A 72089-nucleotide genomic window follows, 5' to 3' on the forward strand; every position below is an offset into this window, starting at 1 on the left:
TTACTTAGGATAAACAAATACTCTTATCCATGCTAGTGTCCATTACAAAACTGACAACCTTATGTAGGAAGAGTCATAATATAAAATGTGCAGAGTCTCCTATTTTCAGGAAATTAAACAATGTATGACACTAATTATACTATAACAAACAATTGCCCATGGATTTAAAGGATGTTATTTTATAATTTTGCAGGCTTTGTCAGAAATAAAAGTAGAGCAATTGTTTTCAGGCATGCTCTGAAAGCTTACTAGCATTGTATCGGTTAAAGTTAATGATTTAGAATACACTTGAAATGTTTATACTTCCAATAAATGGGAAATACAAGAGAGAGAGAAGGTCTATTGAAAGCCTACTCTTTGTCATGTTCTATACTTCCTTTCCATAAATTTAATTAAAACTTAACAGCAATCCTGAGAATTAGGTATTATTAAATCCTCATTTTCCCAATAAGGAAAATGAGATTCAGAAGTATTAAGCAATATCACTTAAGTCACAAAGCTAGTAGACTCGGGACAAACCCCAGTCTACCAGCTTTAAAATTATTATTCATTCTTCTAAATTATGCTACTTTCTGGAAACACATAAAGGTAGTACATGGCTATGTTTTGAAACAAATATTCTTTCAAGACAAGTTTGCAACTCACAATTTCTAGCTTTGTAGAGAAAGAATGAAGTTTGGATATTTTCAATCCATGTGATACCGTCTATTTTCTTCATTTACTGCTGATTAAGCTTGAAATATAGAAACTGTCAGGTACAATTAAGGAACAACAAATTTTAGAGTATATATTAGAAATATAGAGTGGTCAATGATTTAATCAATCATGAAAAAGGACCTGGTTCAAAGAGCTTCCAGGTTGGGGAAACAGAACACTTCCTCATGCCATTGTCCAGTGTGCAGGTCCCCAAACTCTAGGAGAACAGGAGCTCCTTTGTTCAGGACCCCGGCTTATGTGCCTCTGCAACTGGCTGTTGGAAAACTGCTGTCAGGCAAGGCGTCTCCTCCATTCTGACTTATCATAATTGACCAAAAATCAATTTCATCTAAAGAAAACAATCAAACGTTTCCTGGACCAGCATTTGTATCTGGAGTTCAATTCAAATGGCACTGCTTTAGTTGTTAATTTCTATCACAGCTCTACATAATTGGCTTTCTCAGACTTCAATTGAAGATTCCTGGGAACGCTGTGAAAAAAAGAGAACCTATGTTATAGAGAAGGACCTTCAAGATGGTGGAGAAGTAAGACGTGGAGATCACTTTCCTCCTCACAAATATATCAAAAACTCATCTGCATGTGGAACAACTCCTACAGAACACCTACTGAACGCTGGCAGAAAACCTGAGACTTACCAAGAGGCAAGAAACTCACCACGTACCTGGCTGTGTGACTGACAGGGTCTTGTGGCTCTGGCCAGGTGTCAGACCTGAGCCTCTGAGGTGAGACAGCCAAGTTCAGGACATTGGACCACCAGAGATTTCCAAGCCCCACGTAATAGCAATCAGTGAAAGCTCTCCAAGAGATCTCCACCTCAACACTAAGGCCCAGCACCACTCAATGATCAAAAAGCTCCAAAGCTGGACACCCCAAGGCAAACAACTAACATGACAGGAACACAAAACTACCTATTAGCAGAGAGGCTGCCAAAAATCATAATAAGCTCACAGATACCACAAAACACACCACCAGACGTGGTCCTGCCCACCAGAAAGAAAAGATCCAGCCTCATCCATCAGAACACAGGCACCAGTCCCTTCCAACAGGAAACCTACACAACCCACTGAACCAACCTTACCCACTGGGGACACACACCAAAAGCAATGGGAACTATGAACCTGCAGTCTGCGAAAAGGAGACACCAAACACAGTAAGTTATGAAAAATGAGAAGACAGAGAAATATGCAGCACATGAAGGAGCAAAGTAAAAACCCACCAGATCAAACAAATGAAGAGGAAATAGGCAGTCTACATGAAAAATAATTCAGAGTAATGATAGTAAAGATGATCCAAAATCTTAGAAATAGAATGGAGAAAATACAAGAAAAGTTTAACAAGGACCTAGAAGAACTAAAGAGCAAACAAACAATGATGAACAACAAAATAAATCAAATTTAAAAATCTCTAGAAGGAATCAGAAGAATGGATAAGTGACCTGGAAGATAAAACAGTGGAAATAACTACTGCAGAGCGAATAAAGAGAAAAGAATGAAAAGCATTGAGGAGAGTCTCAGAGACATTGGGGAAAACATTAAATGCACCAACATTCGAATTATAGGGGTTCCAGAAGGAGAAGAGAAAAAGAAAGAGATTGAGAACATACTTGAAGAGATTATAGTTGAAAACTTCCCTAGTATGGGAAAGGAAAGAGTCAATCAAGTCAAGGAAGTGCAGAGAGTTCCATACAGGATAAATCCAAGGAGAAACATGCCGACATATATAAATCAAACTACAAAAAAATAAATACAAAGAAAAAATAGTAAAAGCAGCAAGGATAAAGCAACAAATAACCTACAAAGGAATGCACGTAAGGTTAAAAGCTGATCTATCAGCAGAAACTCTGCAAGCCAGAAGGGAGTGGCAGGACATATTTAAAGTGATGAAAGTGAAAAACCTACAACCGAGATTACTCTACCCAGCAGGGATCTCATTCAGATTTCATGGAGAAATTAAAAACTTTAAAGACAAGCAGAGGCTAAGAGAGTTTATCACCATCAAACCAGCTTTACAACAAATGCTAAAGGAACTTATTTAGGCAGGAAGCATAAGAGAAGGAAAAGACATACAGAAAGAAACTAAAAACAATTAAGATAATGGTAATAGGAACATAAATATAGATAAATACCTTAAATGTAAATGGATTAAATGCTCCAAGCAAAAGACATAGACTGGCTGAATGGATACAAAAACAAGACCCATATATATGCTGTCTGGAAGAGACCCACTTTAGACTTAAGGACACATAGAGCCTGAAAGTGAGGGGATGGAAAAAGATATTCCATGCAAACTGAAATCAAAACAAATCTCTAGTAGAAATTCTCATATGAGACAAAATAGACTTTAAAATAAAGACTATTACAAGAGACAGAGAAGGACACTACATAGTGATCAAGGGATCAATCCAAGAAGAAGATACAACAATTGTAAATATTTATGCACCCAACATAGGAGCACCTCAATACATAAGGCAAATGCTAACAGCCATAAAAGGGGAACTCAAAAGTAACAGAATAATAGTAGGGGACTTTAACACCCCACTTTCACATATGGACAGATCAGACAAAATGAGAATAAACAAGGAAACACAAGCTTTAAATGACACATTAAACAAGATGAAGTTAACTGATATTTATGCTACATTCCATCCAAAAACAACAGAATACACTTTCTTTTTAGGTGCTCATGGAACATTCTCCAGGATAGATCATATCTTGGGCCATAAATTAAGCCTTGGTAAATTTAAGAAAATTGAAATCATATCAAGTATCTTTTCCACCACAATGCTATGAGACTACATATCAATTACAGGAAAAAGAATGCGGAAAACACAAACACATGGAGGCTAAACATTATGCTACTAAATAACCAAGAGATCAGTGAAGAAAACAAAGAGGAACTCAAAAATTACCTAGAAACAAATGACAATGAAGTCACAATGACCCAAAACCTATGGGATGCAGAAAAACATTTCTAAGAGGGAAGTTTATAGCAGTACAATCCTACCTCAAGAAACAACAAAAATCTCAAATAAACAACCTAACCTTACACCTAAAGCAATTAGAGAAAGAAAAAAATAAACAAAGTTAGCAGAAGGAAAGAAATCATAAAGATCAGATCAGAAATAAATGAAAAACAAATGAAGGAAATGACAGCAAAGACCAATAAAACTAAAAGATGGTTCTTTGACAAGAGAAATAAAATTGATAAACCACTAGCCAGACTCACCAGGAACAAAAGGGAAAAGGCTCAGATCAACCAAATTAGAAATGAAAAAGGAGAAGTAACAACTGACACTGCAGAAATACAGATGATCATGAGAGATAATTACAAGGAACTATATGCCAATAAAATGGACAATCTGGGAGAAATGGACAAATTCTTAGAAAAGCACAACTTTCTGAGATTGAACCAGGAAGAAATAGAAGATATAAACAGACCAATCACAAACACTGAAATTTAAACTGTGATTTAAAATCTTCCAACAAAAAAAAGCCCAGGACAAGATGGATTCACAGGCAAATTCTATCAAACATTTAAGGAACTAACAGCTATGCTTCTCAAACTCTTCCAAAATATAGCAGAGCGTGGAACACTCTAAAACTCATTCTTTGAGGCCACCATCACCCAGATACCAAAACCAGATAAAGATGTCACAAAAAAAGAAAACTGCAGGTCAGTTTCACTGAAGAACATAGATGCAAAAATCCTCAACAAAATACTAACAAACAGAATCACCCACACATTAAAAGGATCATACCCCATGATCAAGTGGGGTTTATCCCAATAATGCAAGGATTCTTCAATATATGCATATCAATCAATGTGATACACCATATTAACAAATTGAAGGATAAAAAGCGTATAATAATCTCTAGAGATGCAAAAACAGCTTTTGACAAAATTCAACACCCATTTATAACAAAAACTCTCCAGAAATTAGGCAAAGAGGGAAACTCACAGTCAACATCATTCTCAATGGTGAAAAAATGAAATCATTTCCAATAAGATCAGGAACAAGACAAGGTTGCCCACTCTCACTACTATTATTCAACATAGTTTTGGAAGTACTAGCCACATCAATCAGAGGAAAAAAAAAGGAACCAAAATTGGAAAAGAAAAAGTAAAACAGTCATTGTTTGCAGATGACATTGTACTATACATACAGAATCCTAAGGATCCTACCAGAAAACTATTAGAGCTAATTAATGAATTTGGTAAAGTGTTAGGATACAAAATAAATGCACAGAAATCTCTTGCTTTCCTTTATACTAATGATGAAATATCTGCAAGAGAAATTAAGGAAACACTCCCATTTACCATTGCAACAAAATGAATAATATACCTAGTAATAAACATACCTAAGGAGAAAAAAGACCTGTATGCAGAAAACTATAAGACACTGATGAAAGAAATTAAAGATGATACAAACAGGTGGAGAGATATACCATGTTCTTGGATTGGAAGAATCAACATTCTGAAAATGATTATACTACCCAAAGCAATCTACAGATTCAATGCAATCCCTGTCAAACTACCAATGGCATTTTTCACAGAACTAGAACAAAAATTTTCAGAATTTGTATGGAAGCACAAAAAACCCTAAATAGCCAAAGTAATGTTGAGAAAGAAAAATGGAGCCGGAGGAATGAGACTCCCTGGCTTCAGACTATACTACAAAGCTACAGTACAAAGCTACAGTAATCAAGACAGTATGGTTCTGGCACAAAAACAGCAATATAGATCAATGGAACAGGATAGAAAGCCCAGAGATAAGCCCATGCACATATGGTCACCTTATTGTTGATAAAGGAGGCAAGTATATACAATGGAGAAAAGACGGCCTCTTCAATAAATGGTGCTGGGAAAACTGGACAGGTACATGTAAAAGAATGAAATTAGAATAGTCCCTAACACCATACACAAAAATATACTCAAAATGGATTAAAGACCTAAATGTAAGGCCAGACATTATCAAACTCTTAGAGGAAAACATAGGCAGAACACTCTATGACAGAAATCACAGCAAGATTCTTTTTGACCCACCAGCTCGAGAATTGGAAATAAAAACAAAAATAAACAAATGGGATCTAATGAAACTTAAAAGCATTTGCACAGCAAAGGAAACCACAAACAGGACAAAAAGACAACCCTTAGAATGGCAGAAAATATTTGCAAGTGAAGCAACTGACAAATGATTAATCTCTAAATATACAAGCAGCTCATGCAGCTCAATATGAAAAAATCAAACAACCCAATCCAAAAATAGGCAGAAAATCTAAATAGACATTTCTACAAAGAAGATATACAGATGGCCAACAAACAGATGAAAGGATGTTCAACATCACTAATCATTAGAGAAATGCAAATGAAAACTACAATGAGGTATCACCTCATACCAGTCAGAATGGCCATCATCAAAAAATCTACAAGCAAGGCTTCCCTGGTGGTGCAGTGGTTGAGAGTCCGCCTGCTGATGCAGGGGACACGGGTTTGTGCCCCGGTCTGGGAAGATCCCCCATGTCGTGGAGTCACTGGGCCCGTGAGCCATGGCCACTGAGCCTGCGTGTCCAGAGCCTGTGCTCCACAACGGGAGAGGCCACAACAGTGAGAGGCCCGTGTACTGCAAAAAAAAAAAAAATCTACAAACTATAAATGCTGGAGAGGGTGTGGAGAAAATGGAACTCTCCTGCACTATTGGTGGGAATGTAAATTGATACAGCCACTATGAAGAACAGTATGGAGGTTCCTTAAAAATCTAAAAATAGAATTACCATGTGACCCAGCCATTTCACTACTGGGCATAAATCTGAGTAAAGTATAACTCAAAAAGAGTCATGTACCACAATGTTCATTGCAGCACTATTTACAATAGCCAGGACATGGAAGCAATCTAAGTGTCCATTGACAGATTAATGGATAAAGAAAATGTGGCACATATATACACAATGGAATATTACTCACCCATCAAAAGAAACGAAATTGAGTTATTTGTAATGAGCTGGATGGACCTAGAGTCTGTCATACAGAGTGCAGTAAGTCAGAAAGAGAAAAACAAATACTGTATGCTAACACATACTTATGGAATCTAAAAAAAAAATTGTTTCTGAAGAACCTAGGAGCAGTACAGTAATAAAGTTGCAGACGTAGAGAATGGAGTTGAGGACATGTGGTTGGTGAAGGGTAAGCTGGGACCAAGTGATGGAGTGGCGTGGACATATATACACTACCAAATGTAAAATAGACAACTATTGGGAAGCAGCTGTATAGCACAGGGAGTTCAGCTTGGTGCTTTGGGACCACCTAGTGGGGTGTGTTAGGGAGGGTGGGAGGGAGATACAAGAGGGAGGGGATATGGGGATATATGTGTACATATAGGTGATTCACTTTGTTATACAGCAGAAACTAACAGAACATTGTAAAGCAATTATACTCCAATAAATATGTTTAAAAAAAGAGAAATATAGTTTTTGTTAAGTATATCAACTAGACTATTGTTTAATCTTCCAAAAAGTAGTAGGTGATAACTGTACAGTTGAATTCCTTAAATCTAGTCCTGCACTAGCTATAGAATATGTGAAATATGACATGTATACAGTATTATTTTAGTTATTATTTTTCAGTAAGGAATGTCATTGAGAAGTTGGTCTTACTTTATTCTAACTCATTTCTGAAAATTTTTTGGAAAGTAAAAAATGTATGTTGAATGATTCCATATTTTCACTGATGTCATTAATATTCTGGTATGTATTCACACAAGGAAAATATTTTGAACAGTCATACAATAATATAAAACGTACTTACTCTGGTCCAACTCTTAACATTTGAATTATGGTTTTCAAATCAGACTTATTTAATATTTATTTTATGGATTAAAATAAAAACTAACCCTTAAAAAGTTCAAAAGAAGAATAAGTTTAAGTTTAGAAGACAGTGTGAACTCAGAACAATTGGAGATCAATTCCATGCCCAGAAGTTCCCTAAGGTCCCTTCCAACCTTCTCTTTTTAGTCCTAAGATAAATGCCAGTCTCTCCTTTTGAGTATACACACATAGAACCTTTACATTTTGATTGTACATATCCTATAATATTAAGAATCAAAGAGAATGAAAAATGCCCCTTTTTTAACTTGCAAAGCCTGAGTCAAGAACTCCATGGTTCATTTGGTTTTGGTGAGGTACATTGCTGGCTAAATTGAGAGCTGACTTAGTGACTCCACCACTCTGGAGAAACCACAGCCTCCTTTCTTAGTGACTACTGATTCGATTAAAGGGCTAAATGACCTCAGAAAGAAAAGCACCAAAATTGTTCCCAGTTTCTAAAGTCCAAAACAACAGTCATACTCACCATGGTAATTTAGGGTAACTAGGGCATTAGCAAACTTTAGTGTGTCTTTCAGTTCACAAACAAAAGAATGATGTATAATCTAGACAAGGTGCTGACCTAAAGCAAGTGAAACCACCATTAACAGGATGTTTCTTCTCACCTACGCTGTGAGAATAGGGTTAAAAGTCTGTGAAAGCAATTTAATTGTATAGATATCTAGTTATAGCATGACCCAAGCCCAAGGTAACAAAATGCAGAATATATAAAACAAAGCTCTCCTCCCATAATGAGGATGGTCTACATAGGAATGGGAGATAACTAAATTGAAAAGCCTTCAACGCTGAATTCCAATAGGCAAAGTGTACACACAACATTATTACATTAGAAGCAGTAACATTAAGTGGCCTTGTATATGCAAGAAATTATTTTTCCAGTCTAGGGTTAAGACCTTTTCATATTAACTTCAAATACTTCCTCCATGTTAGTCCTAAGAAAAAGAAACAGATTGTCTTTTAAGGTTTTAAACCCTTATGAGGATAAACATCCAACAGAAGCTTAAATCGCTGTAAATATACAACATATCACAATGTATGTGAAATCAGAGTCTAAGATGACTTCATATATAGTGTTACTTTTATCTTACCTTCAGTCTTAACCCCTTGAATTGAGTTCTTCACTTTTCCCTCAGGTCAGGAGTGCAGAACTGCATACAGTGGAAACTCACATTAACTATTTCCTTTTTTGTTTGTCTCATTAGTCAGTCTATTATTATTATACACTCCATTTCAAGATAAAGAAATAGGCATAGAGCATTTACCTTCTGCTTCACCTAAGCGGTGGTGAAGCCAGGCTTTCTTCCCAATAACACCAAAATATTTGGACTGTGTAAATGACAGAGAATATATATATATTATGACATGAGACAAAGGCATGTGATATTGTCACCTACAGAAAGGGGGTGGGGTGAGCCAAAATGAACAAGCGAACTTACTCTGAAACCTTTAATGAAAAGCATTACTCACCTTCAATGTGGGTGGCAAACTTGTTTGAGAAGCTTTGTTCTAGCATTTGGTGTAGTTTTTGACATTAAACCAGAAAGACACAATGACATTTCTAAGTTCACCAACACTCAACTTTCACAGGTAAACTGTAAGAATTGCAAAGAAAGGAGAGAGGGTGTAAAGGGAATAACTATGCACAAAGTTTCTGATAAATGTCAACCTAGTGTTCCTTGTTATGCTCTAACTAGAGGGACTTTGAATGATGTGAGAAAAGAGTGGGTGGTGTTTCAAAAAGTCTCATTGAGTTTTGAGGACAATATCTTTCAATCACGACAATAAAACTGTGTGTTATGAGAATAAAACCTTATTTCAAATGAAATATACTCAAAAATTATGATAAAAAGAACTCAAGAAAAAAATCATTGATATGCCTGTCAGTATTATCTACATAAAGCTAGCAGATCTCTGTCAAGTTATATTCTCTTTTATCATTTCTCTCTTTGTTTATTTTTATTAGTTCTTGTTTATTCTCAGAAGATAGTGTTATGAAGGTGATCATGGTCAGACATAGAAGTGAACTCTGTAACCTCAATGCTTGCATTTTATTGATTTAAGTTAGATATTTACATTCTAGAAAAATGTTTAATACTATTAACATTTCAATAGTTGGTCTCATATCTCATTAAGGTGAACTTCATACCACTTTTAGCAATCACTTTATTTTGAAAGGGCAAATTTTCCAATTTTTTTTTTTTGCCTGCAAAAATAAGACTAGCAATTGTACATTGCCATAGAGTTAGCTAGGTGCTTCATCTTTATTTTTATTTTTTTTAATATTTTCAGTGGAATATACGTGCATATAGAAATTTACTGCAAAATTTTGTTGATACAAAGGATATGTAGCACACAGTTTACAAATAATAAAATATACATACTCTTTATTAACAATTCTACAATTGATTCTCCTAAGGAAGTAATTCTTTTGTTGTTGAGGTAGCATTGGTTTATAACATTATATAAGTTTCAGGTGTACAACATTACATTGTTACTTCTGTATACTCTCAGCATGCTCACCACCAAAAATTTAGTTTCCCTCCATCTAGGTGCCTCAGCTTTAGTTGTAAGGGTAAAATGTTGCTTCTATCCTGTGTTGAACACTTGTTATGTTAGAAATGATTTTGACTTCCTCAAGTTGCACTTCTTTTTTTTTTTTTTTTTTTTTTTGCGATACACGGGCCTCTCACTGTTGTGGCCTCTCCCATTGCGGAGCACACGCTCCGGACGCGCAGGCTCAGCGGCCATGGCTCACGGGCCCAGCCGCTCCACGGCATGCGGGATCTTCCTGGACCGGGTCATGAACCCATGTCCCCTGCATCGGCAGGCGGACTCTCAACCACTGCACCACCAGGGAAGCCCAAGTTGCACATCTTTTAAATGTACTTTCTAAAGTAAATGGGACCCATTACATTCACATGAGGAAGAGATAGACAGGTAGCTTAAAATTCATAGCAATAGTAGGGTATTCACAATTTAAAGAATATTATACATATATAATGCAGAAACAGTGGGTTTACGTTTGTGTGCAGGTCCACAAAAATACTGTCAACTGATCTGTGACAAAGGAGCAAAGGCAATTCAATGGAAAAAGAACAGTCTTCAACAAATGATGACAGAACAACTGGACATCCACTTGCAAAAAAGGAATCTAGACACAGATTTTAAACCTTCACAAAAATTAACTCAAAATGTATCATAGCCCTAAAATTTAAAACTCAAAACTGTGAAACTCCTCGAAGATGCCATAGTTGAAAATCTAGATGACCACAGGTATGGTTCTGGCTTTTTGGATATGACATAAAAGCACAATCCATGAAAAAATTATTGGTAACTTGGACTTCATTAAAATTAAAAGCTTCTCTTCTGTGAAAGTCACTGCTAAGGGAATGAAAGGACAATCCACATACTTGGAGAAAACCTTTGCAAAATACATATCTGGTAAAGGACTGACATATAAAATATACAAAGAACATTTTAAACTCAACAATAAGAAAACAAACAACCCAAATAAAATATAGGCAAAAGAGTTGAAAAGACACCTCACCAAAGAAGGTATATGAATGGCAAATACACATATAAAAATATGCTCCACATCAGAGGTCATAAGGAAATTGCAAATTCAAACAAGATACAACTACACAACTTTGGAATGTCTAAAGTCCAAAAGATTGACAACATCAAATGCTAGTGAGGGTGTGGAGCAACAGGAACTCTCGTTCTTTGCTGGTGAGAATGCAAAATGATACAGCCACTTTGGAAGACAGTTTGGCAGCTTCTTATAAAACTAAACATATTCTTACCACACAAGTCTAGCAATTGTACTCCTTGATATTTACCCAAATGAGCTGAAAACTTATGTTCACACAAAAACCTGCACATAATATTGATAGCAGCTTTATTCACAATAGGCAAAACTGGGAAGCAACCAAGATCTCTCTCAAAAGGAGAATGAATAAACAAACTGAGATATATCCATTTAATAGAATAGTTTTCTGCAATAAGAAGTGAGTTATCATATCATGAAAAGACACGAAAGAACCTAATGTATATTGCTAAGTGAAAGAAGCTGCTCTGAAAAGACTGAATTCTGTATGACTCCAACTATATGACATTCTAGAAAAGGCGAAACTGTGAAGACAATAAAAGATCAGTGGTTGTGAGGGGTTAGGGGGAAGGGAAGAATGATTAGACAGAGTAGAGATTTTAAGGGCAGTGAAACTACTCTGTATGATACTGTAATTGTAGATACATGTCATTATATATCTGTCAAAACCCATAGAATGTACACCAAGAGTAAACTCTAGTGTGATCTACGGACTTTAATTAATAATAATAATGTATCAATATTGGCTCATCAATTGTGACAAATGTACCTAATATAAGGTGTTAATAATAGGGAAAGCTGGGAAGGGGGTAGAGGTAATGGTGAGGGAACATATGGAAATTCACTGTACTTTCCACTCAGTTTTTCTATAAACCTTAAACTAAATAAAATATATTAATAAAAACATTGTTCTAGGATGTGGTGACTGAACTGAGAGTTTCTTGTGCACAAAGTCTATTTTTGCAAAAGAGAAGAATAAAAAGTATACATATGCTGATCATATCTGCATAGTACACAATTTTTAAGTAAGAATATAGCACTGTGAAAATTGATTTAAAATAGAAAATCTATTAAGTAGTCTGTTTCCAATAAAAAACATATCTCTAATATTCATAGTACAACTATAAAACCCCACTCATCTGAAATTACATCTTTTAAAGGTTTTAAATACAATGATTTTATACCTCTTCATGCTAATCACCTCATGCATTTGTTGTGTGATAAATGATGGGGGAAAATGATATGAACTATATTTCCCAGTCTAAATCATAAAATAAAAGTTTTCCTTTTCTAGACTCATTTTTGCTTATTTACCCAACTATTCTGTCTGCCCAAAGGTACTTTGCTAAAGCTTCAACAACTACAGGTTCTCAGTATACCCTCCTGAATGATTCGAACATATGATTCCTCATTTGAATCAATCAAGGTCTAGTCATATGTGTAACTTAGTTAGATCTCATTAAATGCCCATTGTCTTTAATTTTGAGTACCATTCATCCAATGTATTACTTTCTCAGGAATTGTGTCTCACAAACCTGTTAAGGCATTTCTAATTTAAATTCTCAGCTTCTTCAACCTTTCCCTACCCCTTTTAATAACTATAAATATTTGATTTACTCAAATCTGCCAATTTATACATGAATGAAATTAAATGTCTGAACATTTGTTGACTCCTAAAAAAAAAAACAAAATGTATAGAATGGTCATTTGAAAACCAAACCTGATACAGTACACATGGATATACACTCATGTGTATGCGTGTGTGCATGTATGTGTTCACTTGGAGGAAATATTTCTGAACTCTGAAGGACATTCTTTTTAAAAAGGCAGTTCCCAGAAATTTGTGAGGCCCAAGTTAAGAGTACAACTAGAAGCTACATACATTTTCCTAAATATTTTAAAGGTATTAATCAACAAACTATTAAATAAATATATTCTGTCCTCCTACCTTGATGTTCATAACAAAATTGACACTCATAACGTTGATCTTCATAACAACAAAATTGGGAAGAATATATAAAAGCTATGTTTTTTATATAACTGAAAGTTGGCAAACTATCAAAAATCAGTGAATGCTATTATTGAGCATATCTGGGTGCTCTGATCATGAAACAGCAATATTCAGGTGAGTAATAAAATAAAGACATATATAATTCAAAAATCACTATATATTTATTTCATGAGTATAATTTTTAATTATCTTTATTTTGGCAAAATAAGTAATTCTGTTGCTATAATGAAGATTTTCACATAATATATGTTCTACTGACAGTAAAGATCTAAAGTAAGGGTCAAGGAAACTTTTAATGCAAAGGACCAGATGGTACATATTTACAGCTTTGTGAATCATCTAGTCTGTTTAACAACTACTCAACTCTGTTATTGTACTGTGAAACCAGCAATAGAAGATACATAAGTGAATGGCCATGACTGTTTTCCAATAAAACTTTATTTATGGACACTGAAATTTGAATTTCACATAACTCATATGTCACAAAATGTTATTCTTCTTTTGATTTTTTCAACACTCAAAAGTGTAAAAACCGTGCTTAACTTGCAGGTCACTCAAAAAGAAGCTGGATTTGGCCTGCAGGCTATATTGTTCACTGACCCTTTATCTAAAGAATTTTCAAAAATTAAAAGTATTTTTATTCAGAGTGAATAAAATTTAAATATAATTCATTAAGGAATACAAATTATAGTAAATGTAAAATTTTGAAAAATTAAAATCATTTTTCACATGCATCTTCTAAAAATTCAAAATAATGAATTAAAATAAAAGACAAAGTACAAATTATAAGTTGTGAAAACTAAAAATTTAAATCAAATTTTAAATTTAAGGTAAAATTTTTATATCTTTTTAAAAATTTAATTAAATCTTGATTCAAGATTGGATTTTAAAATGATTTGCAATTCTAGTGATCAATTTCATATAGTTGTCAACATAACATGTCATATACAGAATTCCTTACATACAAATTTAAAAATAAAATGAATTAATATTACTATATAGTCATCAGCTGTTACGTGCAACTTTTGTGAATACCATGTTAATTTGTGAGTGCCCCTAGAACCATGAATTAAAATATCACTAGAAGTAAGAAACTGGACAATTGACACTCCTGGGAAATAATACTTCATTAAGCAATATTTATTGCATTCATGCTATCTAGGAATAAGGATTGGACTACTTAATTATTTTGTCTTTTAAGCTCTTCTGTTCAAATCCCCCTCATATCCTAAAGTAGTGCTCTTCTCTGATTTTGGCACAACTCAAAAAACGTTTACAGCATCCTGATGCAATTGTCTTTTCTTTGGAGTACATAAAGAAAGAGATGTGGAGTGATTCCCTAGAGTCTGAACAGCAGGCACATGAGCAGAAGGTAAGATTTACTGGTCTTGTTATGCCAAGATAGCACACCAGAACCTGAGTGACAGCACACCTGTGTTAATATAGTTATTCAAGTATGTGTGTTTATATATGTCTTTGTGTGGAGGCCCCAGGAAAGGGGTCTGTATTAGTTAGTTATTACTGCATAACAGTCTTACAATTGTTAAATGTGTTAAAACAACACATATTTGTTATCTCACTATTTCTATGATCCATGAGTTCAGGCATAGCTTAGCAGTGTCTTCTGCCTCAGAGTCTCATAAAGCTGCATTCAAAGTGTCAGGTGGGGCTGTAGCTTCACAGGATTGACCAGGATACGATCCACTTCCAAGTGCAGTTGGTTGGTAGGATTCAGTTTTTCTTGGTTGTAGGACTAAAGGCTTCATTTTCTTGTCAGCTGTTGGCTGCTAGCCCTTGCAGGCTGTCAGCTGGAAGCCATCCTTAGCTCCTGGAAGTCATTCATAGCACCTTGACATATCTTTGTTTCCAACATGCCCATTTACTTCCTCAAAGACAGTAATGAAGAAACTCCAGGAAGACTGGGGCTGCAATCTTATATAATCAAATATGCATGGAATCATATGCATTCCATTATCTCTGCCATATTCTATTCATTAGAAGCAAGTCACAGGTCCTTCCCACACTCAAAGGGAGGGATTATATGGGTGTGGACACTAACAGGTAGGAGCTCACTCTAAGAGTCTGTTCACCACGGGATTCCTCTTGCTTGGATCTAATGTGGTAATGAAAAAGAGAATACACCATTTCTCACTGTACTGGATTTATCTGCTATAGATTCTTTAATTACATGGCTTATTTTTCCAATTTTTTTTCACTTGCTAAATGCTTGTTCTACTTAATTTTTCAAAACAGCTGAGATTCCATACATTTAATCATAAGGGGCTCTGGCGATTAAGAAGAAAAAAAGGCAGAGAAAAAGGAGGAGGAGGAGGAGCAGGAGAGGGTTAAGAAAATGTATAAGAAAAGGAGGAAAAAGAAGAAGAGGAGGAAGAAAAAGGAGGAGGGGAGGGAGAAGTGAGGAAACATGCAAGAAAGAAAGGAAGATGGGAGGAAGGAAGGAAGGAAGGAAGGAAGGAAGGAGGGAAGGAAGGAAGGAAGGAAGGAAGCCGTAACCACCCAAAAATTATATAGGAGCACTTGGAAGCAGTATGTCAATCCTAGAATGTGAATACTGTCTATTACAGCAGCTCAATACAATCTTCGGTTTGGACAGGTTGTGATTTGGGGCCTCTGGATGTATAATTCATAAGAAAAGTTTCTAGAGTTTAATACGTAAATTCTCCTTCTACTTCATGGGATGTGCCAACAAGGTCAGGTTACCCTGATGTCTGATCACCCACCTGAGCTGTCTGACACTGTCCTGCTTCCTAGAACCCTTTCCTCAGTCAAGACAGATAGGATGATTGTTTTCTCACTCAGCTGTCAGTGTTTTGCCATAGAGATCTGCCCACACATACATCATTTTGGATAGAAACAGAGGAAATAATTGTGAACAATTTGTCATATAAATCTTAATGGTCATTCTTCATTAATTGTTGACTCAAAACTGACCTTACTTGTTTCTATTACCAATTTTGAAATCTCAGATCATGAAGCTGCCATAAAACTCAGCATAAGATTAAATGGATACATTCAGGCTGTGTATTTGTGTATCCATTCCACTGTTCAGAAACTGTGACATAGCAAATTTTTATCTATGTACTTAATGTGCTAAATTATACATCATACCTGCACAAAGAATCTTAATGCACTCAAAATAAATGATGAACCAAAAAGAGCATAATAGAAATATGAGATTGCACATGACCAGTTTGACTTTAAGAAGGTCTAAATGACAAAACCTCCCCTACAATTTCTCTCCAAATCTGAAAAATCCAGTGCTTCTGCTGTGCACAAATTTGCATTGTCCCCATTTATAACCTTATGGTCTCTAAATCTAGTAGCTTTAAACAGCAAATCAATCATGAAGTGCAATGAGAGGTCATGGTGAAGGTTAGAGGAGTTTGGTTTTGTGATTGTATAAAAAACATATATTACTTCTCTCAAGAGCAACCCACAATAAATAGCCAAATTCACATATCCCACAAACTGTAGGATCCTAATCAGATCCTAATCTGATGAAGTATTACGTTCTGGGCAAAGTATAGTTGAACTGACTAATTCTACAATTTACAAAAGTAGAAAATGCTGATGAACTGTACCTATATTACTGAAACTATAAAGCTTCCATTATAGAATGCTTTGCAGAGATGGCCCATAAAAGACTAATAACACTTATGTAAAAAGCCTGATATTTTGGACTATTATAAGATCCTGCAGCATTTGCAGAAAGGTTTCCAAGTGTGAATCAAACTAAATTTAGTGAAGATGGACTGGGGATAAATTTATTTCATTTACAAAGGTAAATAAATACAACAGAATGGAATAAGTCCTCATGAATCATTTCCACCAGAAGCTTGCAACAAGCCTCTCTTAAATATGACTATTATTGCACATATACACCAATATTGTTCTTCCCCAACAACCACTGACCGAAAAATACTACCTAAAAACAATATTTCTTTAGCAAGCAGAACAGAATTCCTATTGCTTCATCATCATTTATGAAATTTTACCCTGTTGCTTAATTCAAGCAGAGTAACCAAAGTATTCTTCAATATACATTAATCAGATATATTATATAGCACATGGAATATAGCCAATATTTTTATAATAACTTTAAATGGAGTATAATCTTTAAAAACATTGAATCACTATGTTATACACCTGAAACTAAAATAATGTTGTAAATCAACTATATTTCAATTAAAAAATAAAATATATATATATAAATCGACAAAAATGTTTAACTTTAGATTATGGAAAGCATGGCAGCAGAAGTTATGACAGTTAAAAGAGTGTATAAAATAGAATATCTTCCCTTAAAGAGTCTAATACAAGCATACTGCTGTTGAGTTTGTAATACATTTATTTCTAAATTAATTATTGAATTGATTTAGAGATGAAGATAATTCATCTCATTAGAAGTATTTTTTCAGTGTCTGGTTGAGGGTCTCATCTGCTACATTAGTATAGAAGAGTGACACAGCAGGTAAAATGAAAAAGGTTAAGATGCATTTAAACATGTTTGGCCCGATAAGTCCCATGCTCTGATTCTCCCTAACAGTTCATTCCATTATAAACTTAATTAGAAACCTTTTCTTTTTAATGTTGAGAAAAAGCATTTTGATATTACTGACTCTATACGTAGGATTTTCAAATCTTATTAAATGGCTGATTTATAGTTATAATAAATTGTCATTTTATTTTTAATACACCTAGTAGGATGATGCTATAAAAGCTTTTAAGGAAGCCAATGAATCTTTTGGAGTGGACTCCATGATGCTTCAATCAGTCTGTATTAAGCCATGATTGTCATAAGTACCAAATGAATTAATACAGTGAAATTTTGGGAGCTACATTAGGTGGAATAATAGCTGGCAGATACATATTTATGATTAACCTACATATAGAAATATACTTTTTACTTTTACTGAAAATGATAGGAATTTTATTGTGCAAACTATGATTCTATTGCATTTATATAATGATTTGTAGTTGCTGCAAGTTGTTAGGCATTCTAAAAGCCAAAGTATGAATGGGATTACAATCTAACTAAAATTTACTGCATTCAGTAAAGGGCTAAAGCACTCAAGCTTTGAAATCATCTACTGCAAAGACTGTTTATTCCCCATATAAAATCTTACTGTATATTGTGTCCTAAAAGATATAAGGGTTGCAACTGAACAGACTGCTAAACATCTCAAATATTAATTTATTGGCTTCCAAAGCTGTGCTTGCAGAACATACAGAGTAGCAGATTAGAGGTTGGTAAGAAAGAATAAGTGAGACTTGACAATTCTGTTTGAGTCTTCTGTGGTATGGAATTGAAATATTTTAAGGCTACACTAGCTGAAAAATATATTTTGAACAAATAGCTTCATAAAGCATGTTTGGTTTTAAAAGCTGGAGGGATTTCAAAAATTCATTTTATTCTTCAGAAATAGTTAGAAGTGGGAAGCAGTTTATTGAAAATATCAGAAAACACAAATAGTGCAAACTCCCCACAGGCAAGTATCTTGCTGTTGTCTCACCCCAGTGTGAGTCATAGCGTATCTGGAACAGGTGTCTCTGCCTTCAAAAGGCACATTTATACCTTAGCCTTGGCATTTAGTTATTAATTTTTAATAATCTGAGTGGCAACAAAATCAGGTTTTATGCATTTTACATTGCTTCTCAGAATAAGTAATGAACCATGCCTTGGAACTATTCACATTTGGGGAAAATACATGTTTTGTGGTTAATTGATGTCTAAGATTGTCTAGCATCAGGGGTTAGATGAGGGAAATGATACAAAGAAGAGAGGGAGAAGCAGAAATTAGGTCTCTGCACAGCCTTGGTAACAGAAAGAGCCTATCAGAGTAATATAAGGTAACCAGTCTATTTTCAAATATTATAATAATTTGAAAAGAAAGGAAAGAAAACAATCACCTGTTTTAATGGTTCAGTCCAAACCCTGGGGTGAAGAGATGAGCAAAACAAGTGATCAGACAACAAAGGATATCCCGGAACTCTGCGGTTTATTAGTTTGCATTCACAAATGTCTGCTTTTATCTTGCTTTTGCATTTTTAGCATAGTCATCTTCTTTTCTTTAGTTTACCTGTACAATATCTCTCCCACTATGTAGTATATTTTAAAGGAATTTAACTTTTTCATATTGTGGATTCCTCAGAATTCTTAAATAACACCTTTCCCAATAGAGATCCCCCAGCCGAGCTCACCACTTGAAAAACACATTGCTCTAGAATCCCAGAGAGGTGACATCCTCCAAGACAGGGACACTTTTTGCCAGCACAAAAGAAGCCACGCTGAGAGTTAAAGAAGGAAAGACATTTCACCTCTGTTAACATGTAATTAACATATAAGGACTAAGTTCCTTCCTCTTCTGTTGGTGAAGAGTATTTTGTTAGGCCGTTTGCAGGCTTGCTTTTGCCACTGGTATTTTCTCAGAAGATTTCTACAGCCATCCTTTCTCGGTATGACCTTTGTGGTGGTGAGATTTGGACTTGATTTTCCAACTAGCTCAGTTACCTCATGACCAGTCCCTGGAGCCACACAGTCCCTTCACTTTTTTGCTTTGTAGTGCCAAAACCTTCATGCCTCGCTGAAAACTGCATAACATTAAACACATGCTGCAGATATATGTTCAAATTAGAGATGTAACAAACTATCCACTGAGAATCCACTAAATCACTGAAGCAACAAACCTGCAGATCCAGAGTTAGCACCAGTAAATTACAATCTATAATATACTTCTCCCTCTGATGATAAAAGCAAAGCATATTTTATTTTAAAATGCTGACAATAACTCCTAAGCAATCAATACTTTTCCTGGAGAAGGGAAATTGCATAGCCCCAACTGCTACTGTACATACATTGAAAAGGACAGATGAACTGTAGATGTGAGTCCTTCAGCAAAACCCAGGCATGAAAAGTTTTGGCGCCTGGCACTTAGATTGGATTCAGCAGTCAGCCCTTGAACTCTTTGTGTTACGTGTACTGAGATTCTCAAGTTTGACAGCATGTTATCTTGCAAGTTTGAGGGATGTCTAAAAAATAAAATGCCAGGACTCTGCTGACAAATGTGTGGCTTTTCCCTACCTCCTCTTTGTTGGGCTCAGTTTACGTAATAAAAACTGAGCAGCAGCAAGGCAATATTATATGGAATACTATACGGAAAATATTATATTCCTGAGGTGGTAAATCCCTTGTTGAGGAAGAGATGTTATGTCTGCAATAAAAAATAAATTCAAAAAAATTTTTAAAGAACAGAAAGTAGGAAACCTCTCCTAAAGGGAATCTGATTCTAGAAAAACATATGCTGAAGTCTTATGCCTCTGTTATGCACTGTGGGATTGAGTCTTAGAAGACACCATAAATATAGAAAGTAAAGCTTACTGGCGGGTGGGGAGGGACACACAGGAATAGAACTGGGCAATAAGCATATAAAAGTGTTCCTAATTTATAGATTACACAAATCAAAAATGTCGGAGTTTGTGATCGCTGCCTAGTTACATTCCGGTAAGGAAGAGTTATTAGCAATTTCTCTAGAGGAAACTTTGGCACCATTACTCTAAGTATCAAATGGCTTTTTTTCAAAACTCAGCTTATTTTTGTAGTTGTGCTGTCACTACATCTGTGAATGTTTGCAAATGCTTTCAGGTTTGGGAAATTGACTTTCCAATTTGAAGTGCCCTCTCTGATTCAGAACTAGATACTACCATTTATAACGTTTGATGGATCGCTTTCCATATGTATGTCCTTCGAGGAAGTTTGGCAACTTTTAGTTTTATGGCTGATGGCAATCTGTGTTAAGGGCATAGAAAATGACGAGAATCTGTATGGTGCTTCAAATCAGGGAATCTACCCAAGGAAGCATCAGAAATAGCTTTAGAATTTTTCAATGTAAAAAAGAAATGTAGGAACCTGGAAACTTCAAAAAGAAAAGCTGTATCTTCAAATGACTGCTATGAACTAGCCCAAACTGATAGGAATTCTCTCACCGCTCCCATACACAGTAAGGATACACCTTATACCAGGCATTTGACTAGTACATTTTATTTTTTTAAATGAGTAAGATATTATCTTTGGTCTCTTTATGGTTTTGTCACCTATGAGCTTATCACACACACAAAAAAAACTTTATGGAAGAGATTCATATTTTCAACACACATTGCCCTGGTTAGCTTGTTTGTTTAATCATTCAAAGTTTATGGAGTTACTCTTTTTATCCCTTTATAATTTTGTAACAAAAGGTATTTTCTCTGTTTTCAAAGTGCTCACGAGATTGTGAGGAGACAATCGACTATAATAAGAAGAGGTAGATGCTGTTATAGAAGTATGAACATGAGAGTTCATGGAGTATGTTGGAAATTACAGGTTGTCTTCTGTGCCTGGAGCTTAGGGAGCCTGGAATGGAAAGCAATGGTTAGACAAGAGATAAAGTGTTTAGGACCAGACCCTATTGGGGCTTAAATGGCAGAGTAAGGAGTTTGGAAGTTATCCGTTGTGCAGTGGGAGGCCTTTTAAAAATATTATGTAAGAGAATCACATGACCAAACATGAATTTTAAAGGTAAGTCTTGAAATTGGGTGCAGAGTGGTCTGAAAAAGGGGAGAGAGGAGAGAGTAGAAACAGATTAGTACAGTTGAGGAAGTTCCTAACATAGTCCAGGCAAACTATGATTAGGGGTAGAACCAAGGTGATGGCAGTAGGAACGGAGAAGTAGGTCTAGATTTGGGGCATATTTTAGAGATCAAACTGGCAGGATTTGAAAACATGTAGCTGTGTCATTTTGCGGTGATGCAGAGGGCTGTTTGGGAGAGGAAGGCACTTAAAAGCTCTGTGGGATATTATTCAGTGAGAAGGGCACACAAGAGGAGAAAAGCACATATAGGGGACAGAAGATAAAAGATTTGGTTTTACAGATGTTGGCTTTAATGGGTCTGTGCAAGAATGAAGTAGAGGAGTAAAACAAGAGGTTAGAAATAAAAGTCTATCACTTGAGAAAGAGATGAAGTAAAAAAAAAACCTCTAGTAATAAGAGTTTCCATACATCTATTCTTCTCTGTAGGATGTAGATCTTCAGTGTTTCTTGGGTTTTTTTTTTTTTTTTTTTGCTAAACTTTTCTTAAGTTTCATCTATTTCATTCAAGTATCTGGGGATTCAGTAAATTAAAGTTTTTTAAAGAAGTAAATTACATCCTCACCTTAGTGTTACCTCCCATCAGTCCTCATTTTTGGAAACAATCTGCCCAATCCCTTGATCTGTTCCTTTTATTCCACTGCTTCCTGAATTTAGTTCACTGATCATAATTGTCTGATACTGCAACAATAATCTGCAGTCAAAGGGAGAATGTTTGCTGTTTTCCATTTCATTCCTCTCCTAATGAAGTACATCAATTATTTCTTTTTTTTTCCTTTTTTTTTTTTTAACGTCAGCAACACATTGGTCAGATATCTTTGGGAAATAGTTTCTGTTGATTCCCAGGTCTTTTCTTGGGTTTCCTTTGGGTACAATTTAGATAAAACTTCCCGGAGGACATGCCCTTGCACTGTCACTCTGCCATTTTGTAGGGTCACAAAGCCTTGCTGGATCTTCTTACATCCCTTGATCATTTAACTGCACTAAAGTGCTTGAAGACTTCTGCCAGCTTAAAGACTTTCCTATGCCCTTACATGAGGATCATTTGTAAAATATTAACTACCCAGATCCCCAGGGAATGCTAGTGTTCATAATTTTCTATTTTAGAAATGCTTATTTGTTTCCTAAATTGAAGTCAATTCTCTATTCTGTAATGAAGTTTGTTTGTTTGTTTTCTTTATGGACATATTGCCATTTTGTTTATTATTTTCTGGCTGCTTTGTAACTCTTTTATTCCTTTACGCTTGCTCTTTTCCTTTGAGATTTGTTGATTTTCTATAGTGGTATGCTTTTGCTTATTGTTTGTTTCATTTTGTTTTGTCTTTTAACAGCCTTTGAAAATGTGGAATCTTGTCAAAAGTTTTTTTGTGAAAATCTAAATAGATTCTATCTGCTGGACTCCCTTTATCTGCATATGTATTTTTCCCCTGGAAGAATTACAATAGATCAGTCATGCTTGATTTCTCCTTGTATAAAGCATGTTGCCTTTTCTCCAACACATTCTTTGCTTAAGTGGTTGGTAATGGGAATAAAGCACGACATTTGTCAACGACTCAAGATGACTACAGCAATATGACAGGATGCCCGAATTTTCAAATGGTGACTTACTTGTCTGATTGAAATTAGTAAATATAGTCATTGAAATTTAGAAAGTTTGTTCTCAGGGTATGACTATATAACAACAATATCACAATATAGGAATACCTGTTGTATTTTCTGATGACTAATGTGGATGAATGTGGTGTTTGTTCCAATGTGAGGGATGAGGTAAGGGAATAACACAGGAGCCCTAGCGCCCATAAAAAACAACCAAAAAGCAATCCTAGAAAAATAAATAAATGGATTGATTAAAAAGTTGGTGCTTTCATATCTGACATTTTTGGGGGAATGACTTTTGATAAGATGAAGTGAAATACCAGATTTTAAAAATGCCAGGTTGTTCTTTTCTAAAAAGATTTTTAAGTAAGGTTTTTTCTTTCTCACTTAGGAGGGGAAAAAAAATTCAACCTTTTGAGCATAGTACATATGGTTGTCTAGGCAACAAGCACAATAATAACATCTACAGCATCCATGTGAACCTTAATTATAGCATTATATTAAACTAGCACATGTTAACTCTTTAGCAAAACACATGTATTCCTTACTTTGGAGAATATTAACTATTTATACATGGCCTTTCAAATTAAAGTGCCTGCTTCTTTACAAAAGTAGTTTCATGACAAATGGTTAAGAATTCTAGCAGTTTCTCTCATGATATTTCAAGAATGAAAGCCAAGGCTGAAGAGGTGTACATTCTGTTTATATTATGTTCACTTTATCAGTTATTTATGGAGTGTTAGTGATGTGCCTAGCTCAGTGGGAAAGGTTTTGATTATTTTTTTCAGTATAAAATGTGGGATCTGTGTAAAAGAGCTTAAAAGCATATTAAGGAAATAAGACTGTCATGTAAAAAATGTTCTAAGAATATCAATATTTAAACATCTCCACATACATTACCTGAACGAAGTAATACAGTCAAGTGTTGATTTGAATCAAGCACCAGCCTTTGATATTGCTGCATAACAAAATGCCACAAATTTAGTGGTTGAAAACAACACAAATTTATGAGCTAACAGGCCCGTAAGTCAGAACTCCAGGTGGACTCAGTTGGTATCTCTGATCCTGGTTTCACAAGGCCAAAATCAAGGTGTCAGTTGGCTTGGGCTCTTAGCTAGAGGCTCCAGGGTAGACTCTGCTTCTGATCCCATTTATGTCGTCTGAATTCAGCTCCTTGTGGTTATGGAATGGAGGTCGCTGCTTTGTTCCTGGCTGTCAGTCGAAAACTGCTCTCAGCTCCTAAAGGTTATCAACATTCTTTCTTTTTGGTCACATCCACCTTCAAGCCAGCAATGGCACACCAAATTCCCCCTGTGTTTTGAGCCTGACTCTTCCTTCTCTGACCAGCTGGAGAAAATTCTCTGCTTTTAAAAGGCTCAGCTGATTGGGGCAGACCCACAGAGGTAATCTGTATATCTCAAGATCAATTGACTTTGGACTTTAATTATGTCTGCAAAATTCCTTCAGAAATGTATCTAGATTAATGTTTGATTGAATAACCAGAGGACAAGACTCTTGGGTATCCATATTAAGAATACTGCCTACCACACTACAGGACATCAGGAAGGGATGGAAATTATTGAAAAATCTCCAGAATTGAAATGGGCTTGAATTTATCTTTGAAAAATAAATAAAATTTGGACATATGGAGAAAGGACCAAGGATGTTATTCCAAGTGGGAGAAACAGCATGAATCAAAGCAGAGAGATTCAGGCAATGAGTAGGTTTTGTATAGAACATTAGGTAGACTTGTGGACTATCAGAAGTTTTATGATCTAGTGAAAAGTGAGCTTTGCAGCCGTGTGACTTGAGCAAGTTACTTTAACCTGGTGACTCTTAGTTTGATCACCAATAAAATTAGAGTAATAGAATACAGCTCACAAGATTGTTGGAAGTGATTGGAAGCTTGATAGAGATAGATAGATAGATAGATAGATAGATAGATAGATACAGATAGACACAGTCAGACAGACATAAATACAGAAAGAAAATTTCTAGCTTCTAGTAATGCATACCAGGATTACCATATCTTTTATCACATGGAATTGCATTATTAATTCATATTCTGGTTTGGGAATTATGGGATACCTGCTGGTGGTTTTTGCCTTTTAGTTGTATATTTCACTTTGTATTTTGAGTTTTTAAAGTACTGTCAACCCCACCTAATTCTATGTATTTGGAAAATTGGTGAGAATATTAAACTGAATGAAATAAAATATTTGAGGGAGGTAAATATCACCTCTGCCCCTATTCCCTACACTTGCCACCCATGGTTGACACAACTCTACTTATTACTATCATTTGAATATAAATTTTCAAGTCAACTAATAGTCCTTAACAGTACTATTATGCTTTCCAAGGTTACAGAGAAAAGTATCATTTGTAACAGGATAAGATGTCCTTATGAATTAAACATAGATGAATTATACTTTAATTTTTTTACTTATCTATATGATCTATCAATTATTTATTCAAGAAAAATGAATTGAATACCTACTATGTGCCAGGCACAGTACTTGTGAGTTACAAAGATGGACAAAACATGCTCTCTGTTCTGAAAAATCTTTTTCACTAGTGGGGAAGTGTCTAGGGAAAGCTGTTTTCCTTTATTCTCACACTGCTACCACACTCAACACTTCTGACGCCAAGGGTCTGGGTTTATTCCCACACCAACCTATTCTCCAACACCAGTTGGGTGTCCTAAAATTCGGTTCGGTACTGACACTATCTATGTAGAATTATGACTTGTTCTTTCTGGTGAGCAGCTCCCATCCAGGAGCCCACCAAGAGTCACCTCATTAGAACAAAGGACACTGCAGTCACCCAGGAAATTCCTAGGGTTTAGCTCTGTGTCAGGAACCAGGGTCAAAAGGCAAATATTGGAACAAAAGATGCTCCTACCACTCTTATCACATAGGAAATTCCAATGATTTTAGGAGTGCTGTGCCAGGAATCAGGGGCAGAGAGCAATATACATGTATTTCCTATAATTTCACAGGGAGATGTACACATATGCAAGTGTACCCACACAAACACAAACACACACAGTTAATTATAACAGTCTTGATAGTTAATACACAGTATTATTATATGTTAGGCATTTTTATTGTATACATTCCCTTAAATGGTATTGTGTGAGATCACGCTGAGTAGCTATGTGGTACATTGACAAGTGTCTGCTTGTTTATGCATTTATTCATTCTACAAGCATTTATTATTTCTTATTTGCCAGGCTATGGCACACACTACTAATGCCAAGATTAATAAGGCAGAGTCTCAACTCCCAAGGAGCTCACGGTCTAGTGAATGTAAAAGATATTCCAAAGAATGTCATGCAGGGGTGATAGTGATCTGCAAACTTCATGTAAGTGTGAGGCTCACAATGTGTTGCTCTGAGAAATGAAGTGAAACCAAAATTATAATTCCTATACTTTAAAAGCACCAAACAGAAAGTTACAGTAAATCTTTCATTGATAGGAATATGTATTAAACTTGAGCATTTTTGCCAGCCCTCCTTTGGGTTAAATATGACCCTTTCTATGGTGGCCTTTTAAAATGCAAATGCCCCTGGAAAGTTAATCCATTAAATAAATATCACATTAGTGGCTTTTTTCCTCTGACACAAGGAGCCCAAGGCAGCATAAAGATATAGAATGTTGGTAATAGGGAGGAGGGTATGTTGAGGAATTTTAAGAAAGAAACTCCATCTACTTTATACTTTTGCTGAGGTCCTGATGCTACATTTCTATCTTAACTAGAACACTTATTTTAAGTGGAAGCATTTTACTAACCAGCACTCTCAATTTCCTTTGCATATCTTTACTATATTTCTAGATCCACTTCTATTAAAGACATTTAATTTTGCCTCTTAGTAGCAAAGTGGCCTGTAGGAATATATGTAATACTTTACCTACAATGCTTTTCTGCAATTTGGAAAATAATTATAAATAAATACATGTTACTAACCCTTTGAAAAATATCTTGAACAAAAAGATTCACTCCCATTTTAAGTCAGTGTACATATGTCCTTAGCAGTTGATGCCATTTATGAGCAAATCTTCACAATTATTTCCAATAAAAGATTGCAGAGGCAAAAATCTTTTCACTGGTCTTAAATATACCATATACTTTTCTGCTCTTTTTTTGTTTGGAAACTCAGCTAATCTTCCATTAACTACACAAACGTGACTTTAATTTAATTTTTCTAAACTACTTATTATAGAGCCCAAATAAAATATACAATACGTCCAGCGAATTTTCCTAAAGTTTTAAAACATAACTGCACAAAGAAACAATATTGTTTTTCTTCTTCTACAATTGATTTCCACCAAAATTGTTTTCTTTACAACTTTCTCTTAGTTTTCTCCTTTTTATTCCAAATATTTCATGAGATATTACTAAAAATAGCATTCCCACCTTATATATCTGTAAAGTAAATAATTATAATCCTCTTCTTGGAATATCAAAACAGAAGCTCACCAGGCACATTTCCTGATAATGGTAATGAATGACAAGAAAGCTATTCCAGTGGTCTGACTACAGCATTTGAGTGTGGAAGCTATTTAATACCAATCACTTTTCTGTTTCCAACTATGGCCATGGCCTTGAGTAAACTATTTAATATACTTGCCTTTATTTTCCCATTTTAAAAGGAAGAATGAGTCTATTTTTATATCAAAGGAAGGCATTGAGAATCAGTTGACTTAAAGGAAAAAATTTAGACGTATAAACAGAAATATGAAAGATATAAATATTACATATATCCTTGTGTGTATATTTGTACACATAATATTTCTATATCTCAATTTAATTCTATTGTGATAATGCTTATATTAAAGTTCATAACTTAATGCTGCAATGAAACCTCCTTAATATTCATCTAAGGTATAGGTACATGTAACTTGTTACATTATGTATTTTGTTACCATAGTTTTACATAATCATTTTTTGGGAAAATATAATTTTAAAGTAGTTGAACACACTTTTTATTATTTAAATTTTTGATGATCTCAGGGCAAAGGGAAGTGGAGTGAGTAGAAGTATAGATGAGCCAAGAGGGCTATTGAAGTTTTGGGGGGCTGGGTGATTGGAGCACTATTCCCTCTATTTCTGCATATGTTTGATATTTTCTAAGAAAAAGTTCACATAACTTTAAAAATATTATGTTCGGTAACATAACCTAATTTTTTAAATGCTTAAAGTTTGAATACACTCATGAAGCTAACAGTATTTACAGATGATGATTTTGAAAAACACAATTATTACATCCCATGGGGAAATAACAAGCTTTAATAAGGACTAGCAAGAGACTCTGATTTAAAGAGTTAGTAAAATGTTGAAAATTGGTATGATAATTTTGCATATGTTATATGAAGTGGCTTCTAGAAATGAGCACATTTTAATTTCAATATCATGGAAGGAGGAAAAAGAATCACTTTCAGTGTTTTTCAGCTTAGCTCCATAGAAAGCAAATCAATGTTTCACTTAGAAGAGATGGGAAAACCAACATCTTTTGACTTCCTAATTCTGCTGGGTGTTGCTATGATTTCACAATGCTAGCTACTTATTTCAAAGTTTGGTTTTGACCTCATATTTTATATACACAAATAGCTTTTCAGTTCCAAAGTAAAAATTGTGAAATTATCTGATAGATGAAAACAACCTCACCAATAGAACTGTAAGTAGCAACAAAGAAAAGTAGATAAATACTTGTTTTCCATTTAGGTCTCAGGGTTTCCAAAGCACATGAAGGAGAAAAAGTGAAAGGCCCTAAATAGTTGCCCCCTAGTCACCGGCAGACAGAAGAACAGAACTTGTTTCATACTTCTGAATGGTAAGCTTATTTTTGAATATAGAATGGAATGTCCATAGGAAGTTGGTAGCATATTCTTAGAGAAGGTATTAAATTATCATTATGGGAAAAGACTTGAAGTTTAAAGTTACTGCAGGGAAAATTCATTCAATAAATAGTGCCCACTCTGAATCTGTGAATATTTGAATACATTTTGTAGGATTTCTTTTTCAAAGACACATTTTTACTCTTTACTGAAGTGTAATAAACATCCAGAAAAATGCACATAGCATAATATTTTAATGCTGTTTGGTTTACATTCCAATCAAGAAAAATAAAAATTTAAGCTGATATATTGTATAAATGCAGTTAAGTATAACATGATCAGTCTCTGGTAAATTCATTTCATTTCGAATGTCCCTCCTTTTTCCCCTGCTTCCATCTCTCTCTCCTGTCTCTCTTCCTTTTTTCCTCCCTTCTTTCCATTAACAGACATATTTTAAGTCTTACTGTATGACTGGCACCACACAAGGCATTAGGGATAAAGCAAAGAACAATACAGACATGTTTCATGTCCTCACAGATTTTCCAGTCTAGTGGAACCAGCAGACAAATAAACAGGAGAAAGAAAGAAGAGGTAAAAGGGGAAATCCATTATGCTATGAGAGCACATAAGAGGTGAATTTTCCCTTTCCCTGGTCATTAATCCTTTTTAGTGAGCCCAAAGTGAATCCCTTTGTCTTTAAATCTTACAGTCTATATCGTATTTATATATGCTTTTCTAACAATAATAGCTCAAAGTATGCTTCTCACTTCCCTCTTCACACCAGGCACCTACCCCCACATTATAGTTCGATTTCCTGGTACCCAGCACTGAAATGTTTTATTTTTACTGGTTCCTCTAAAAACCCAAGAATAGCACCTATTATTTTTAATCAACTAAGCCACTAACATATAAGTAGCAGAATCTCTAGGTAACTGTTGCTGAATCTCAAGTGGGTATTCTAAAATGTGAGTAGAAGATCTGTGGGCTTGTGTACTTTTGATTTCTACGTGCTTTCTTCTGTTTGGCATTCCTGGATAGGACTGGTAAGTCATTCTTGACAATTTCTACTATGTCATAGGTTATTAAAACTCTCCTTTCTCCTTTCATTTTCAAATCCAACTTCACTCTAGTGATCCAAATCTCTGCTTGTGTTGGATCTTACATGGAGAAACTTACAACATTCATTCAAGATTACTTTCCATTCTGAGTCCCGTAAAAAGACATGCACATATAATAGCTCTCCGATAAAAAGTTGTGACTTCTATTTAATAAGACTCCTACATGCAACATTTTGAATTATAGTTTTATGTGTCATTCTTGTTACTGTGATTTCTATAGAAATGTATGTAGTTGGAGCAATAAAACATTGATAGTGGAGATTGTTTACTTTCATTAAAATATATAAATAATATTAGAAGTCTACTGAATCACAAGATGGAGGACTTAGATTCTAGTCCTGTTGAAGCCACTTACTACCAAATTGCTGTAGTGTTCCCTGGGCTTTTGTTGCGCTATCTGTAAAAAGAGATACTTGCATTCCCTACAAGGAACATACCTCTGCTACTTATCTCACATGGTTGTTATGAGGCTCCAAAAATATGATGAAGACTTTTGGAATTGCTTTTAAAAACTGAAAAGCACAATACAAATATAAGATGGAACTTTTATTCTACTATTAAACTTAGGCAGTTGACTTTTACTGTCATTACTGTTTTTGTAACACATTTTTGCTTTAAAATATGACAAATCAAATACTCATAAGATAGAGCTCACAGTCAATTCCGGATTCCAAGCAAAACATTTCTTTTCGTTAATTACAGTACTATTTTTATTCAAGTCAGGATAACTTGTTTTACTCTCCGTGTGAACTGAAAAAAATTAAATACCTACACATTTAGGGTGTCTTAGCCCCATCCTGTGATCTTGCACATTTCCCTTTGAATTTAGCACTTACTTTTTGAATGAAATGAACTTGAAATAGTATTTTTGATGCCAAAGTTTTTAAAAAGCATTGTAGGATAGTTCATTTAAATATTCAGTTTTGTTCTTTGCACTATGGGAGAAAACAACTTAATAAAACTGGCTTGCCAGTACCTTTAATTCTCAATCCAACCAAACATCATGAGGAAGACATCCTCTGGGTAATCAGAAGAATGTGATAGTAGAGAGTAGAAACACCAGCACACAGTAGAAAGGAAGAGCCTGGCCTGATAGGGCTTGAAGCTTATACTTGTTCTGCTCCTCCTTGAGCTATAAGACTCCCCAGGTCCTTATTTCATAATATGTAAATTTAGGGGTGTGGATGCAGTGGCCATACAATTCTGCAGTATTGTGTCTATCCTTCTGGAAAGTAGTTGGCTAAAAGTCAACAGGCCCAGGCAAGTGTTACCCTTAGAAAGTTCAGCTCCAATTAAGAAGAAATCTTAATTTGCTACCAACAGAGATAATTTATGGCCATTCCCCTAAAAATATTTGTGTGGGTGTGGGGGGGTGTATGTGTGCTACTGGGTAATATAGATATACTTTATATAACAGGATTTCCAACCTAAAAATCAATTATCATAAATTCATTTCTACAAAATGATTTCACTTAATATTACAGAAATGCCTACTGTGTTATTTCCACTATAGCCACCACCTGGAGCTCCCAGTATAATAATAAAACTTGGATTTTGAGAGCAACTAGCACTTGATTTGGCTCAACAAATATAGTTATCACTATATCAGTTCCCAATGATATCATTGTTATAGACCAGAGAAAGGAAGGGAAGAGAAGGGAAGAGAAGGGGAGAGAAGGGGAGAGAGGGAAAGAGGGAGAAAGGGAGAGAGAGAGAGAGAGAGAGAGAGAGAGAGAGCGATCTCTAGAGATTAAAAGAAAGAAAGCAAATCTTGGGCATGAGGTTTTTCTAAAGATCCTGACATTAAAGAAGTCTCTTTTTCTGGTTTGAGATGGTAACCAACTTAGAGCTGATTAGCATCTTGGTGAGAAGTAGGATGGGAGGCACAAACTCACTGGCCTGAGATCCAGAAGACCAGAGCTCTAGCTCTGCCATAAATAAAAGTTTTGTGTAAATCACCTCTTTTCCCTGGACCCCGATTTTCTTTCCTGTGAGGTGCAGAGGGTGAACTAAATGATCTCTAAAAGCCCTTCCATTTTGAACATTCTACAAATGACTTAAGAAAGAAGATCCTGTAAAGAAGAGGTTTGTGGATCTTCATGGATGACTCATCCCTCTGAGTTAATACTAAAACAGTGCTTCAACTTAGTACTTTGTTAATGCTGGTCGTTTCAGTTGTATAACTAAATGTGTTACAGAGTGAAGTGAGGATGAAATAAAAGAACTGGAACCTGAAGTTGCTCTTTTACCATCAACTCCTCATAGAAGGATCGACAGATGCCTTGCTTCACTCCCACATTTAAACTTTTCTGAGATGTTTTATTTAAGGAATCCTGTATACTTCAAAGTGGTCTCTCACAGTACTGTCAAGTAAATACAAATTCTTCCTGGATTCTTTCCTGCCTCTTTCTGCATTATTTCTCATTCCATACAGGATTTTAATGTCAAATGTCCCATACAATGTTTTAGCTGACAAACCTTGAACTATTCCTCATCCTGGAAGAGTAAAACCACCCCACCCCACCCCCAATATCACACCACTATGGCTTACCCTGGGCTGTCCAACGCCTACTGACTTCTACCTCCTAGGCATCTCTACCTGATAGCAATGATAATTATTGAAGAGTCACTAACTCACAAGGTCATCTCAGGCAAGTCACTTCAGATTTCTGAGCTTCTGTTTCCTCCTATGATAGTTGAATTAAGTGATTCTTTCTGAGTTAAAAATTCTTGATTTTATACTCGATTTCAGCATGGTTTGACATTGTAAAGTCATATGACAGCAGGAGCTGTATTATAAGCACTTAAATAATGTTTCTGCACAGTATCCTTGAACGGATACGCCTATGTAAATCCTAAAGGCGCCATTTCTGACGTGTTGTAAGCTAGTTAGGCTTCAGGAGCCTGTGAATAGTGCTTATCTCCCATTACTGCACAGGGAGAGAAAGTAATCCACTAATCCTTCCCATTGCTTCTCAGTTCAGCTGAACCCTCCAAAGTGCAAGTTACAAGGGCAGATTTATAATCTGAATGTGAGACACTTGATACTGAAAGTCTTGGTGGAGAAGCCCCAAAAGACCTGTAATTATTTTTCTGCACACACTTTCATAAAGTTATTAGATATCCTTTTTTGGAAAAGAATGTCTGACAAGGGACACAACATGTGGTTCAGCTCCAGCCATGAATTTGATATAAGGTTTTCAGGAAACCACAGCAAAGGGCAATAGAAGTGTACTTATCAGCTCTCTTGTTTTCTTATTTCCACTCTATGCATCTGGCTGATCCCTTGCTTTATATGGAACTGCTTGACAGAATTACAGATGCCTTCTAAGAGAAGATCATGCTGTTATAGATAGGCTTTGGACATTGCATTTGTTTGGAGATAATGCCGTAAAAATAACACCACAGTGAAGTTTATGCATAAAGGATGGCAATAATTTACAGATAAGAATCCAATGTTAGGTGAAATAACAGCTCTTCCATGCTGCCTATCTATGACTAATAGTTGAAAAGCAATTAAGAGTATGTAGATGAAGGAACTGAAATACATGAAATGACAATAATTAAGTATGATAGCATTCACAAAACTGAAAAGCATATGACAAACTAAGAAAAGTACACATAGAATATACCCCAGACTGAGGTTATTCATTGTAAAAAGAGCTCTTAGACATCAGTAAAGATGAACAGGCATACAAAAATGGGCAAAGTTAGGATAGGACAATACAACAAAAAAGAAAATTAGATGGCTTATAAATATAAGGAAAAAAATTGACAGGGGCTGTCCCAAAGAAATTATATTAAAAACTAATATTTTTAACCATCAAGTTAACAAAGCATTTTAAGAAATAATAATATTCTTTCTCGGTAAAGGTGCAGGAAAATGGGCATTGTCATCCATGATTTGTGGGAAATAAGTTAGTACAGTCTTCCTTGAAGAAAATGTGTCAGTATTCACCAAAAGCTATGGAATTTTGCATGCCCTTTTTCTTAATATACGAATTTATACTAAGGAAATAATGTATGTGCACCTAGATGTTACTACAAGAATACTTTGAAGTGTTGTTTATAGCATTAAAGAATAGCAACAAATATCCAATAATAGAACAGTCATTAAATAAATGCTGTATATTCATACAAAAGGAACACTAATAATCAAATATAATGCTGAAAAAGAACATTTAATAATGTGCAAAATGTTCATGACAAACAGTTAAGTGAAAATATCATATTATTGTGAAGCATAAACTTTTTTTTTTTTTTAATTTTTTTTTTGATGATGAGAAACAATGCCATATTTTATTTTATTTTTTTTTGCGGTGCGGGCCACTGTTGTGGCCTCTCCTGTTGTGGAGCACAGGCTCCGGACGCGCAGGCTCAGCGGCCATGGCTCACGGGCCCAGCCGCTTCGCGGCATGTGGGATCTTCCCGGACCGGGGCACGAACCCGTGTGCCCCGCATCGGCAGGCGGACTCTCAACCACTGCGCCACCAGGGAAGCCCACATAAACTTTTTTTAATAAAAGAAAATGTGAGCATTACACACACATGCACATGCATATGTCCAAAAGGCATGTACCTAAAAAAATAATTATGATTAACGTGAGGTAATGAAATGGCAAAATTTTTCATTCTTTACATTTTATTATATTTTCAATGTTTTCTAAAGTGGATATTATTATTGTAAAAAGAAAAATATTTTAAAGTCTCAAATATACTTGAAGACTACATCATTACATCTGAATGTGTATATTTTTATACCATCATGTTAAAACCACTATATAATAGATGGAATAAATCAAAACAAAATTTCTTTTAAAGTTGTTATAACTTGCAGATATTAATTGTAGAAAAGTATAAAGAATAAAATCAAAATCATCTATCCTGGCACCCAAATACAACCACTGTGAATATTTTGGCATATATATTTTTCTACATAGATAAGATAAACTTAGAGATATATAGTCTTTTTATAAACTGCTTTTTTTTCAGTACATGTATATCTATAAATTGCTTTTCCACTTTACAGTATATCACAAACATTTCCCTTAAATGTAATTCAAAAAATTATTTTTATTGGACTCATATTATTCTATAACATAAATATACTATCATTTATTTAATCAGTCCCCCATTACTGAGCCTCTAAATTGTTGCCATTCTTTTAAAGCTATTAGGGCAAACACTTGTGATGACCATCCACATGGATTAATCTTGGACTTCCTTTCTGATTTTTCTTAGGATGAATTCTTAGGTATGGAATTATTGCTTTAAATTACCTAGTATACTTTGCCAAATTGCCTTTGAGAAAATTTGTACTAATTAATGCTTCTACTTTAATTTTATGGGACTTGTTGTTTCTCTACACCCTTGTAAACATTAAAGATTACCATATTTTCCTTCCTTTTCCAAGTTAAATAGTGAGTTTCAGCCATTTTTTTCATATTTTTCTTTTGTAGTATGCCCATTCATGCCATTTATCCTTTGATTTGTTGTCACTAATATTATTCTTATTGACTGATAAAAACTTATTTTATATTGAGAATATATATTGAACACAGCTAACATTAGGAACACTCAGAAGAAAACTGGGTGACATGTGGTAGATACCAAGCAAATGATGCTGAAATCTCAGCCTCTCTGTACACTGGTGCCAAATCAAATCTTGGAGAAAGAGTTTTGGGTGAAGTAGAAAAGAATAGCTTTATTGCTTTGCCAGGCAAAAGGGAGACACAGAGGGCTCCTGCCCTCGAAAACTATGCATCCCAAACCAGGGGAGTTTGGTGAGGATTTTTATGGCAATAGTTCAAGGGTGGGGCTGCTGATAAGATTAGGGTGTGTGTGGGGGCTGCCTTCTTCTAATCTGGTCTCAGGTAGACTTCTTGATGAGTTTCTCTGGTTCCTTTAGTCTGGCTTCAGGTGGTCTTCTCTGGTATGGAGAATGCTAACATCTTCCATTTGTTGGGTTTTAATTCTATAAAAGGGCTTAAAGATATTGTTATGTGTGTCCCTTGAGGTGGAACCAGGACCCTGACCCAAGGTTGTACTATTGTTTCTTGGCTGTTGCTCCCTTGACTCTGCATCCCTTCCCTTCCTGGATTAGCAACTGTTCAAATCTGCCCTTTGGAACTCAGGGAAGGTCATGGAGGCTGAACAGAAAGGCTCCTCATGACCAAGAGCCCCTACAGGGTCCTGTTCAGCTTTGCAAAGGAGTAAACCAATGGAGTATATCCAATGGAGTATATATCTTATAGTAAATATCCACCACAACATTTGGAATTTCTGTACTTTTCTCTATAGTACCTCCACTTAAACTAAGATTAAAGTATTCCATGGTGACAATCTGCATTGTCTTTTACCATATAAAGTTTTATATTCTACTTTCAGGTTAAGATATTCATACCTTATCTATATTAGCTTTTCCAGATATTTTTGTAGTCTGGCTTCTTATCTAATCTACTACTGCTAGATGTAGAAAAGGACATACAGAGTTCTGCTAAGTACTCTCAGCAACAGAAGCCAGAGGGAGCAGGTTGATCCAGATGGGAAAATTGAAATTTTCATTGAGTGTAATGTTTATCATCGAACATCAAGGATCCACAAGAGGAAGATAGATTTATCAGATGGGAATTGTGAGAAGCAACTACTCCAAATTACAGGTTAAAGTTACCATGTAAAGCCATTTCTCTTATCTTTCATGATAACAGCCTTGCATACTTATACAGGGATGGTGATGGATGAGAATTGAACTGAGAGAGCCATACGTAATGAAATGTTCATATAAAATTTGTGAAAGCTTGAAACTTTGAGCTGAGCTGAGACATTGCATTTGCTACATCCATGCTGTTGATTTAGAATTAACATAATGAAGGCTCCTAAGATTTTGCAAGCTGGAAAACTGAGTCTTCATGAAGTTATACCAGCATTTTCAAGAAGGTTATTGCTTTGCAGGAGATTGGGTACTAGAATGGTTCTCATATGTTTACAAGCTTCCACTGGCTACCACTAGAGGCCTGGACAAAAATCTGGCTATTTCTTTAGGTAAGGATCAGAAAGGATACTTTTTACCAGAAAGAATCACTTGAGAATGCATTTATAGGTAAACCTCAGATAGGGTAAGCACTCTGATCTGTAATCTAAATGAGTGTTACTTTGTTACTTATCCTTTTATAAATAGCAAGGCAACTCTATTTACCTTCTGATCTTAATGACCAAAGACTGATAAGAAAAAGGTGCTAAAAAACCTCTTACCTGATAAAAACCTTTATTTACGGTAGAAGTAACCAGTAGAGGATTTCTGTAGACTATGGTTGTTAGCAACAACACAGAGGATAACAGCTATGCAAAGCAGACCACTGTAAAACTTTATCAGGAGCAAGAGTGAAAACGTTTGCTAAATGAATGCTTTTGAAAAGGTTGATCTGTAGCTGGAATAATTGCACTATTTTGAAAGAGCTCAGTCTAAAAAGCAGCCACACTCTGTGCTGGAACTGAAAAAAAAATCATTGTGACAGGAAAATGATGCATGTTGAAATACTAAATAAAATACTGTCAGATCCTTTAGTACCTATTTTGGCCTTTATTAGAAACTCACAGATTGCATGATTCTTCAATTTGCTGACCAGCCATAAATGTGCAACTTGCTTGTGCTCCACAATTGAGGTGACTGCCCACGGGCACTGGGAATGATCTGCATAAGATAACAGAGACAGGGTGAGAAAAAGAAGAAAAGGAAAGGAATACAGTACAGACTAATGAACCATTTCAATCCCAACCGTTTCTCACTTTAAAAATATTTTAGTCAACAAATAAAAAGCCAAGTTTTTAAAGAATATTGATCTTTTGTTTCAAATGTCTGCAAAAGCAAATACATAGTTTCCTTTCAGGAACAGCCTTACAGGTAAGCAGAATCTGCAGCTATCTAGAGAGGATGATATCAAAGGTGGACAAGATCCTCTTCCTGGACTTCCCTAGTGGCGCAGTGGTTGAGAGTCCGCCTGCCGATGCAGGAAACACGGGTTCGTGCCCCGGTGTGGGAAGATCCCATATGCCACGGAGCCTGCGCATCCAGAGCCTGTGCTCCGCAGCGGGAGAGGCCACAACAGTGAAAGGCCCGCGTACCGCAAAAAAAAAAAAAAAAGATACTCTTCCTCTGGGGGCTTATCATCCTGTTTTCCTGCTTCATTTGAAATGGACACTTTTAGGATATCTTTTACTAAGATTATAAGAGAAATATATTTAAAGTCAACTTTTTTAAAGAGAAGATTTAGAAACCACAAGAATGCTGGGCTATAGTTCATCAATTTCCTCATTTCACAGACGGAGGAACTAAAGCCCAGAGAGCAGAAGTGAATTGCCTAAAGTCCCTCCAAATGGATACATGAGGAAGGATAAAATATGCTAGAGAAAGTTCTAGCCACTCTCAAGAACACAGCAAAATTAATAGTACAATATCTCCCATAAATTTACCTGATTAGCTAGTTTTTACCTTAAAGGAGAAAAATATTCTTAAAGGAGAGAAGACAAGACAAACAAGAGAAAACAAGACATCCAAGTTTTGAGGAGATGGGTTAGAAAGTAAACTTGGAGACAAAAAAAGAAAAATGCAGTCACAAGAGAAGGGTATGGTGACAAGGGAATAAGATAAAAGGCACCATTCAGGGAATCAGGGAAGGAAAGATAATGGAAACAATCATTGTCAACTTGACAATGTAGTCTAGCCTCCTGATTCACAAATAGAGGAACAGGAATTAACTGCATAATTATTTTGCTCAGGTAAGAAAAGAATCTTGATACTAATTTAAAGATGCAAAGAAAATCATAGGATAATATGTATAGGGGATGCAGTAATTTCCTTATTTTCGATTTGTAGTTCATTCCTTTGCTTCCATTAGCCCTTTCTTTTTGGACACCTTTATTAGATACCCAGGTTCATACTTTGATTTCTCACATTTGCATTTTTTCTAAAAATATGAAAACCACACAAAACGAAAAAAAAAAATGTTTCAATGGTTTTGATGAAGTAAGTTAAGGTCAATGTTTTCAGCTTTAATTCTGAATGTCCTTGTTTTTATGAAGTGAAGTCAGACCCTTTATATACAATTTAAATGCAGCTTTGACTCACTAGAAAATGTTATTTTAAATCCCCAGAAGACACAGATCAAACGACAGTAAAAATGCATCCATATTTGATTTAATGATGCTTTGAATTAAAGTAAAAGGAACATATGTCAAAACTTTGATCCACTGATTATTCAAGTTCAGTTTAAGGCTAACCTGCTGTAGCTTTAAATGAATCCATAGCGTAATATATAAAACAGAACAGAAACTGTTTGTAGTAAAATTATCTATCCACCTTCAAAGACATTCTAGGTTGCTAAGCCCAATTTTGTGTGCTGTGTTTATAGCGTTCACAGTGCTTTCTCTTCTCCTAGTAAGATCTTCACTTTCCTCTGTTGACTTTGGGGGGAATTTAACAGGGGCCTACAACATTTTATATCTGTCTAGTAACAACTGAAATTTCTCTTTCAGTTTCTATCTTGTTTTCACAGTACTATTCATTGAGCTGCCACAGTCATCTTTCCCACTCTCACCTCCATTCACACAACATCTGGAAGATTGTTCTCATTGTATATAACACTTTGCTATTTATTTTAACCAATCCAGGGTCTTCTACTGTCACTTCTTTCCAGTGAACTCTTAAATAGTGACCCTCAACTGTTGTCTGAACTTCAGATCCATGTGGTCAAATGCAGGATTTACATCTCCCATTGGATAGCCCACTGGTCCTTTCCATATACATCCTTCTTAAACTGCAGTTCCTGACTTTGCTTTTACTATGAATACTACAACTTCTTTCCCAGTCACTCAGGCTTGAGCATTTCAGTCACCCTAGACTCCTTTCTCTCCATGACCCTTCGCACGTAATCTGTTTCCAAGTGCTCTTGATTCTACTGCCTCAATATCTCTTGCATCTGTCTCCTCCTAGCTGTTGTCACTGCCAACACTCTGGTTAATGCTCTTGTTACTTTTCATCCAGGACTATTCTAAAAACTTCCTAATTGGTCTGTCACCACTTATTCTTCTTCATGACATTGAATGTTACATACACTGTTAGAGAACTCTTGTTTAAAGCAACCCTGATGAATCACCACCATGTTCAAAAACTTTCAGTACCTTCCTATTGCCAAAACAAGTATTAATCACTGACTCTGGCATTTAAGGTTGTTTATGATATGGTACCAAACTCCATCTGCTGTGGTTCCTCTACATTCAACCTATGACCAATGAAACCAGACTGCTGACTTTTTGAAAATGACCTGTGTTACCCTTTCATTTGCCTTTGTTTATGCTGTGCTTTCTCTCCCTCTCTCCACAGAGAAATGCTAGTCAACCTCCAAGGTCCATCTCAAATTGACTTCTTCCCTAAAGTCTTTTGTACCTGCCTTTTTAACCCATTTCAATTGACTAAAATTGTAATTCTAAAGGACTACTTGTAGAGGCAGCCTGGAGAAAACCTAGATCAACACTACAAAGTTGATGTAGATCATATTGAAGCTCAGGAGAAGTAATCTTTGGGTGCCGTTTAGAAAAATACTCTGTGTGAATAAACATTCAGAGCCAAAGGCTAAGATCAACCAGGTTGGGCTATGTCAGGTACGGCCAATACCTGGCAGGCATTCTACCTGTCCCTTTTTTTAATGTTCTTGGTAGATACAAACAATCTTTTGCTCTTGTGACTCTAGTCTGGGGCATAATTAATCCTATAAACATCAGGCCAAGAGAAACATTACCAGAGAAACACTGTCAAGAGAAACATTAAACCAAGTAGCTATCTCTGGGCTGGATATTTCCTAATCCCTGCCTATCCATTTACCTATGAACTCCAATTGCGTTTGGACCTTAGCTATGTTATGGAACATTTTTCTCTAGTTTGCACTATGCATCATTTGTGTATTTCTCTTATTTTCCCCTACTGGGCTATAAGATCTTTGAGAGAAAAGACTATGTTTCAGTCATGGCAGAGCTAGAATTTGCCTTCCTTTTTACCTTTCATCCTCCTTCCTTCATTTCCTCTTTTCTTTTGTTCCTTCCTTCTTTCCTATCAAAAACAAAATGGATTCTTCAGAGTTTGGATAGCAACAGTAGTTTAGCAGTTTGGGGGTCAGACAAACCTGAGTCAGTATTCCAGCTCTGTCAGTAGCTGTGTGCCTTCTCACAGATGACTTGACCTTTCTGTTCATCAGTGTTTTTAACTAAAGCTTTGATAGTAACATTTCTGCTTTAGCATGGAGAGTAGAGAAGGAGTGATAGTATGCTAAGAGAAATAAGGCACCAAAGTACAAATTGTGCTTATGTTTCTGTTTTGGGTAGTGTGGTTCCCTTCAACAGTTCTTTGAATCTATACATGTGGATGAGATTGTTTAAAACCAGGAATGTATTCAGAATTGGAATAATCTCTATATTTTTGGTATAGTTTATGTACTTCTGCAATTTCCAAAATATAATTAGAAATTACTCTTTGTTCTTGAACAAATTAAGAACCCTTGTGCAATGAAATGGCACAAATGCCCATTTCACTTATGTTAATATTTGCAGAAAACCTCAGCACTATCTGTTTATGATTATGGTAATGTAGATGGATATTGTTTTGCTATCATTGCATCAGCTGTGAAACTACAGAATTTTACCATCCTAATGGGGCTTATCTCAATAAAGATTTAAGGAAATAATTTTGCTGTCATTTTGGACATCCTATTATCATCTACTCAAAATTTGGCACTAGAATAATGTTTTCTTTTTATTCATTTACTTTTGGAAGAAATAGGAAATTTAGAACAGGTTTTCTAGTAAATTGGTGATTGGCTAAAATTTTTTTCAGCAGATTGTCTACATTTTACCTGCTACTCAGGGTTCATTTAAGTTGCTAGTTTCTATCTACAAAATGCTACGTGATGAAAATACTTTCTTCAATAAGTATAGGTTTCCTTTATTATGGGCATATTTTTTCCTAATAATAAAGGAAATAAATTGGTTCAAATAACTAGAAGTCCAGAGACAGAGCAGTCTTCAGAGTTGATGTAATTCCGAAGTTCTAGCTCTGCTTTTCTGAATTCCCTTATCTCTACTCTCATCTGGAGGGTGTTGGCTGCATTCTCAGGCTGATATTGAAATGGCTACAGAAGTTCTGGGCCTCATATCCAGTCAACATAATGTTCAGAAGGAAAGTGGTATGTCTAGCTTTTTGTTTTGTTTTGTTTTGCTTTTTGTTTGCTTTTAAAGATATCCAAGGTAAACAGGCTTCTCATGACTGACTGAAAAGGCTTCTCATTTACCAACATGACAGGTGATGGTAAATGAAGTCATTTATAAGTGGAGCACTCTGCCATTTATTATTGCCTCCACATAGAGGGACCCTATGACCCACTTTTGTATCCTGCTTAATATATTTTCATATAAATAATTTCTTCTTTTAAACACTATCTCGATGTCTTTGAAGATAATATTTTCCTCATCTGCCTATTTGAAAAGTGTCAGTGTCTCTGTTAGTAAATCATAATATTCTCAAAGAAAACATGATTATGTATATGTGATGCTGAGCAATTGATTAAAAATGGGAAGAAAACAATAGAAATTACATTTCTGATGCCATGTAAACAGATGATTTTCAAAATTTATGTATTCATTTTCTTAGTGAAAGACTACATTCACTTTGTAGATCTTCATAGCATCCCTCCATTTATCCAAGCAACACATGTTTGTGTAGAACAGAGAACCAGATACACATGTTAGAATCTTCATATTGCCACTTATTACCAGTGCTACATTGAATATATTATTTAAACTTCCTGAGCCTCTGTTTCCTCACCTGTAAGATGGATATAATAATTCTTAGCTCATAGCTTTTTGGTCATTCATTAAATATTAGTTTCTTTCCCTTAACATTTTTCTTTACCCTTTCCCACTTTTTCTTAATAAAAAGCCTTAAACATAATACTGGTAACTAAAGAAATATCTGCCAGCAACCTAAGTACTCAAGAATGCATGTCACCAGTCTTTCAAAGGTATTCTAAGACATTCCTTTTTCTTTTTCCTTTTATATTTTGTTTTCCTTTTCTTTTTTTTTTTTGATATCTTTATTGGAGTATAATTGCTTTACAATGTTGTGTTAGTTTCTGCTTTATAACAAAGTGCATCAGCTATACATATACATATGTTCCAAAATCTCTTCCCTCTTGCATCTCCCTCCCTCCCACATTCCCTATCCCACCCCTCCAGGTGGTCACAAAGCACCGAGCCAATATCCCTGTGCCATGCGGCTTCTTCCCCCAGCTATCTACCTTACGTTTGTTAGTGTACATATGTCCATGACTCTCTCTCGCCCTGTCACAGCTCACCCTTCCCCCTCCCCATAACCTCAAGTACGTTCTCCAGTAGGTCTGTGTCTTTATTCCTGTCTTACCCCTAGGTTCATCATGACATTTTTTTCTTAAATTCCATATATATGTGTTAGCATACAGTATTTGTCTTTTTCCTTCTGACTTACTTCACTCTGTATGACAGACTCTAGGTCTATCCACCTCATTACAAATAGCTCAATTTCGTTTCTTTTTATGGCTGAGTAATATTCCATTGTATATATGTGCCACATCTTCTTTATCCATTCATCTGATGATGGGAACTTAGGTTGTTTCCATCTCCAGGCTATTGTAAATAGAGCTGCAATGAACAGTTTGGTACATGACACTATTTGAATTTTGGTTTTCTCAGGGTATATGCCCAGTAGTGGGATTGCTGGGTCATATGGTGGTTCTATTTGTAGTTTTTTAAGGAACCTCCATACTGTTCTCCATAGTGACTGAACCAATTCACATTCCCACCAACAGTGCAAGAGGGTTCCCTTTTCTCCATACCCTCTCCAGCATTTATTGTTTCTAGATTTTTTTGATGATGGCCATTCTGACTGGTGTGAGATGATATCTCATTGTAGTTTTGATTTGCATTTCTCTAATGATTAGTGATGTTGAGCATTCTTTCATGTGTTTGCTGACAGTCTGTATATCTTCTTTGGAGAAATGTCTAGGTCTTCTGCCCATTTTTGGATTGGGTTGTTTGCTTTTTGTTATTGAGCTGCATGAGCTGCTTGTAAATTTTGGAGATTAATCCTTTGTCAGTTGCTTCATTTGCAAATATTTTCTCCCATTCTGAGGGTTGTCTTTTGGTCTTGTTTATGGTTTCCTTTGTTGTGCAAAAGCTTTGAAGTTTCATTAGGTGCCATTTGCTTGTTTTTGTTTTTATTTCCATTTCTCTAGGAGGTGGGTCAGAGAGGATCTTGCTGTGATTTATGTCATAGAGTGTTCTGCCTATGTTTTCCTCTAAGAGTTTGATAGTTTCTGACCCTACATATAGGTCTTTAATCCACTATGAGCTTATTTTTGTGTATGGTGTTACGGAGTGATCGAATCTCATACTTTTACATGTATCTGTCCAGTTTTCCCAGCACCACTTATTGAAGAAGCTGTCCTTTCTCCACTGTACATTCCTGCCACCTTTATCAAAGATAAGGTGTCCATGTGTGTGTGGGTTTATCTCTGGGGTTTCTATCCTGTTCCATTGATCTATCTTTCTGTTTTTGTGCCAGTACCATACAGTCTTGATTACTGTAGCTTTGTAGTATAGTCTGAAGTCAAGGAGCCTGATTCCTCCAGCTCCATTTTTCCTTCTCAAGATTGCTTTGGTTATTCGGGGTCTTTTGTGTTTCCATACAAATGGCGAAATTTTTTGTTCTAGTTCTGTGAAAAATGCCAGTGGTAGTTTGATAGGGATTGCTTTGAATCTATAGATTGCTTAGGGTAGTAGAGTCATTTTCACAATGTTGACTCTTCCACTCCCAGAACATGGTATATCTGTCCATCTATTTGTATCATCTTTAATTTCTTTCATCAGTGTCTTATAATTTTCAGCATACAGGTCTTTTGTCTCCTTAGGTAGGTTTATTCCTAGATATTTTATTCTTTTTGTTGCAATGGTAAATGGGAGTGTTTTCTTGATTTCACTTTCAGATTTTTCATCATTAGTATCTAGGAATGCCAGAGATTTCTGTGCATTAATTTTGTATCCTGCTACTTTACCAAATTCATTGATTAGCTCTAATAGTTTTCTGGTAGCATCTTTAGGATTCTCTATGTACAGTATCATGTGATCTGCAAACAGTGACAGCTTTACTTCTTCTTTTCCGATTTGGATTCCATTTGTTTCCTTTTCTTCTCTGATTGCTGTGGCTAAAACTTCCAAAACTATGTTGAATAAGAGTGGTGAGAGTGGGCAACCTTGTCTTGTTCCTGATCTTAGTGGAAATGCTTTCAGTTTTTCACCAGTGAGAATGATGTTGGCTGTGGGCTTGTCATATACGGCCTTTATTATGTTGAGGACAGTTCCCTCTATGCCTACTTTCTGCAGGGTTTTTATCATAAATGGTGTGGAATTTTGTCAAAAGCTTTATCTGCATCTATTGAGATGACCATATGGTTTTTCTCCTTCAGTTTGTTAATATGGTTTATCACATTGATAGATTTGCGTATATTGAAGAATCCTTGCATTCCTGGAATAAACCCCACTTGATCATGGTGTATGATCCTTTTAATGTGCTGTTGGATTCTGTTTGCTAGTATTTTGTTGAGGATTTTTGCATCCATGTTCATCAGTGATATTGGCCTATAGTTTTCTTTCTTTGTGACATCCTTATCTGGTTTTGGTATCAAGGTGATGGTGGCCTTGTAGAAGGAATTTGGAAGTGTTCCTCCCTCTGCTATATTTTGGAAGAGTTTGAGAAGGATAGGTGTTAGCTCTTCTCTAAATGTTTGATAGAATTCGCCTGTGGAGCCATCTGGTCCTTGGCTTTTGTTTGTTGGAAGATTTTTAATCACAGTCTCAATTTCAGTGTTTGTGATTGGTCTGTTCATATTTTCTGTTTCTTCCTGTTTCAGTCTTGGCAGGTTATGCATTTCTAAGAATTTGTCCATTTCTTCCAGATTGTCCATTTTATTGGCATAGAGTTGCTTGTGGTAATCTCTCATGAACTTCTTTATTTCTGCAGTGTCAGTTGTTACTTCTCCTTTTTCATTTCTAATTCTATTGAATTGAGTCTTCTCCCTTTTTTTCTTGATGAGTCTGGCTAGTGGTTTACCTATTTTGTTTATCTTCTCAAAGAACCAGCTTTTAGTTTTATTGATCTTTGCTATCATTTCCTTCATTTCTTTTTCGTTTATTTCTGATCTGATTTTTATGATTTCTTTCCTTCTGCTAGCTTTCGGTTTCTTTTGTTCTTCTTTCTCTAATTGCTTGAGGTGCAAGGTTAGATTGTTTAATCGAGATGTTTCCTGCTTCTAAAGGCGGACTTGTATTGCTATAAACTTCCACCTTAGAACTGCTTTTGCTGTATCCCATAGGTTTTGGGTCAATGTGTCTCCATTGTCATTTGTTTCTAGGTATTTTTATTATTTCCTCTTTGATTTCTTCAGTGATCACTTCATTATTAAGTAGTGTATTGTTTAGCCTCCATGTGTTTGTATTTTTTACAGATCTTTTCCTGTAATTGATATCTAGTCTCATGGCGTTGTGGTCAGAAAAGATACTTGATAAAATTTCAATTTTCTTAAATTTATCAAGGCTTGATTTGTGACCCAAGATATGATCTATCCTGGAGAATTTTCCATGAGCACTTGAGAAAAATGTGTATTTTGTTGTTTTTGGATGGAGTGTCCTATAAATATCAATTAAGTCCATCTTGTTTAATGTATCATTTAGGGCTTGTGTTTCCTTATTTATTATCATTTTGGATGATCTGTCCATTGGTGTAAGTGGGATGTTAATGTCCCCCACTATTATTGTGATACTGTTGATTTCTCCTCTTATGGCTGTTAGCATTTGCCTTATGTATTGAGGTGCTCCTATGTTGGGTGCATAAATATTTACAATTGTTATATCTTCTTCTTGGTTTGATCCCTTGTTCATTATGTAGTGTCCTTCTTTGTCTCTTCTAATAGTCTTTATTTTAAAGTCTATTTTGTCTGATATGAAAATTGCTACTCCAGCTTTCTTTTGGTTTCCATTTGCATGAAATATCTTTTTCCATCCCCTTACTTTCAGTCTGTATGTGTCTCTAGGTCTGAAGTGGGTCTCTTGTAGGCAGCATATATAAGGGTCTTGTTTTTGTGTCCATTCAGCCAGCCTGTGTCTTTTGGTGGGAGCATTTAGTCCATTTACATTTAAGGTAATTATCGATATGTATGTTCCTTTCCCCATTTTCTAAATTGTTTTGGGTTCGTTATTATAGATCTTTTCCTTCTCTTGTGTTTCTTGTCTAGAGAAGTTCCTTTAGCATTTGTTGTAAAGCAGGTTTGGTGGTGCTGAATTCTGTCAGCTTTTGCTTGTCTGTAAAGGTTTTAATTTCTCCATCAAATCTGAATGAGATCCTTGCTGGGTAGAGTAGTCTTGGCTGCAGGTTTTTCTCCTTCATCACTTTCAGTATGTCCTGCCACTCCCTTCTGGCTTGTAGGGTTTCTGCTGAGAGATCAGCTGTTAACCTTATGGGGATTCCCTTGTGTGTTATTTGTTGTTTTTCCCTTGCTGCTTTTAATATGTTTTCTTTGTATTTAATTTTTGACAGTTTGATTAATATGTGTCTTGGCATATTTCTCCTTGTATTTATCCTGTATGGGACTCTCTGTGCTTCCTGGACTTGATTAACTAATTTCTTTCCCATATTAGGGAAGTTTTCAACTATAATCTCTTCAAATATTTTCTCAGTCCCTTTCTTTTACTCTTCTTCTTCTGGAACGCCTATAATTCGTATGTTGGTGCGTTTAATGTTGTCCCAGAGGTCTCTGAGACTGTCCTCAGTTCTTTTCATTCTTTTTTCTGTATTCTGCTCTGCAGTAGTTATTTCCACTATTTTATCTTCCAGGTCACTTTTCCATTCTTCTGCTTCAGTTATTCTGCTATTGATCCCATCTAGAGTACTTTTAATTTCATTTATTGTGTTGTTCATCACTGCTTGTTTCATCTTTATTTCCTCTATGTCCTTGTTAACTGATTCTTGCATTTTGTCCATTCTATTTCCAAGATTTTGGATCATCCTTACTATCATTATTCTGAATTCTTTTTCAGGTAGACTGCCTATTTCCTCTTCATTTGTTAGGTCTGCTGCATTTTTATCTTGCTCCTTTATCTGCTGTGTATTTTTCTGTCTTCTCATTTTGCTTATCTTACTGTGTTTGGGGTCTCCTTTTTGCAGGCTGCAGGTTCGTAGTTCCCACTGTTTTTGATGTCTGTCTCCAGTGGCTAAGGTTGGTTGAGTGGGTTGTGTAGGCTTCTTGGTGGAGGAGACTAGTGCGTGTGCTGTGGTGGATGCGGCTGGATCTTGTCTCTCTAGTGGGCAGGTTCACGTCTGGTGGTGTGTTTTGGGGTGTCTGTGGCCTTATTATGATTTTAGGCAGCCTCTCTGCTAATGGGTGGGGTTGTGTTCCTGTTTTGCTATTTGTTTGGCATAGGTTGTCCAGCACTGTAGCTTGCTGGTCGTTGAGTGAAGCTGGGTGCTAGTGTTAAGATGGAGGTCTCTGGGAGATTTTTGCCATTTGATATTATGTGGAGCTGGGAGGCCTCTTGTTTACCAGTGTCCTGAAGTTGGTTTTCCCACCTCAGAGGCAGAGCCCTGACTCCTGGCTGGAGCACCAAGAGCCTTTCATCCACACAGCTCAGAATAAAAGGGTGAAAAAGTAGAAAGAATTAGTAGAAGTATGAAGAATGAAAGAAAGAAAGGAGGGAGGGAATAAAGAAAGAAAGAAAGAAAGAAAGAAAGAAAGAAAGAAAGAAAGAAGGAAAGAAAGAAAGAAAGAGAAAGAAAGAAAGATGCAAAGAAGGAAAGAAGACAAGAAGGAAAGAAATGAGGGAGGGATGGAGGGAGGGAGGAAGGAAGGAAGGAAGGACAAAAGACAGAAGGAAAGAAGATACAGTAAAATAAAATAAAGTATAATAAACTTATTGAAATAAAAAATAATTATTTAGAAAAAATAAAAAAGGGACGGATAGAACCTTAGGACAAATGTTGGAAGCAAAGCTATACAGACAAAATCTTACACAGAAGCATACACATACACCTTCACAAAAAGTGGTAAAGGGGAAAAAATCATAAATCTTGCTCTCAGAGACCACCTCCTCAATTTGGGATGATTCGTTGTCTAAAGGAGGGAAAGAAGGAAAGAAAGAAAGAAAGAAAGAAAGAAAGAAAGAAAGAAAGAAAGAAAGAAAGAAAGAAAGAAAGAAAGAAAGAAAGAAAGAAAGAAGGTAAAGTATAATAAAGTTATTAAAATTAATTATTAAGGAAAAAATTTAAAAAAAAACATGGACGGATAGAACCCTAGGACAAATGGTGGAAGCAAAGCTATACAGACAAGATCTCACACAGAAGCATACACATACACATTCACGAAAAGAGGAAAAGGGGAAAAAATCATAGATCTTGCTCTCGAAACCCACCTCCTCAATATGGGATGATTCGTTGTCTATTCATGTATTCCACAGATGCAGGGTACATCAAGTTGATTGTGGAGCTTTAATCCACCGTTTCTGAGGCTGCTGGGAGGGATTTCCCTTTCTCTTCTTTGTTCTCACAGCTCGCAGTGGCTCAGCTTTGGATTTGGCCCTGCCTCTGCGTGTAGGTCGCTGGAGGGCGTCTGTTTTTTGCTCAGACAGGACGGGGTTAAAGGAGCCACTGATTCGGGGGCTCTGGCGCACTCAGGGCAGGGGAAGACAGGGGCACTGCGTGCGGGGCGGGCCTGTGGCGGCAGAGGCTGGCGTGACGTTGTACCAGCCTGAGGCCCGCCGTGCGTTTTCCCGGGGAAGTTGTCCGTGGATCCCGGGAACCTGGCAGTGGCGGGCTGCACAGGCTCCCTGGAAGAGGGGTGTGGATAGTGACCTGTGCTCACACACAGGCCCCTTGGTGGCGGCAGCAGCAGCCTTAGCGTCTCCTGCCCGTCCCTGGGGTCCGTGCATTTAGCCGCGGCTCACGCCCGTCTGTGGGGTTCATTCTTTTAGCCACGTCTCGCGCCCGTCTCTGGAGTTCCTTTAAGCAGCGCTCTTAAACCCCTCTCCTCGCGCACCAGGAAACAAAGAGGGAAGAAAACGTCTCTTGCCTCTTTGGCAGGTACAGACGTTTCCCCGGACTCCCTCCCAGCTAGCTGTGGTGCACTAACCCCTTCAGTCTATTTTCAAGCCGCCAACCCCAGTCCTCTCCCTGTGCTCCAACCAAAACCCAAGCCTCAGCTTACAGCCCCGCCTGCCCCGGCGGGTGAGTAGACTAGCCTCTCGGGCTAGTGAGTGCCAGTCGGCACTGATCCTCTGTGGGGGAATCTCCCCGCTTTGCCCTCTGCACCCCTGTTGCTGTGCACTCCACATGGGGAGCTTCTTGCCTTTTGAGAGGTCTTAGGTCTTCTCCCAGCCTTCAGTAGGTGTTCTGTAGGAGTTGTTCCACGTGTAGATGTATTTCTGGTGTATCTGTGGGGAGGAAAGTGATCTCCACGTCTTACTCTTCCACCATCTTCAAGGTCCCCCATCATTGTAGTTTTGATTTGCATTTCTCTAATGATTAATGATGTTGAGAATTCATTCATGTGTTTGTTGGCAGTCTGTATATCTTCTTTGGAGAAATGTCTATTTAGGTCTTCTGCCCATTTTTGGATTGGGTTGTTTGTTTTCCTGTTATTGAGCTGCATGAACTGCTTATAAATTTTGGAGATTAATCCTTTGTCAGTTGCTGCATTTGCAAATATTTTCTCCCATTTTGAGGGTTGTCTTTTGGTCTTGTTTATTACTTCATTTGCTGTAAAAAAGCTTTGAAGTTTCATTAGGTGCCATTTGTTTATTTTTATTTTTATATCCATTTCTATAGGAGGTGGGTCAAAAAGGATCTTGCTGTTATTTATGTCATAGAGTGTTCTGCCTACATTTTCCTTTAAGAGTTTGACAGTTTCTGGCCTTACATTTAGGTCTTTAATCCACTTTGAGCTTATTTTTCTGTATGGTGTTAGGGAGTGATCTAATCTCATACTTTTACATGTACCTGTCCAGTTTTCCCTGCACCCCTTATAGAAGAGGCTGTCCATTCTCCACTGTACATTCCTGCCTCCTTTATCAAAGATAAGATGACCATGTGTGTGTGGGTTTACCTCTGGGCTTTGTATCCTGTTCCATTGTTCTATATTTCTGTGTTTGTTCCAGTACCATACTTTCTTGATTACTGTAGCTTTGTAGTATAGTCTGAAGTCAAGGAGCCTGATTCCTCCAGCTCCATTTTTCGCTCTCAAGATTGCTTTGGCTATTCAGGGTCTTTTGTGTTTCCATACAAATTGTGAAATTTTTTGTTCTAGTTCTGTGAAAAATACCAGTAGTAGTTTGATAGGGATTGCATTGAATCTGTAGATTGCTTTGGGTAATAGAATCATTTTCATAATGTTGATTCTTCCAATCCAAGAACATGGTATATCTGTCCATCTATTTGTATCATCTTTAATTTCTTTCATCAGTGTCTTATAATTTTCTGCATACAGGTCTTTTGTCTCCTTAGGTAGGTTTATTCCTAGATATTTTATTCTTTTTGTTGCAATGGTAAATGGGAGTGTTTTCTTGATTTCACTTTCAGATTTTTCTCATTAGTGTGTAGGAATGCCAGAGATTTCTGTGCATTAATTTTGTATCCTGCTACTTTACCAAATTCATTGATTAGCTCTAATAGTTTTCGGGTAGCATCTTTAGGATTCTCTATTATAGTATCATGTCAGCTGCAAACAGTGACAGCTTTCCTTCTTCTTTTCCATTTTGGATTCCTTTTATTTCCTTTTCTTCTCTGATTGCTGTTGCAAAAACTTCCAAAACTATGTTGAATAAGAGTGGTGAGAGTGGGCAACCTTGTCTTGTTCCTGATCTTAGTGGAAATGCTTTCAGTTTTTCACCATTGAGGATGATTATTGCTGTGGGTTTATCATATATGGCCTTTATTATGTCGACGAAAGTTCCCTCTATGTCTCCTTTCTGGATGGTTTATATCATAAATGGGTGTTGAATTTTGTCAAAAGCTTTCTCTGCATCTATTGAGATGATCATATAGTTTTTCACCTTCAGTTTGTTAATATGGTGTATCACATTGTTTGACTTGCGTATATTGAAGAATCCTTGCATTCCTGGAATAAACCCCACTTGATCATCGAGTATGATCCTTTTAATGTACTGTTGCATTCTGTTTGCAAGTATTTTTTTGAGAATTTTTGCATCTCTGTTCATCAGTGATATTGGCCTGTAGTTTTCTATCTTGTGACATCCTTGTCTGGTTTTGGTATCAAGGTGATGGTGGCCTCGTAGAATGAGTTTGGAAGTGTTCCTCCCTCTGCTATATTTTAGAAGAGTTTGAGAAGGATAGGTGTTAGCTCTTCTCTAAATGTTTGATAGAATTCGCCTGTGAAGCCATCTGGTCCTGGACTTTTGTTTGTTGTAACATGTTTAATATCATTTTCAATTTCAGTGCTTGTGATTTGTCTGTTCATATTTTCTATTTTTTCCTGATTCAGTATTTGCAGGCCGTGCATTTCTAAGAATTTGTCCATTTCTTCCAGGTTGCCCATTTTATTGGCATAGAGTTGCTTGTTGTAATCTCTCAATCTTTTGTATTTCTGCAGTGTCAGTTGTTACTTCTCCTTTTTCATTTCTAATTCTATTGATTTGAGTCTTCTCCCTTTTTTTCTTGATGAGTCTGGCTAAAGGTTTTTCAATTTTGTTTATCTTCTCAAAGAACCACCTTTCACTTTCACTGATCTTTGCTATCATTTCCTTCATTTCTTTTTCATTTATTTCTGATCTGATTTTTATGATATCTTTCCCACTGCTAATTTTGTTTTTTTTGTGTGTGTTCTTCTTTCTCTAATTGCTTTAGGTGCAAGGTTAGGTTGTTTATTCAAGATGTTTCCTGTTTCTTAAGGTAGTATTGTATTTCTATAAACTTCCCTCTTAGAACTGCTTTTGCTGCATCCCATAGGTTTGGGGTCATCGTGTTTCCATTGTCATTTGTTTCTAGGTATTCTTTTATTTCCTCTTTGATTTCTTCAGTGATCACTATGGTATTAATTAGTGTATTGTTTAGCCTCCATATGTTTGTATTTTTTTACAGATCTTTTCCGCTAATTGATATCTAGTCTCATAGCATTGAAGTCGGAAAAGATACTTGTTACACTTTCAATTTACTTAAATTTACCGAGGCCTGATTTGTGACACAAGATATGATCTATCCTGGAGAATGTTCCATGAGCACTTGAGAAAAAATGTGTATTCTGTTGTTTTTGGATGGAATGTCCTATAAATATCAATTAAGTCTATCTTGTTTAATGTATCTTTTAAAGCTTGTGTTTCCTTATTTATTTTCATTTTGGAAGATCTGTGCATTGGTGAAAGTGGGGTGTTAAAGTCACATAATATGAATGTGTTACTGTTGATTTCCCCTTTTAGGGCTGTTAGTATTTGCCTTATGTATTGAGGTGCTCCTATGTTGGGTGCATAAATATTTACAATTGTTATATCTTCTTCTTGGATCGATCCCTTGATCATTGTGTAGTGTCCTTCTTTGTCTCTTCTAATAGTCTTTATTTTAAAGTCTATGTTTTCTGATATGAGAATTGCTACTCCAGCTTTCTTTTGGTTTCCATTTGCATGGAATATCTTTATCCATCCCCTTACTTTCAGTTTGTATGTGTCTCTAGATCTGAAGTCGGTCTCCTTTAGAGAGCATATATATAGGTCTTGTTTTTTTTTTATCCATTCAGCCAGTCTGTGTCTTTTGATGGGAGCATTTAGCCCATTTACATTTAAGGTAATTATCGATATATATGTTCCTATTTCCATTTTCTTAATTGTTTTGGGTTCGTTATTGGAGGTCTTTTCCTTCTCTTGTGTTTCTTGTCTAGAGAAGTTCCTTTAGCATTTGTTGTAAAGCTGGTTTGGTGGTGCTGAACTCTCTCAGCTTTTGCTTGTCTGTAAAGGTTTTAATTTCTCCATTAAATCTGAATGAGTTCCTTGCCGGTTAGAGTAATCTTCATTGCAGCTTTTTCTCCTTCAACACTTTAAATATGTCCTGTCAGTCCCTTCTGCCTTGCAGAGTTTCTGCTGAAAGGTCAGCTGTTAACCTTATGGGGATTCCCTTTTGTGTTATTTGTTGTTTTCCCTTGCTGCTTTTAATATTCTTTCTTTGTATTTAATTTTTGACAGTTTGATTAATATGTGTCCTGGAGTGTTTCTCCTTGGATTTATCCTGTATGGGACTCTCTGTGCTTCCTGTACTTGATTAACTATTTCCTTTTCCATATTAGGGAAGTTTTCAACTATAATCTCTTCATATATTTTCTCAGTCCCTTTCTTTTTCTCTTCTTCTTCTGGAACTCCTATAATTCGAATGTTGGTACATTTAATGTTGTCCCAGAGGTCTCTGAGACTGTCCTCAATTCTTTTCATTCTTTTTTCTTTATTCCATTCTGTACTAATTATTTCCACTATTTTATCTTCCAGGTCATTTATCCGTTCTTCTGCCTCAGTTATTCTGCTATTGATCCCATCTAGAGTATTTTTCGTTTCATTTATTGTGTTGTTCATCATTGCTTGTTTCATCTTTAGTTCTTCTAGGTCCTTGTTAAATGTTCCTTGCATTTTGTCTATTCTATTTCCAAGATTTTGTATCATCTTTACGATCATTATTTTGAATTATTTTGCAGGTAGATGGCCTATTTCCTCTTCATTTGTTAGATCTGGTGGGTTTTTATCTTTCTCCACCATCTGTGTGTTTTTCTGTCTTCTCATTTTGCTTATCTTACTGTGTTTGGGGTCTCCTTTTTGCAGGCTGCAGGTTCGTAGTTCCCGTTGTTTTGGGTGTCTGTCCCCAGTGGCTAGGGTTGGTTCAGTGGGTTGTGTAGGCTTCCTGGTGGAGGAGACTAGTGCCTGTGTTCTGGTGGATGAGGCTGGATCTTGTCTTTCTGGTGGGCAGGTCCACATCTGGTGGTGTGTTTTGGGGTGTCTGTGGCCTTATTATGATTTTAGGCATCCTCTCTGCTAATGGGTGGGGTTGTGTTCCTGTTTTGCTATTTGTTTGGCATAGGTTGTCCAGCACTGTAGCTTGCTGGTCGTTGAGTGAAGCTGGGTGCTGCTGTTGAGATGGAGATCTCTGGAGATTTTCACCATTTCCTATTATGTTTAGCTGGGAGGTCTCTTGTGGACCAGTGTCCTGAAGTTGTCTCTCCCACCTCAGAGCCACAGCACTGACTCCTGGCTGCAGCACCAAAAGCCTTTCATACACAGGGCTCAGAATAAAATGGAGAAAAAGTAGAAAGAAAAGATTAAAGTAGAAAGAAAAGATTAGTAGAAGAAGAAAGAAGGAAAGAAAGAAGGAGATAAAGAAAGAAGGGAGGGAGGGAGGGAGGGACAAGGAAGGAAGGAGGGAAGGAAGAAAAATAGAAAGGAAGAAAGAAGATAAAGTAAAATATAATAAGATAAATATAATAAAGTTATTAAAATAAAAAATAATTATTACAAACAAATTTAAAAAAATAAACAAAACAAAAAAAAAAAACAAGAAAAGTACAGATAGAACCCTAGGACAAATTGTGGTAGCAAAGCTATACAGACAAAATCTCACACAGAAGCATACACATGCAGACTCCCAAAAAGAGGAAAAGAGGAAAAAATAATAAATCTTGCTCTCAAAGTCCACCTCCTCATTTTGGGATGATTCATTGTCTATTCATGTATTCCCCAGATGCAGGGTACATCAAGTTGATTGTGGAGATTTAATGTGCTGCTTCTGAGGCTGCTGGGAGTTATTTCCCTTTCTCTTCTTTGTTCTCACAGTTCCTGGGACTCAGTTTTGAATTTGTCCCCGCCTCTGCATGTAGGTCACTGGAGGGCATCTGTTCTTCGCTCAGACAGGATGGGGTTAAAGCAGCTACTGCTTTGGGAACTCTGGCTTACTCAGGACAGGAAGGAGGGAGAGGTACAGAGTGTGGGTCGAGCCTGTGGGAGCAGAGGCCGGCGTGACGTTGCACCAGCCTGAGGTGCACCGTGCGTTCTGCTGGGGAAGTTGTCCCTTGATCTCGGTACGCTGGCAGTGGTGGGGTGCACAGTCTCCCCAGAAGGGGGGTGTGGATAATGACCTGTGCTCGCAGACAGGCTTCTTGGTGGTGGCAGCAGCAGGCTTAGCATCTCATGCCCGTCTCTGTGGTCCGCGCTGTTAGCCATGGCTCATGCCTGTCACTGGAGCTCTTTTAAGCAGTGCTCTTAATCCCCTCACCTCGTGCACCAGGAAACAAAGACGGAAGAAAAAGTCTCTTGCCCTTTGGCAGGTCCAGACTTTTCCCCGGACTCCCTCCCAGCTAGCCAGTGTGCACTAACCCCCTGCTGGCTGTGTTCACGCCACCAACCCCAGTCTTCTTCCTGCACTATGACCGAAGCCCAAGCCTCAGCTCCCAGCCCCGCCTGCCCCGGTGGGTGAACAGACTGGCTGGTGAGTGCCAGTCAGCACCGATCCTCCATGCATGAATCTCTCCACTTTGCCCTCTGCACCCTTGTTGCTGTGCTCTCCTCTGCGACTCTGAAGATTTCCCCCTCCACCACCCATAGTTTCTGCCCGCTAAGGGGCTTCTAGTGTGTGGAAACCTTTCTTCCTTCACAGCTCCCTCCCACTGGTGCAGGTCCCATCCCTATCCTTTTGACTCTGTTTATTCTTTTTTCTTTTGCCCTACCCAGGTATGTGGAGACTTTCTTGCCTTTTGGGAGTTCTGAGGTCTTCTGCCAGCGTCCAGTAGGTGTTCTGTAGCAGTTTTTCCACGTGTGGATGTTTTTCTGGTGTATCTGTGGGGAGGAAGGTGATTTCCGCCATCTTCCCCTCTGTTTGTAGGTTTTTTGAGGATGGCCATTCTGACTGGTGTGAGGTGATACCTCATTGTACTTTTGATTTGCCTTTCTCTAATGATTAGTGATGTTGAGCATCCTTTCATGTGTTTGTTGACAATCTGTATTTCTTCTTTGGAGAAATGTCTATTAAGGTCTTCTGCCCATTTTTGGATTGGGTTGTTTGCTTTTTTAATGTTGAGCTGCTTGTAAATTTTTTAGATTAATCCTTTGTCAGTTCCTTCATTTACAAATACTTCCACCCATTTTAAGTGTTATCTTGTGGTCTTGTTTATGGTTTCCTTTCCTGTGCAAAAGCTTTTAAGTTTCAATAGGTCCCATTTGTTTATTTTTGTTTTATTTCCATTTCTCTGGGAGGGGGGTCAAAAAGGATCTTTCTGTGATTTATGTCATGGAGTGTTCTGCCTATGTTTTCCTCTGAGATTTTTATAGTGTCTGGCCTTACATTTAGGTCTTTAACCCATTTAGAGTTTACTTTTGTGTATGGTGTTAGGGAGTGTTCTAATTTCATTCTTTTACATGTAGCTGTCCAGCTTTTCCAGCACCACTTATTGAAGAGACAGTCTTTTCTCCATTGTATATTCTTGCCTCCATTATCAAAGATCAGGTGACCATTTGTGTGTGGGTTTATCTCTGGACTTTCTCTCCTGTTCCATTGATCTATATTTTTGTTTTTGTGCCAGGAGCATACTGTCTTGATTACTGTAGCTTTGTAGTATAGTCTGAGGTTCGCAAGCCTGTTTCTTCCAGCTCTGTTTTTCTTTCTCAACAATGCTCTTGCTATTCGGGGTCTTTTGTGCTTCCATGCAAATTGTGAAGCTTTTTATTCTAGTTCTGTGAAAAATGCCCTTGGTAGTTTGATAGGGATTGCATTGAATCTGTAGATTTCTTTGAGTAGTATAGTCACTTTACAATGTTGATTTTTCCAATCTAAGGACATGGTATATCTCTCCATCTGTTTGTATCATCTTTCATTTCTTTCATCAGGGTCTTATAGTTTTCTGCATACAGGTCTTTTGTCTCCTTCAGTAGGTTTATTCCTAGCTATTTTATTCTTTTTGTTGCAGTGGTAAATGGGAGTGTTTCCTTAATTTCTTTTTCAGATTTTTGTCATTACTGTATAGGAATGCCAGAGATTTCTGTGCCTTAATTTTTTATCCTGCTACTTTACCAAATTCATTGATTAGCTCTAGTAGTTTTCTGGTAACATCTTTAGGATTCTTTATGTATAGTGTCATGTCATCTGCAAATAGTGACAGTTTTACTTCTTCTTTACTTATTTGTATTTCTTTTATTTTATTTTTTCTTCTCTGATTGCTGTGGCTATATCTTCCAAAACTATGTTGAATAACAGTGGTGAGAGTGGAAAACTTTGTCTTGTTCTTGATCTATAAGGGAAATGGTTTCAGTTTTTCCCCACTGAGAACACTGTTGGCTGTAGGTTTCTCATACATGACCTTTATTATGTTGAGGTAAGTTCCCTCTATGACTCCTTTCTGGAGGGTTTTTATCATAAATCAGTGTTGAATTATGTCGAAAGCTTTTTCTGCATCGATTGAGATGATCATATGATTTTTCTCCTTCAGTTTTTTAATATGATTTATCATATTGCTTGATTTGTGTATATTGAAGAATCCTTGCATTCCTGGGATAAACCCCACTTGATCATGGTGTATTATCCTTTAATGTGCTGTTGGATTCCTTTTGCTAGTATTTTGTTGAGTATTTTTGCATCTATGTTCATCATTATTATTGGCCTGTAGTTTTCTTTCTTTGTGAAATCTTTATCTGGTTTTGGTATCAGCTTGATAATGGCCTTGTAGAATGCATTTGGTACTGTTCATCCCTCTGCTATATTTTGGAAGAGTTTGAGAAAGATAGGTGTTAGCTCCTCTCTAAATGTTTGATAGAATTCACATGTGAAGCCATCTTTTGTTTGTTGGAAGATTTTTAATCACAGTCTCAATTTCAGTGTTTGTGATTGGTCTGTTCATATTTTCTATTTCTTCCTTGTTCAGTCTCGGAAGGTTGTGCTTTTCTAAGAATTTGTCCATTTCTTCCAGGTTGTCCATTTTATTGACATGGACTTGCTTGTAGTAATCTCTCATGATTCTTTGTTCTTTCCTTTTTTCTATTTCTGTTTGACTTAATCTCTCATTAGAGTCCGTGTGCCAACCAGGCCCTTTAAATAAGAAGTTGGTCGTTTTTTAAGAGTTGTCTTTTCATTTGCTTTATATGCTTGACAAATATACTATTCTTATTTTTTGCTGTTTGACTGACAAACACACATCTCTCCATCAATTGAGATTCCCAGGTTTGTCTCAAAACAATTTGATTTTTGATCTACTCCATAATAACTGGGATAATTTTTACTTTTTCACTCTCATTTACCTTCTAGGCTTTGAGGAAACAAGATGTCAACATTACATTTTGGTTTTGTTTTTGCAGTGGAGTTAAAAGTTCTGCTAACACATGAAAAATAATGAAATATTGCCATTTGCAGAAACATAGATGGATCTAGCATATATCATACTTAGTGAAGTAAGTCAGACAAAGACAAATGTTATATATCATCTATATGTGGGATCAAAAATGTAACACAAATGAATCTATAAACAAAACAGAAACAGACTCACAAACATAGAGAACAAACTTATGGTTACCAGAAGGGAAAAGGAGGAAGTGATGGGATAAATTAGGAGTATGGGATTAACAGATACAAACTACTATAGTTAATATAGCTAAGCAACAAGGATTTACTGTATAACACAGGGAAATATATTCAATATCTTGAAATAACCTATAATGGAAAATAATCTGAAAAATATATAAGTATAATTGAATCATTTTGCTGTATACCTGAAACTAACACAATATTGTAAATCAGCTATACTTTACTTTAAAAAAATCCTGCTTATAAACTCTACTAATCACTCTCATCCAAGTTTAATATTAGGGTAAGCCAGATGGACAACAAATAGATTGTGTTGCTATGTTATGTAATATGTCCCTTCATTTAGAACTGATTCAACAGAAAAATATTTGAAATTAATTTTTAACAGATAAAGAAGTTGCCACACAGCAGAATTATAAATGTCAAGGTAACATTGATGTTAAGGAATGTATTTTTTGTAAAGGACTAAAAGTGCTGGATTACACATCATTTTAGGAATTCTATAATGAAACTTCACTGTATTTACTTAGAAGAGCATTATTAGCATAGCAATTTTAGAAAATTAATATTCTGCTAAATTGGCTCAAAAGTTTCAGATAACTCTTCTAATTTTATGGAAAATTGTTATTAAAATTACATCTCTTATGAAAAACACATATTAATGAACCAGATAAGATAAATATATTTTAATAAATAAACATTATATTACAAAGGAATTATATCTTATTTGAACCTGATATAATGAGTAATGGAGCATTTCAACTTGATACAATGAGTAATGAAAACTTTCAACAATACTGATGATACACTATGTCATTAAAATATAATGAAATTTTAAAACACTAAAATCGTCACAGACGATTCAGAGTCTATAAGAATAAAGCCTGAATTATTTTCTATGCTCTGGCAGAGCAGAAGACAGAATCTGCTTGCACAAGTTGTTCAGTAGAATCCTAAAAGGAACAGAGAGTCTGAATAATTTATTTCTCCTGTAGTTGCCCGATACTGTACTACAAAATGTTATACCTGATGAAACTAACCCATTGTAACTTGACATCTTAATGGTCTAGTGTTAATTTCAACTAGACTTTGTAGCATCATTTATTTTTCATTATCTCTGTAGATTTGTACTGACTTTGTAAGATTGTTAACAACTGAATGTAAAATTGGAGTTATAAGTCGGGAATGAAAATGGGAAAAGCAAGTTTACCATAAAATAATAGTGTATCATTTTCATTTCAATAATCGTAATCAACTAAGTAAACTCTTTGTTTGCCATGATCAAATTTTTTTTGTTTAATCAGGATAACATTTTTTCACTTTCAGGAATTATTTCTAATCTCCCCCTGCTTTTTCTATATGAATTTTTAACTGTTGTTTTTTTTCCCGTAACATATGTATGAAAGCTAATTCAATGTTGCTGATGGCTGTGCTTTTGCACTGAATAATGTTAGATTGTAAAATTAGAGTGCTACTAATATTATCCAATTTCTTTTTGACTTATCCTCTAGAACTAGAGTTGAGCAAAATATATGAGCCCCTCCAGGTCAGTGGGTTCAGGGAAAGTAAAGAGTTATGTCTAAAGATGGCAAATGTAAATTGCCTAGGTGTTTTTTTTAACTTTCTCAAGATTCAGGGAAAGGGTGTTTCCGCTTTCAGAGCTGATAAAAATTTTAGCTGGAAAAGCTCTTTATAAGAAATTGTTCCAAATATAAGTTGGTTATCAAAAACTAGCAGGTTTGGCACTGCAAGGAACTTCATCCCCATCAAGCAAAGTTTTATCTCTGGAATTTCACAACTAATGTAATTGTGTCCCTTTTGCAGTTGCCAATTCAACTCAATGATTTCATCTGTCACTTGGAATCTGTCAGACTCTCATAGACATAACATTCAACACACAACCTGGAGGTCACTAACTTGTACAGATGGAACCCAATATGACTTTAACAGCATCAATGCAAATACAGCAGTGGTCAAAAAGAGGCAATGAGTTCCTCATGAGATTAAAAACATGAATTTAAGGTTAGAAAACATAGTTATCAATCAAGATTCTGAAAGATAGTTGTCTTGGAGCACACTTAAGGGAATATTGTTATTAATGTTGTTGTTTTTAACTGGTAGCTTTTTGTTCTATCTCATGTCTCCCAGTTTCCTAACTTTACTTTTCATATTTTTGGTCCTACTACATAATGATTCCTCTATACTTATTGTTTCTGTAGCAATGAATCTCAAAAAATATTTTAAAATTTATTTTGTGCTATTAGTTTCAGACACCAAAACAGTGTACTCAAATATTTCAGTGTAAGACCTATCAATAATTACTAGTTGTTATACTGATTAGTTTTTAGTGTGGTCAGTAATTCTTCCAAAACCAACCAGCCTCACTAGCTTGAACCAATTACTTGTTCTTTCATAAAGATATTTGTCACAACCCTGCTAATGAGAATTGGAAATTCTTAATTTTTATGTAATTATAGCTATCTATTTATTTAGGAATGATCTTTTACAAGAACTATTCAATTACAAGTAACATTGTTTTTTTGTTTTGTTTTGTTTTTTCATTTTTTTTATTGGAGTGGAGTTGCTTCACAATGTTGTGCTAGTTTCTGCTGTACAGCAAAGTGAATCAGTTATACTTATACATATATCCACTCTTTTTTAGATTCTTTCCCATATAGGTTATTACAGAGTATTGAGTAGAGTTCCCTGTGCTATACAGTAGGTTCTCATTAGTTATATATTTTATATATAGTAGTGTATATATGTCAACCCCAATCTCTCAATTCATCCCACCCTCCCTTCCTCCCTTGGTAATCATAATTTTTTTTTCTACATCAGTGACTCTATTTTGGCTTTGCAGGTAAGTTCATCTGTACAATTTTTCCACATATAAGTGATATTATACTATATTTGTCTTTCTCTTTCTGACTTACTTCACTCTGTATGACAATCTCTAGGTCCATCCATATTGCTGCAAATGGCATTATTTTGTTCCTTTTATGGCTGAGTAATATTCCATTTTATATATGTACCACATCTTCTTTATTCATTCCTCTGTTGATGGACATTTAGGTTGTTTCCTAGGTAGCACTGTTTAGAATACTTAAGTAAAACTTTACTTATGGATCCCTTTCAAACATGAATCAGAAGTTCAAAACACTATGTCTTAAAAATAAAGCTCTCTTGAATGTGTTTCAATATCAAACCAGGATCAAAGCAGACAACTTTAGTAAATGACAAAGGGAAAATTTGATTTTCACATTAACATGTTTGGTGGCAATGTCCTTAACTATTATTACCATCTTGTCAAATTGCTCCATCCTAAATCTGACTGAAATTTGCTTTCTAGTGCCAAATTATTTGTTGACTCATTTCCCCCCATCCATATTCAGGCAACAGACATGAAAAATATTTCTGATATCTCTGTAATGAAAGTGTATTCATTTTGTTTTCCCAGCATGAGTTTTTTTTTTTTTTTTTTTTTTAAGATGGAAGAGACTGAACATGTTTACAAGCTGAGGGGCGGAGTCCCTGAAGGTGGAGAGAGGTTGATGAAAGGGTAAGCGCAGGGGCTTATGGAGACAGGAGGGCACAGGGGAAGTGGATGGCCCTTGAGGATGAGGAACAGCAGGGGAAGTAGCGTGGCTGCCGAAGCTCACTCAATTTTTTTCCCCCCCGGTATGCCGGCCTCTCACTGTTGCGGCCTCTCCCGCCGCGGAGCACAGGCTCCGGACACGCAGGCTCAGCGGCCCTGGCTCACGGGCCCAGCCACTCCGCGGCATGTGGGATCTTCCCGGATCGGGGCACGAACCCGCATCCCCTACATCGGCAGGCGGACTCTCAACCACTGCGCCACCAGGGAAGCCCCCCAGCATGAGTTTTATCATTCTCTTTTGTGTGACATTTATCAACACCTATATTGAATAAACAAGTATCAGCACCATCCAAGGATATTGAGTGAGCACAACTCCACACCCAATGGAGGTCAGTAGCCAAGATCATAGTCCTTAGGATAAAATGCAAACTACATTGGAATTCAATCAAAAATTGTTCTTTCTGAACTATGAATCTTCAGAAAAGCATCTGTGACTACCAAAGCCCTAACTGTTCTTCATATTTGTTAATCACTCAACTTTAAGAAAGTTGAAGGCTGAATAATTTTTCAATGCCTCCTCAAGCTTTTTCTTAATTCCTGTGTTATTTTGTGCAGATACCTGGCAACCAAGGGCCTAAAGGTGAGACTCTAGCAGATCAAATATCACTAGGAATGTTTCACTTTAAGTTAGCAGTTGGTTGAAGGAAAACAAGGTGAAATACTATTGTAAAAAATTAATAAACAGAAACCTTAATTAAGTAGAGTTGAGAGATCAGAAGGGGGAGATCATATGCCCAGTGATGATAACAGAACCCAACAGGAAGAAGAAAAATTCCTTTTTCTTGGCAACATTCAACCAATGAAAACCATAGACTCTGTATACTATAGCCATCCCAAATTCCTCTTCTCCTCTATTAAAACATTCCCCTTCCCTTGCTTTGTGAGCACTTGCACATGGCCTGCCACAGTTGTGTTACACAAAAACTGGGTCTGCCTCTTGATGTGTGTCAAGTTAAAAGAAACAACAAAACCAAAGATCAGGAGAAAGAAAGATCATTACTTGCAGCAAGTAAGGAGAACACTGAGAATCTTTCCCAAAGCAGTGTCTCTCCAAACAGCAATATTGGGGAAGTTTTAAGCTAAGCCTACATGCATATTCAAGTAAAGGCTTGGACAGTTGACAGAGCCTAAGCATTAGTTGATTGTAGTTACGAGAGTCAGAAAAAGTCAACATCATCCCTTAGGTTCCAGTCGATCTAGCGTTTGAACACTTCAGGGTAATCTTCACTATTGAAACAGAACTGGGAGTCTTTACAACTGATACATTACCTTTGCTATTGTTACATCTCTTGCCTGATAAGTCATTCTTTCTGCATTCTTTTCTTCTCTTAAGATCATTAATTACTGAGACCTGTTCAAGGACAAGAACTGTGGCCAGGCTTAGATCACAAAATGGTTTTGGCCAAAAATGGCTTCTCTTCTGTCAAGAAAGCCATGCCTGGTTCTCTCTGTCTGGGGACCCCCTACCCTAACTGCTTACAGGTACAGACTGTGAATTTCAATTCTTTGCCAATCCTGAATAAACACATTTTTGCTGGAGAACTAACTGGCAATATATTTGTTTAGGTCAACATTTTTGTGGCTAATATAGGGATCAAGAGAATCCTGCCAACAAATCCAGAGCTGGTAAGTAAACAGGTGTGGTACCTACATTAAGCCCATTGTTCCTCACTGCTTTTCTTGCCAACACTGGAGTTTGAAGGTATGTCTTTGTACTGGATCCAAGCTTCTGTCCTCTTTACATTTTGAAGCTCTCTAGGTTTTATTAGAGATCTGTTTTAAGATTTCATCCTTTCTGGTTAAGGCCTTGTTCTATATGCAAGTGCTTGTTTGGCACTTCAGTCTTATTTGAAATCAGACTGTTCCAACTGGAACTGGTTCAGCCTTCAGCCCATTCCTTTTGGAAGAGAAGCTATTCTTCCAGGAACTGACTAGCCTTTGGACCATGCCTTTGGGAGCAGGGGCTGTTTCATTGGAACTGTGCTAGTTCAGCCTTCAACCCATTCCTTTAGAATAGTGGCTGTTTTATGGGAACTGAGTTGAGAAGCCTTCAGCTTGGCTCCTTCGGGACCAAGCTGTTCTCTTAGAACTGGCTGGTATTAGGCCTGCAGGCTGTTTGAGCTATTTGAACTGTTTAAGCACTTTGAATGGTAAGCTGTTAGAGAAATTTGAGCTGTTCAGGCTGTTTGAGTTGTTTGAGCTGTAAGCTGTTTGCATTTAAGCTATTTAAAAATTATTCTTTTATTTTAGAGAAAAACCTCTGAGAAATGGGATCCAATTTACCTAAATATTTTGAGTCCCGCTACAGGGACTCTGAATGATTTTGTGTTTAAATACCCTGGTCTTTCCTTAAGCACATTTCTAACTAAATGGACCAACTTGACTAAAGGCAATTTAGAATATCAATGGTCATTACCTTTTTAAAACTGAGTTGGACTACCATAACTCTAAGATTTCCAGAACTGAATGGAATGTGTATATTGATTGATTTTGAGGCTTCCAAATGTTATCAGTAGCCTAAAGTTGCCTTTCTGCAAAATAAGACTTTAATATTAACTGAGGCAAACAAAGATAAAACAGTTTTCAAAGTTTCATTCTCTTCTTTGTTGGCTTCTTTGTCTCAGTACCTGCCTCCAGTATTATCTTGTCTCTCTCCCTCAGCTCCTCATGCTCAGGCCCCACCTCCAGGGCCATCTTCCTCCTTCCCTCCTATACTGCCTACACCTCCTCTAAACCCTCAATTTCACAATACTAATTATCTTGCTGAACTGCCCTTTTTCTCTGAAAATGTCCCTCTCCCTTTTCTTCTGAATGTATCAGAACCTGTCCCTTTAAAATTAAGCCTTCTGAGGATCCAGAAGCTAAACTCTTAACTTCTTGTATTCTCTGAACTAAAACTGAACTGTGAGCCACAGTCAAAGATTTTCCCAAAGTAGCCAAAGTTTCTTACAGATTTGCTGAGGAATTTAATACAGTCATTCCAACTTATCAACTTGTTTCTCTGACTTCTATCAGCTAGTTTGTATGCTTGTCTGTGAAGACCAGGACCAGCATTGGATGAAAACCGCTATAGGGAAAATCCTGAAAGGTCTCTAGAATTACAACCAGGAGAACAGCCTACTAACTTATTATATGATCATACTCAGGTAATCTCTAGGTAACTTTGTTGGGCAATTCCTAAGGCTTTTCCAATCTATTGATTGGAACAAAATCCAGGCTTGCATATAAAAATCTGATGAGCCTGTTCATGACTATTACAATTAACTTCAGATTTTTTTTTATTCCACCCCAGGTCATTTTTAACTCTATATTTATGGGCTGAACTGGGACCTTTCTCTTCTAGTAAAAAGGACAAGGATGGAATGGGAAACTATGTCCACTCTAGATTTAGTTATACTGGTAAACCAGTTCTCTCATACTCTGGATGAACCACCTAAAAGGAGGACCACTGAAATTCTTATTCTTCAGCTCCAGCAAAGGAAGGCCCCTAAATGAAACCAAAACCCTCCTAGTTTCTGCCATTATTGAAAAACAAACAAACAAACCCAGGACATTGGAAACCAGATATTTACAAGTTTAATCACTTCAGACTCCTTCAGTCCTCAAACCTGCCTTTCCAAAGTCCTCCCAATTCTCAATGATAGGGCTCTAAGAAACTACAGGAGATCTTCCCAATCCTCCCCTTAATTGACTTAGAGAAATATTTCTCCAGATTGTGGATGAATCTCTTCCTGTTCTAGCTGACACTGGAGCCACATTCTTGGTGCTCAACTCCAGTACTATAAGACAGTCCCTGCCTTGGAGTACTAAGACAGTTCAAAGAGTGGGAATCCCTAATGAACCTCAAGAAGTTCCTTTCTCTGAACCCATTCCCTTTTGTTTAGATCCTTTGAAAGATACACACTCTTTTCTCCTTAGTTTCTCTACACTTACCCATTTATTAAGCTGAGACTTCTTAGGGAAGCATCACACTGGATACTTCTCCTCAAAAGTGGAAATAGTTCAAGAATTTGACAGTAATTGGCAAAGAAACCAATCAGGTGAATTAAATAACCCTTTGATATATTTTATTTCTTTCATCTCTTACAGTACTAGAGCTGATTCTGGAAACACTGATCATTTGTCTCTACTGAATCAGTTACCACTAACCTTATGTGCAAAATCTCCAACTGATATTGGTAAAATTCACAGTGCATCTCCCATTAAGATTCAAATAGATCCTTCAAAACCTCTTCCCAGAATTAATCAATACCCTATAAGTAAAGAAGCCCTTTAATGTATAAAGCCCATAACAGGATTACAAGTCTCAAGACCTCATTATTCCTTGTACTAGTCCATGTAATACTTATATTTAACAGTAAGAAAACCTAAGGGACAAGGATGGAGGTTTGTCCAGGATCTCCAAGCAATAAACAGCATTGTTATTCTTCCACATCTGTTGTTCCTGACTCTCATACGCTACTAACATCCACTCCTTCTGGAAGCAAATTCTTTACTGTAATTGATTTATGCGGTGCATTCTTTAGTGCTCTAGTTGATGAAGCTAACCAATATATTTTTGCCTTCACCTGGGAAGCAAAACAGTTTACCTAGACAGTAATGCCTCAGGATTTTACTGACAGTCCTTCTTATTTCTCACAAATCCTGATGTCTGATCTGGATAATATAAAGTTTCTTAGGCATTCTACTTTGCTGCAATATGTGGATGATTTGCTTCTTTGCTCTCCTCCTCAAGCTTCTTCACGGGAAGACAGAATCCACCTGCTAAGCCTTCTAGCCTTAAAGGAACATAAGGTCACCAAGGAAAAATTGCAGTTTTCCCAAACCCAGGTTTAATATGTAGGGCATCTGATTTCAGAACAAGGGTTATACCTAGACCCAGATGGGCTTCATGGTATCCTAAGTTTCCCAAAACCCAAAACTAAGCACCAACTGTGAAGTTTTCTCAAGCTAGTTAGTTTCTTCCAAAATTGGATTCAAATTTTTTCTCTTATGGCTAAACCACCATAAGTTTTACTAAAGAATAACAACTCCAACCTAATTTTATTGGTAGAACCAGACAAAATTGCCTTTAAGGACTTAGAGGAGAGTTTGATGAACCCACCTACCCTTGAGCATCCCAATTTTCAGATTTCCTTTTTCCTTTTTATATATGAGAAGAAAGGGAATATCTTCAGGGTATTCAACCAAAAACATGGGACCGCCACTGACCCATAAGGTATTATGGCCAACAACTTGACCTTGTGACATGGGGATAGCCCCCCTGTTTTAGAGCGATTACTGTCACTGCCTTTTCTGTCAAGGCCAACAATAAAATTGTTGTAGGATCTCCTTTAACCATTTTTGTACCTCATGCAGTAGAAGCCTTCCTGAATTCCCATCACACTCATCATTTCTCAGTCAGCCACCACACCTCCTCTAAAGTTCTTTGTTAACTGCTCCTCCCATAACTCTTTTATTTTGTAATAATCTTAACCTGGCTACTTTTCTCTCCTCCATCAACAACAAAGTCCCTCAAGACTGGTTAATGCTGACAAATCATCTTGACTCTTCATGATATCTGCAAGGAATTCCTTTGTGTAATGCTGACTTCTCATGGTTCACTGATGGTTCTGATTTAAAAGGTGACAATGGCAAATATTATGCTGGATTTACTATTGTAACTCTTGCTGTTGTTGAGGCAACAACTTTACCTATGGCTACTTCAACTCAATAGGCTGAATTATATGCTCTTACACAGACTGTCACTTTAGCCAAGGGCAAAACTGTCAATATTTAAACTAATAGTAGATATACTTTTGGAGTAGCTCATGATTTGGCAATGTTGTGGAAGCAACATCACTTCTTTAATTCCAGCAGGAATAAAATTTAAAATAACCCCTATGTTTAGGAATTATTGGATGCAATACCTTTACCTGCCACTTTAGGTATTATTAAGATTTGAGGGCATTCTAAACTTGATGCTCTAGATGCTAAAAGATAATCACCTTGTTGATATTACTGTAAGGAATGCTGCCCTTAAAGGAACCAACAGCAGCCAAGTCTCTGTCATGGTCCAAAAGGATACTTCCCCAAATGATAATTTGGAAAAACTGTCTGGAGAAGCCCAAAAACTGGCCTCAGAAAAGAAAAAACAATATTGGAAATTCAGCAATTATTGGTTTGACAAAAAGAGAAAGCTCTGGTTTGAACCAAATAATAACCCAGTCCTACTAGAGACTTGAAAATTCCCACTCCTTACCACTGTACATGCATTAAACCCTTGGTCAGCTGAAAAAATTATAGCCTTCATGAATAAATATTGGTGGGGAAACATTAACAAAGCCTCAAAAAATGCCTACCTTACTTGTCTCACTTGTCCAAAGTACAACCCAGGGAAGCCTATTTGTACTGCTCCCAGACATTTTAAATTGCCTAATGGACAATTCAAGGTCTGGCAAATACAACTTCCTCCATCTTATGGATCTAAATGTGTTTTAGTTATGGTGTATATATATCCACACTGGACTGAAGCCTTCTCTTTTAGACAGGCCACAATCTCTTCCATGTTTAAAGTCCTTTTGGGAAAGTTTATTCATACCTAAGAAACTCCTCTTTAACTTCATAATGATAGAAGAACCCATTTTACTCATCAGATACTTCTACAAGTCTGCTCTATTTGGCTGGTTTTGCAACATTTTCACTGTGCTTACCATCTTCAATATTCTGGGATAGTCAAATGCACTAATAGTATTATTAAAATTCAGTTAAAAAAGTTTGTAGAGACCCTCAAACACCTTGGCCAAAAGCATTGCTGTTGGTCCTTCTAAATCTCAGATACACTCCTTTTGAAACTCATAAACTCTTACCCTTTCAGATAGTCACAGATGCCCAATGCACTTGGCTCCTGCCTCTTTTGATCCACAACTGATAAAAGTGGAGATACTCCAATATTACAAACTAATTACTTCTATTTAAAGTAACCATGTTTGGTAGAACAATCTTTTCACAATGTGCTCTCAGAAAACAAAGACCTTAAGCATCACACATTGCAACCTGGAGATTTTGTCTATTGGAAAAGATACCTCCAGAAAGATGCTCTTCAACTTTTTTGGAAAGGCTCTTATCAGGTACTGGTAACCAACCCTTGTGCTGCCAAACTTTTGGGACTAGGCTCTTGGATTTACATGACACACATAAAGAAAGTGTCAAACCCTGACTGGACCTACACTTCATCTGGTGACCTGAAAATAAAAATTTCTCAGAACTGAAGCAGACAAGATCTGATGAGATGGCTTTCTCAAGATATCCAGACCAGGCCTGTTGGAAATTTGTAACCAAACTTTGATGATGGCATAATGCTTCATATGATCTCCAATGTCTATGATATTAATAACATATGAACTTTAGATAAAAAGTGCCTGAGAGTTCTCCCTCTTACCCCTCCTTGTAATTTGAATGTGATTTCAATATATTTCCAATCTGTGCACTTTCCCTCTGACATGAGACACTACACCCAGGAAAGATCCTTCCTGGCATTGAAAGGGAAAAGCCACTGAAACTGGAAAACCTGACTCTTGATCAGTGATGCTTTCAGAGAAAGATCTTGATCAAAAGGGGAAAATATTAAAAAGTAATCAACAGAAACCTCAATTAAATGGAGTCAGGAGACCAGAAAGGGGAGCTTTCATGTCTTACAATGATAACAGAACCCAAGAAGAAGAAAAAGAAAGACTCCATTTTCTTTCCTGGCAACAACTCAGCCAATGAAAAGCTATGGAATCTTTGTTTACTATAGTCTTCCCAACTTCCTCTTCCTCTCCATAAAAGAATTCTCTTTCCCTTGCTGTGCAAGGACTTACACATGGTGAGACATGGTTGCAGACTACCAATTCCAATTTTTTGCTGATCTCAAATAAACCCATTCTTGCTGGAGAAATAACTGGCAGTTTATTTGTTTTAGGTCAACAATACCTTGGCACAGATTTAAGTACTGACCATTATCTAAATAATTCAGTCAAATTTAAATTACCCAAAAGGAGCTCATTTGAATAAACTAATGGTCACATAAGAAGGAAAAGAAAAAGCTTTTCATGTAAATATGCATGTCTTGCAAAATGACCTCATTTAAATGACTGGTTTGGGGTAAACAAGACTTCGATGAGTGAAGTTTAATTGTAGATTTCAGTTCAAAACAAGAGAGAACATTTTTTTAAACTACATTTGCATCATGTGTTCCAGGCATTTTCTTCTGCAATAAATTAAAGTTGTTATAGTCTTTAGGGAAATGTGAAAACTAATATCTTCTTATCTACTGTTTCACTTTAAGATTCCTATCAAAAATGTTATATAGGGGCTTCCCTGGTGGTGCAGTGGTTG

Source organism: Tursiops truncatus, chromosome X, assembly GCF_011762595.2.
Source record: "Tursiops truncatus isolate mTurTru1 chromosome X, mTurTru1.mat.Y, whole genome shotgun sequence".
Classification (NCBI taxonomy): Eukaryota; Metazoa; Chordata; class Mammalia; order Artiodactyla; family Delphinidae; genus Tursiops; species Tursiops truncatus.